Raw genomic sequence first — 72,089 nt, forward strand, 5'->3', positions numbered from 1 at the left:
GACTAATGAGTTTGCCGAACTAAAGCGGCAATTGGATGCGGCAGATGCCGACATCGAGCTTGTTAACAAGCAGCTTGACGAGGCACATGGTAAGTAATGCTTTCTGGTGAATGTCACATAGTAAGAGCAGCATGATGCCAATATCTTTAATATGTTGTGACTGCAGACGGAGCTGCCACCGTGGAGACCCTTCGGGCGGAACTTGCCCGAGCCAAAGAACAAGCAAGGAGTAGTAATGCGGTTGCTTTGAAGGCGGCCGAAGAGTTGAGGGCCGAGAAGGCCGCGCATTGCGAGAGCAAAGAGAAAATGGCCAAGATGGCTGTAAAGTTAAAAGACACTGTCAACCGTTGCCAGTTCCTTGCAGAAGAAAACCGAGTGAAGGCGACGGACCTTGAAAAGGCCACGATGACGACCAAACACACCCGCTCTACTATGAGAGCAAAGAAGGAGGAGCTGCGTGAAGCTGGGATATTGCAGCTGGGAAGCCCTTCATGCTGCGGAGGAAGTTCGGAGATCCACGGTATGCCCCTCTAGATCGGCTGTGGAGTTCGGCAGACGCATATATGGACTTGGCGGTGAGCGCTGTCGATGCGGCCAAATACTTCCAAGATCAAACAGATCGTGAAGTGGACAAGCTGTTCTGGTCGCAATTTAATGTTCCAGAGCGTCCGCTTCCATTGACTGATCAGCTAGCCGAATGGGCCAAGCTCAATAGGTTGTCCGGACTCACCATGAGGTCTGTCATGGATCAGCTGTGGTCGGAAAAGCCGAAGTCGAACAACTATTTCAGCTTAATGCAGCAGTTCCTTGTTGCGGTCCTGCACATCGATGCGATTAAGAGGTTGGCGTGCATAGAAGGCTCGCGGATGGCCCTTGCCCGTGTTAAAGCATACTGGGCGGAGATGGATGCTACCACTGTTGCGGCGCAGGGTTCGGCCATAGGCCGAGTGGCTGCCGAGCACTATTTCGAAGAGGTTCTCGAGGGTGCTCGTTTGATAGAGGCCCAGTGCTCGAGGAATATTATATTTGAGTGACATGTATTCCCATTGTATACACAATGTTTTTATGAAATTTATTAAGGCTGTATTTATACTTTTGCCTGAAAGTAATATGATGCCTCCTTTGCGGCCGTTTATGTATACATGTGTATAACTTGAAAGATTGCAGTCGTCGGCTTCAGCCCCCACGCATATAATGCAGAGGTGTTCGCAGAAGATGCGTGTTCACACTTAACCCAACGTCTTGGCCCTATTAAGGAGGTGATAGCGCAGCAAACGAGGCAACCGGACTAGAATGCTTTAACACTTTCACTTAGCCATAGGAGTTTGACGGTGGGGCTACTATATAGCCCCTCGTGGCTCCGCACTCTCTCGAATTCGGGGCGCGTACATGCCTGGCCGGGAAACGGCCCTTCTTTAAGGTGGAGGAATGCTAACATTCTGATAGGTCATCGAGTGGTTGACCAGTCTCACGCTATATCATGACAGTCAGTTTTCGGCTTTCTCTACTAAGGTGCTCGTCCGGATGACCCGAGGCACAATCGCAGTAGTTCTCCTAGTGCTACCTTAGCCGATAGAGCGGAACGTAAGGTACCAAAACATAGGAGCCGGGAAAACCCAACATTTGACCAAAGACATGATTCGGAGCTGATGCATATAAGGCCAAACTCGCGACGCCAAACACTCCCTAAGGTATTCGGTCTTTATGGTATAAATCGGGCCTAAACAGTGCCCTTTGTAAGAAGCCCCTGGTGTCCAGGTACGTGCATTATTCTGACGTGGCCACATGCCAAGGCGCCAGCATCCTTCTCAATTGTACTGAGAATCCGAGGGATGTGTATCAACAAGAGACAGTAAAAAAGGTTAACGCAGGGTCTTAATCTAAAAAGAATCCTTGGGACGGGTCCCTGCTGCACGTCTGCGCCTGTGTCTCCGTTGTGCCGTATCTTGGACGGGTGTAGCATGGTGGTCATCTATAAAAGAGAGGAACTTAGGTGAAAAGTTGTCATGCAAAAAGGTAGGTTTTAAAGAAACCATGTAAATTTCAAGATGAGTAAAAATTGCCACTTGTCTGCGTGCGTTGAGCCCCTTGTGTTTGTGATAGGGGTGTGGCCATCAAACCTGTATGAATTTCATATAGCTGCGCCGGACTCGTCTAACCGTGTCCGTGGTCTTGACGACCTATCGAATACTTTAGTTGGTGAGGCCGTTTTAGTGTGCGTCTGCCGAGGCAGCCGGACCCTCCTCGGCGCACAGGGATCACTCAATATTTCCATTTACTATAATGATGCCACGTGGACCGGGCATCTTAAGCGTGAGGGAAGCGTAATGCGGTATTGCATTAAAGCGAGCGAAAGCTTCGCGTCCAACTAGTGCTTGATAGCCACTTTGGAACGGAGCAATGTGGAAGGTTAAATTTTCGCTACGGAAGTTATCGGGGAAGCCGAATATAACTTCTAGTAGCAGGGAGCCCGTGCAATGAGCCCCTGGGCCTGCCGTTACTGCTTTAACGATAGTATTGCTGAGGCAAATTTTCGTTGGGTCTATCCCCATTTTGCGGATTGTGTCCTGATATATCAGGTTTAGACTGCTGCCACCGTCCATCAGGACTCGTGTGAAGTGGTATCCGTCAATTATTGGGTCTAATACCAAGGCAGCCCATCCTGCACGATGGATACTTGATGAGTAATCCTGATGGTCAAAAGTGATCAGTTGAGACGACCAGTGGCAGGACTCCGCGGTGATAGGCCCTTGGGCATATTTATCTAGGAGTGCCGCTTTGTTTCTCCCCTTGATCATGTGTAACACGTTTATTGTTTTGACTTCTGGTGGAAATTTCTTTTGTTCCCCAGTGTCTTGCTTGAGAGGCTCATCCTCATCTTTGCTTGGTGTATCCTCCCCCTTGTGTACGGTGTTGAGCTTGCCGGACTGCTTGAAGACCCAACATTCTCTATGGGTATGATTAGCGGGTTTACCAGGGGTGCTATGGATCTGACATATTTGGTCCAGAATTTTGTTGAGGCTGGACAGTTCATCTTTGGCGCCTTTAGAGGGCGGCTTTTGCTGACCTGGCCGAGAGCTTCTGAATCCGGCGTTTACCGCCATGCTCATCGGGCTGTCTTCTTTATTCCGGCGCTTATTATTTTTGCTGCATTGTGATTTCCTGTTTTCATCTCTAACTTCGGATGTATTTGGGTCGTTGGTGCTGCATCTGGCTAGCCAGCTGTCCTCACCCGCGCAAAAGCGGGTCATGAGGCTTGTTAATGCTGCCATTGTTCTCGGCTTTTCTTGGCTGAGGTGTCTGGCAAGCCATTCGTCGCGGACGCTATGCTTAAAAGCTGCCAAGGCCTCGGTGTCCGAACAGTCAACTATTTGGTTCTTTTTAGAAAGAAACATGTTCCAAAGCTTTCGGGCTGACTCTCCGGGCTGTTGAGTTATATGACTCAAATCGTCCGCATCCGGAGGTCGGACATAAGTCCCTTGAAAATTTGCCCGAAAAGCGTCTTCGAGCTCTCCCAGCTTCCAATGGAGTTTTCGGGGAGGATTTTAAGCCAGTGTCGAGCTGGCCCTTTGAGCTTGAGGGGTAAGTACTTGATGGCGTGGAGATCATCTCCTCGAGCCATATGGATATGGAGGATATAGTCCTCAATCCAGACCCCAGGGTCTGTTGTTCCGTCGTATGCCTCTATGTTGACGGGTTTGAATCCCTCTGGAAATTCATGGTCCAGCACCTCATCGGTGAAACATTGGGGGTGTGCGGCACCCCTGTATCTGGGTGTACCGCGTTGTTCGGATGTTTGTTGTGTTGCATCGTATGCTGGAGCGCGCTTGCGTGGTCCATAAATGGATCTGGTTGCGCCGTCCTTTTGATGCGAGCCCTCGCGTGGATTGCGTATTGGCTTATGTGTGGCGTTGTTTGCCGCTCTATGTTGGTCGTGAGGATGTCTATCCGGCCAGGTGTCCGTTTTGATTTTTGGTTGCGGGGGATCTAAGGCCTCCTCATCGAATTCAGGTAGCAACTTCCGCTTCGGGTAGCTCTTGGTGGGGCGATTACCGCCGTACTTCGCTGCTGCGTTGAGTACTTTGCTCCATCTGATTCCGAGTGTGTCTTGTGAAGCCTTGAGTCTTTGCTTCTGCTTTTTTAGACTCCTCGCGGTGGCAACAAGCCTTTGACGGGCATTCTGTTGCTCCGGGTGTCTGTCCGGTGTGAGGTCGTCCGGACTATTATCTTTGACAAAGTCAGGTTGTTCGGTTTGATTCTCCGTGTTGCCGTGGTCCAACGATGGTTCACCCTGCTCTAACGCTGGGTCTATATGATCGTTGTTTCTGTCGAGGCGGGATTTGGAGCGGCGCTTACACCGCTGCTTTGACTGCTTGTCGAGGGGACAACCCTTCGTTGCGTCCTTCCGTTCCTTGTTGTCGTTTTCTTTTGGTGTGTTCACCATGTATACATCGTGTGATGAAGTGGGCGTCCAGTGCCCTGTGGGCAGTGGTTCCTATTCGTCTCCTGCATCGTTGCCCATACCATTGATGTCTTCGGAGTCGAGGTCGAGCATGTCAGTTAAGTCCTCGATAGTGGCTACTAAGTGGGTGGTGGGTGGGTGGCGAATTTCTTCGTCATCCGCATCCCAATCGGCGCCCAATCGGATTCAATAGGATCAGGCGTAGGCGGTTCGGAGTCCATGGCCGGAGAAAGATCCGACAGTTTAACAATACGGCTCTCGTGCAAGGTAAGATCAATGTTCGGCTCGATAGCTGCTGAGGGTAAGGCCTCCGTGGCGGGGTCCATCCACCCGTCCATGGATGGCGCAACTGGCTCCGAATTGAGGTCGGAGCGGCTGTCGGTGTGATCTCCTGAACACTGTCTGATGGTAGAGCTAAATCGTACTCATCGTGACCGCGTGACGCCCAAGGCAGAGGCTCGAATCCGTCGAAGATCAAGTCTCCGCGGACATCGGCCATGTAGTTTAAGCTTCCAAACCTGACCTGGTGGCCAGGGGCGTAGCTTTCAATCTGCTCCAGATGGCCAAGCGAATTGGCCCGCCGTGCAAAGCCGCCGAACACAAAGATCTGTCTAGGGAGGAAAGTCTCACCCTGGACTGCATCGCTATTGATGATAGTAGGAGCCATCAAGCCTAATGGCGACGACATAGAGGAACTCTCAACGAAAGCACCAATGTCGGTGTCAAAACCGGTGGATCTCGGGTAGGGGGTCCCGAACTGTGCGTCTAGGCGGATGGTAACAGGAGGCGGGGGACACAAAGTTTTACCCAGGTTCGGGCCCTCTTGATGGAGGTAAAACCCTATGTCCTGCTTGATTAATATTGATGATATGGGTAGTACAAGAGTAGATCTACCACGAGATCAGAGAGGCTAAACCCTGGAAGCTAGCCTATGGTATGATTGTATGTTGTCCTACGGACTAAAACCCTCCGGTTTATATAGACACCGGAGAGGGCTAGGGTTACACAAGGTCGGTTACAGAGGAGGAGATATACATATCCGTATTGCCTAGCTTGCCTTCCACATCAACTAGAGTCCCATCCGGACACGAGACGAAGTATTCAATCTTGTATCTTCATAGTCTAACAGTTCGGCCAAAGGATATAGTCCGGATGTCCAGAGACCCCCCAATCCAGCACTCCCTCAGGTAGGATGCAAAGGATCAACATGAGGTGCACAAGGGCTAGCAATGTACTTGTTCAAATGATATTCATTGAAAATATCAAGCATTTCATTTTTCCACTCATGAAAATATAAACCATCAAGAATTGGCACTCTATGTCTAAGACTCCCCAAAGTAGACTCATCCATCTTACTCCAATGGTGTTTAAACCAAAGCAATGGAGACCAAAGCTCTGATACCAATTGAAAGGATTGAGAAGAGGTGTCTAGAGGGGGGTGATTAGACACTAAGTGCTAAAAGTTGCTGTTTTTAATTTCTTTAAGTTGAAGTGGAGTTTTGGCACAAGTTTATCAATCACAATACATATCAAGCAAGCATGCAAAGAGTATATGAGCAGCGGAAAGTAAAGCATGCAACTTGCAAGAATTTAAAAGGATGGGATTGGAGTGTGCAAACGCAATTTGGAGACACGGAGATTTTTGAGACGTCGTTCCGATAGGTGGTGCTATCGTACATCCACGTTGATGGAGACTTCAACCCACGAAGGGTAATGGCTGCGCGAGTCTATGGAGGGCTCCACCCACGAAGGGTCCACGAAGAAGCAACCTTGTCTATCCCACCATGGTCGTCGCCCACGAAGGACTTGCCTCACTAGCGGTAGATCTTCACGAAGTAGGCGATCTCCTTGCCCTTACAAACTCCTAGGTTCAACTCCACAATCTTGTCGGAGGCTCCCAAGTGACACCTAGCCAATCTACGAGACACCACTCTCCAAGAAGTAACAAATGGTGTGTTGATGATGAACTCCTTTCTCTTGTGCTTCAAATGATAGTCTCCCCAACACTCAACTCTCTCTCACATGATATGGATTTGGTGGAAACAAGATTTGAGTGGAAAGCAACTTGGGGAAGGCTAGAGATCAAGATTCATATGGTAAGAATGGAATATCTTGGCCTCAACACAAGTGTAGCTGGTTCTCTCTCAAAAAAAGTAGGTTGGAAGTGTAGGTTTGTTCTGATGGCTCTCTCCACGATTGAAGAGGAGGTGTAGGGGTATATATAGCCTCCACACAAAATCTAACCGTTACACACAACTTGCCAATCTCGGTGGAACCGAATTGATAAGCTCGGCCGGACTGATTCAGCAAAGCTAGTGATCGTTAGGAGTTTCCGGTGGGACCGAGTGAATCAACTCAGTGGGACCGATGTGCTAGGGTTAGGGTAAATCCAAAACTCGGTTTGACTGATTACTCAAACTCAGTGGGACCGATTTGGGTAACAAGCGAAACAGAGAATTGACCAAGCAAACTCGGTGGGGCCGATTGATTTCTCGGTGGGACCGAAAATATTGCAATGGGTAACAGTGAGTTTGCAAGCCCATCTTGGTGAGACCGTGATCCCATCAGTGAGATCGAACTGATTAGGGTTTCTGGCAGTGGCTATGTCAACTGAACTCGGTGGCTCCGGATAGAAAGAATCGGTGGGGCCGAGTTTGACTTTTGGTTTAGGTCATATGTGGATGTGAGAAAGTGGTTGAGGGCTTTGGAGCATATCACTAAGCATTTTGAGCAAGAGCCTCATTAAGCAACACCTCATCCCTTCTTAATAGTATTGGCTTTTCCTAGAGACTCAATGTGATCTTGGATCACTAAAATAGAAAATGTAGAGTCTTGATCTTGGAGCTTGAGCCAATCCTTTGTCCTTAGCATTTTGAAGGGGTTCCACATCCTCTAGTCCATGCCACTTCATTGTTGAACTTATCTGAAACATACTAGGTAAAAGTGTTAGTCCAACAAGAGATATGTTGACATTAATTACCAAAACCACCTAGGGAGCACTTGTGTTTTCAGTGTGTGCTCATACGTGTGCGTCGATGGCTGGCTAGCTAGCTCTCTTGCTAGCTAGCTTGCTTGTGTGTGCGTGAGTCCCTCCTCGATGGATGGATGGATGCTCATATATATATAGGCATGGCTAGCTTAGAGAGTAAGCTATGTAGGTATGGTAGCTAGCTAGCTAGTGGCATGGTGGGGTGTGACACTTGTCCCCTAGGTCACTTCATAAATAGTGCCTAGGGACAAGGGACACTGTACATGATGGCTGGGGTGATACGTGAACAGTGTCGGGTACGACCGTCGCGTCGGGGTCGCGTCAGGCTGCAGTTGACTTCGGGCAGCCGGCTGGTTGGAGCAGTCGGCAGCCAGCAACCGGCCTGGTGGAGCAGTCGGCAGCCAGTAGTAGGTAGGGGCGGCCGGGCAGTCGGCAGCCAGCAGTCGGCCTGGTGGAGCAGTCGGTAGCCAGCAGCCGGCAGGGGCGGCCGGGCAGTCGGTAGCCAGCAACCAGCCTGGTGGAGCAGTCGGCAGCCGGCAGTCGGCCGGGTAGTTGGACCGAGGGGCTTTGCTAGCCCCGATGTCTTGAAATATCGTCTCATCGTCTTCGGGGTATCTGTATCCAATTACTCCGATAGTAGCCCCCAAGCCTCCGGGCAACTTGGCAAAGTTGGGCGGAGGTTTTTTGGTGGGTGTTCGCGGAAATGATCATGCAAAAGGACAAAGTTAGTCCACGCAGACATATCAAATGTTTTCTTTTAGCATTGCAAGTTTATGCGGAGGGTGTCGACTCGGTTTCGTCCGAGCCCCCTTAATCTTTTTCGTGTGCCCTCCGCTTTTTGGCTTGTGCTCTTGCTTGCCGGACATCCGCTCTATGGTCTGTGGCTGAGAGTGGGTCGCGAAGCAGAGTGTACAGTACTCAGACTCTGGGAGTGGATTTAACCGAGTAGATACTCGTAAAGGAAACGGCCAGGTCGCCCGATCCATTTTTCTTCCCGGACATTTTTCGCGTGGGTGGCCTCTAGCGTTCACTCTTGCTAGTCAGACAACCGCTCTCAGTATGTGACTAAGAGTGGGCCTTTGGTACCGCACACGGTACTAAGCCGTCTGCGGGAACCAACGTCTCAGGCCAAGCGGCTAGCCCCTGGGCCAACTCTAGCTGGCGCCGGGCAAACAATGATGCAACTGTAATAAAATGGGGAGATAGCCCCTGAGCATCGCTCGGGGTTATCCATGCTCGCGTGGTGCAAAAAATATGCGGGCGAGGAGCTCACATTGGTTTTTGTGTTGCCGAGGCGGAGTTTGCCGAAGACAGCTGGCGCGGCTCGGCGCTCGCGGAGTGCGCCGGTGCACCCGCTGGGTGTAGCCTTCGAGCCTCCATGTGCTCGAAGGGGGGTCCCGGCCAGTCAGGCTCGACCGGTCAGCCGGCGAGGCGTCTTGCAGCGCCTTTTTTCTTCTTTTTTCTCTTCTGCTGGCTGCTGACAGCCGGACAAAACTCTTCTCTTGTTTGCAATCTTCCGTGGGGGCGTGCCAGCGCACCCACTGGGTGTAGCCCCCGAGATTCGGGTCGACTGCTGAGCAGTCGGGCCGAATCTTCCGGCAACTATCTTGTCTTCTTCTTCGCGGGCGCGCGTCAGCGCACCCGCTGGGTGTAGCCACCGAGATCTGGGCCGACTGCTGAGCATTCGGGCCGGATCTCTCGGCAACTACTTTGTCTTCTATTTCTTCGCGGGGACGCGTCAGCGGACCCGCTGGGTGTGCCGGCGGGGCAGGAGGCAGACCAGCCGGCTTGGCACTGCCGACAGCGTGGGTCACGATTGACCGTCCGAGTGGCGAAGTAGGCGGACGGATCATCCGGACGGGTGTTTTTTTCTTCTCTTTGTCCCAGCCAACTTTTTTTTCTCTCTCCCTTTTGTTCTGCCAGTCAACCGTGGGCACCCGGCATTTTCTTCGGCCGGATCTAGGGAGCCCGATGCACACACCCAATTTTTTTCCTAGCAGCCGGCCATTTACTTTTTTAGCCGGATTGGGCACTCGGCCATTTCTCTCTCTCTCTCTCTCTCTCTCTCTCTCTCTCTCTCTCTCTCTCTCTTCTTTTTCTCCAGGTGCCGGCCATAGCAGGCGGCTTGAGCGGGACCCGGCATGGGCACGCGCAGCGCAGCCGGATGCGGCGAGCCAGCGGGCGAAAGTGCAGCAGCCGACGTCGAGGGGCGGGACACCGGACGCGAGCAGTCGCGCGGAGGAGAGGCGGGCCTCCAGCCCGGGATGGAAGCGAAGGCAGGTCCCGCGCACGGGGGAGACCAGGCGGGTGTGCGGGGGCTGGCAGGCGGGCGTGCGGGGGCTGGCAGGCGGGGAGTTGACATCGGGCGACTCAGCCGCGGCGGCAGGCAGGGCCCGCATGCGAGGGCGCTGTCGGCAAGGTCATGGGGCGGCCGCGGGAGCCGGCGGCCGGGTCCTGCGGAGTAGGCGGAGAGGTCCGAAGCCGGCCGGGCATGGGTGTGTGCCGCAGCGGGAGTGGCCGGACCCGGCGAGCCGGCCACGGGGCAAGCGGGGGCCAGCAGCCGGCCAGGCCGGCCGGGTGAGGAGTCGGCCTGCGCGGGGCCAGGCAGCCACGGGCGGGGGGCCAGCAGTCAGCCAGGCTGACTTGGCGGAAGCGACACTAGGGAGCCGGACGCGCAGGAGCCGGCAAGGATGCGCGTATCAGTCGGCGAAGGGCGGCCAGTGCGTGCAGGAGATGCGGACGCGGCCGGGGGTCGCAGCGAAGCCGATGGCGGGGGAGGCCGCGGATGGTGTCGTGCGCTGGCGGCTTGGAGAGCGCGATGGGGAGAAGCACAACGTGTTGGTCGAGGACGAGCACCAGGGAGCGCCGGTCTGGGCGGTGGCGTTGGATGCCGCTTGCCCGGTTCTGCAGGAGGCAGATGCAAGCGGCTCGGCGACGCAGGCGCGGGCCGTCCAGAGCCAGCAAGCAGGAGGTGGTCCAGCCGGACCGGGTGGTGGCCGGCTGCGCGAGGCCAGAGCGGCGTGAGGCGGCGCAGCAGGAGCTCCTCAGCAGGAGGCGCTGGAGTTGCTGAGCAGCGGAGCTGCGGCGGGTGCAGAACTGCAGCCGGCACAGTGGACGCACAAGAGGCGAGTTGTGCATAGCTAGTATCCAGCTAGCGTACGGGATGTGTACAGGTAATCTGACTATTGTATGTCTCGTGTATGAGGAATATCTGACTATTATCCAAGGCATGTAACGAGGCATGCATAGTTTGCATCTGGCAAGTGTATGGGCAGTGTCTGACTAATGCATAGGTGGTATTTGGCTAATGGTTTGACCATGGTTTGACTTGTATCTAGCTAGCTTGCATAGATGGTGTGTGGAGGAGTGAACACGCGCTTCGGCCGGAGCAAGGCGCAACGCGGAGGGGAGCATACGCGAGCGGTCCATGGATGGATGCGGCCAACCGAAGCGAGGTACTGCACGCGGCGCACGCGTGGACGGGCGGCCGGCGTCGCAACGATGGTGATGACGAAGGCGGCGAGGCCGACAACGAGGACGCGCCATCCCGCGCGGTCGCTCCGGGGGTGGGTCGAAGTCGAGCCCCCGAGCGCTACCGGAGAGACGACGCGACGCCGCGGCGGTAATGGCGAAGATGGTCCCGCCCGGACTGTGAAACCAGCAGCAGCGCGGTAGCATAGTACTGCCCCATGGTGGGCGCCAGATGTCGTGGTATTCTCACGGGGGGTGCAAGACGACTGCCACAAGGTGGCTTCATGTGAGGGCAAGACTGCCGCTGATAGGTCTGGGAGTGGGTATGCGAATAGCATGCGGTAGTTTACCCAGGTTCGGGGCTCTCCGGAGAGATAATACCCCTACTCCTGCATGTCTGAGTATATCTGGTATATCTGATACAGAGTGCTCCTAGAGCTGTATCTTAGCTCAGTGCCATAGACATCTGGCTTTACATATGCGGGTGGCCGGATGAGCACAAGTGTGTGCATGGCCGAATGGGTGTGTGCTCATATGTGTGTGTGGATGGCTGGCTAGCTAGCTTGCTTGTGTGTGCGTGAGTCCCTCCCTCCTGGATGGATGGATGCCCATATATATAGGCATGGCTAGTTTAGAGAGTAAGCTATGTAGGTATGGTAGCTAGCTAGCTAGTGGCATGGTGGGGTGTCACACTTGTCCCCTGGGTCACTTCATAAATAGTGCCCAGGGACAAGGGACACTGTACATGATGGCTAGAGTGATACGTGAACAGTGTCGGGTACGGCCGTCACGCCGAGGTCGCGTCAGGCTGCAGTTGACTTCGGGCAGCCGGCTCGTTGGAGCAGTCGGCAGCCAGCAGCCGGCCTGGTGGAGCAGTCGGCAGCCAGCAGCCAGCAGCCGGCCTGGTGGAGCAGTCGGCAGCCAGCAGCCAGCAGCCGGCCGGGTAGTTGGTGAAGGAAATATGCCCTAGAGGCAATAATAAAGTTATTATTTATGTCCTTATATCATGATAAAAGTTTATTATTCATGCTAGAATTGTATTAACCGGAAACATAATACATGTGTGAATACATAGACAAACAGAGTGTCACTAGTATGCCTCTACTTGACTAGCTCGTTAATCAAAGATGGTTATGTTTCCTAACCATGGACAAAGAGTTGTTATTTGATTAACGGGGTCACATCATTAGTTGAATGATCTGATTGACATGACCCATTCCATTAGCTTAGCACCCGATCATTTAGTATGTTGCTATTGCTTTCTTCATGACTTATACATGTTCCTATGACTATGAGATTATGCAACTCCCGTTTGCCAGAGGAACACTTTGTGTGCTACAGAACGTCACAACGTAACTGGGTGATTATAAAGGAGCTCTACAGGTGTCTCCAAAGGTACATGTTGGGTTGGCGTATTTCGAGATTAGGATTTGTCACTCCGATTGTCGGAGAGGTATCTCTAGGCCCTCTCGGTAATGCACATCACTTAAGCCTTACAAGCATTGCAACTAATGAGTTAGTTGCGGGATGATGTATTACAGAACGAGTAAAGAGACTTGCCGGTAACGAGATTGAACTAGGTATAGGATACCGACGATCGAATCTCGGGCAAGTAACATACCGATGACAAAGGGAACAACGTATGTTGTTATGCGGTCTGACCGATAAAAGATCTTTGTAGAATATGTAGGAGCCAATATGAGCATCCAGGTTCCTCTATTGGTTATTGACCGGAGATGTGTCTCGGTCATGTCTACATTGTTCTCGAATCCGTAGGGCCCGCACGCTTAAGGTTACGATGACAGTTATATTATGAGTTTATGCATTTTGATGTACTGAAGGTTGTTCGGAGTCCCGGATGTGATCACGAACATGACGAGGAGTCTTGAAATGGTCGAGACATAAAGATTGATATATTGGAAGCCTATGTTTGGATATCGGAAGTGTTCCGGGTGAAATTGGGATTTTACCGGAGTACCGGGAGGTTACCGGAACCCCCCGGGAGCTATATGGGCCTTAGTGGGCCTTAGTGGAAGAAGAGGAGAGGAGGCCAGAGCTGGACCGCGCGCCCCTCCCCCCTAGTCCGAATAGGACAAGGAGAGAGGGGCCGGCGCCCCCCTCCTTCTCTCTCTCTCTCTTTTCCCCTCCTTGAATCCTATTCCAATTAGGAAAGGGGGGAGTCCTACTCCCAGAAGGAGTAGGACTCCTCTTGGCGCGCCTCTCCTTGGCCGGCCAGCCCCCCCCTCCCTTGAACCTTTATATACGGAGGCAGGGGCACCCCTAGAGACACAAGTTGATCCACGTGATCATATTCTTAGCCGTGTGCGGTGCCCCCTTCCACCATAGTCCTCGATTATATTGTAGCGGTGCTTAGGCGAAGCCCTGCGATAGTAGTACATCACGATCGTCACCACGCCATCGTGCTGACGGAACTCTTCCCCGACACTTTGCTGGATCGGAGTCCGGGGATCGTCATCGAGCTGAAAGTGTGCTAGAACTCAGAGGTGCCGTAGTTTCGGTGCTTGATCGGTCGGGCCGTGGAGACGTACGACTACATCAACCAAGTTAACGCTTCCGTTGTCGATCTACAAGGGTACGTAGATCACACTCCCCCCTTCTCGTTGCTATGCATCATCTTGATCTTGCGTGTGCGTAGGAAATTTTTTGTAATTACTACGAAATCCAACAGTGGCATCCGAGCCTAGGTTTTATATGTTGATGTTATATGCACGAGTAGAACACAAGTGAGTTGTGGGCGATATAAGTCATACTGCTTACCAGCATGTCATACTTTGGTTCGGCGGTATTGTTGGACGAAGCGGCCCGGACCGATATTACGCGTACGCTTACGCGAGACCGGTTCTCCCGACGTGCTTTGCACATAGGTGGCTTGCGGGTGACCGTTTCTCCAACTTTAGTTGAACCGAGTGTGGCTACGCCCAGTCCTTGTGAAGGTTAAAACAGCACCAACTTGACAAACTATCGTTGTGGTTTTGATGCATAGGTAAGATTGGTTCTTGCTTAAGCCCGTAGCAGCCACGTAAAACTTGCAACAACAAAGTAGAGGACGTCTAACTTGTTTTTGCAGGGCATGTTGTGATGTGATATGGTCAAGACATGATGCTAAATTTTATTGTATGAGATGATCATGTTTTGTAACCGAGTTATCGGCAACTGGCAGGAGCCATATGGTTGTCACTTTATTGTATGCAATGCAATCGCGCTGTAATGCTTTACTTTATCACTAAGCGGTAGCGATAGTCGTGGAAGCATAAGATTGGCGAGACGACAACGATGCTACGATGGAGATCAAGGTGTCGCGCCGGTGACGATGGCGATCATGACAGGTGCTTCGGAGATGGAGATCACAAGCACAAGATGATGATGGCCATAGCATATAACTTATATTGATTGCATGTGATGTTTATATTTTATGCATCTTATCTTGCTTTGATTGACGGTAGCATTATAAGATGATCTCTCACTAAATTATCAAGAAGTGTTCTCCCTGAGTATGCACCGTTGCGAAAGTTCTTCGTGCTGAGACACCACGTGATGATCGGGTGTGATAGGCTCTACGTTCAAATACAACGGGTGCAAAACAGTTGCACATGCGGAATACTCAGGTTATACTTGACGAGCCAAGCATATACAGATATGGCCTCGGAACACGGAGACCGAAAGGTCGAGCGTGAATCATATAGTAGATGTGATCAACATAGTGATGTTCACCAATGAAACTACTCCATCTCACGTGATGATCGGACATGGTTTAGTTGATTTGGATCACGTAATCACTTAGAGGATTAGAGGGATGTCTATCTAAGTGGGAGTTCTTTAAGTAATATGATTAATTGAACCTAAATTTATCATGAACTTAGTACCTGATAGTATCTTGCTTGTTTATGTATGATTGTAGATAAATGGACCGTGCTGTTGTTCCGTTGAATTTTAATGCGTTCCTTGAGAAAGCAAAGTTGAAAGATGATGGTAGCAATTACACGGACTGGGTCCATAACTTGAGGATTATCCTCATTGCTGCACAGAAGAATTACGTCCTAGAAGCACCGCTGGGTGCCAGGCCTGCTGCTGGAGCAACACCAGATGTTGTGAACGTCTGGCAGAGCAAAGATGATGACTACTCGATAGTTCAGTGTGCCATGCTTTACGGCTTAGAACCGGGACTTCAACGACATTTTGAACGTCATGGAGCATATGAGATGTTCCAGGAGTTGAAGTTAATATTTCAAGCAAATGCCCGGATTGAGAGATATGAAGTCTCCAATAAGTTCTATAGCTGCAAGATGGAGGAGAACAGTTCTGTCAGTGATCATATACTCAAAATGTCTGGGTATAATAATCACTTGATTCAGATGGGAGTTAATCTTCCAGATGATTGCGTCATTGACAGAATTCTCCAATCACTGCCACCAAGCTACAAGAGCTTCGTGATGAACTATAATATGCAAGGGATGAATAAGACTATTCCTGAGCTCTTCGCAATGCTGAAAGCTGTGGAGGTAGAAATCAAAAAGGAGCATCAAGTGTTGATGGTCAACAAGACCACTAGTTTCAAGAAAAAGGGCAAAGGGAAGAAGAAGAGGAACTTCAAGAAGAACAGCAAGCAAGTTGCTACTCAAGAGAAGAAACCCAAGTCTGGACCTAAGCCTGAAACTGAGTGCTTCTATTGCAAGCAGACTGGTCACTGGAAGCGGAACTGCCCCAAGTATTTGGCGGATAAGAAGGATGGCAAGGTGAACAAAGGTATATGTGATATACATGTTATTGATGTGTACCTTACTAATGCTCGCAGTAGCACCTGGGTATTTGATACTGGTTCTGTTGCTAATATTTGCAACTCGAAACAGGGACTACAAATTAAGCGAAGATTGGTTAAGGACGAGGTGACGATGCACGTGGGAAACGGTTCCAAAGTCGATGTGATCGCGGTCGGCACGCTACCTCTACATCTACCTTCGGGATTAATATTAGACCTAAATAATTGTTATTTGGTGCCAGCGTTAAGCATGAACATTATATCTGGATCTTTTTGATGCGAGACGGTTATTCATTTAAATCAGAGAATAATGGTTGTTCTATTTATATGAGTATATCTTTTATGGTCATGCACCCTTGAAGAGTGGTCTATTCTTATTGAATCTCGATAGTAGTAACACACATATTCATAATGTTGAAGCCAAAAGATGCAGAGTTGATAATGATAGTGCAACTTATTTGTGGCACTACCGTTTAGGTCATATCGGTGTAAAGCGCATGAAGAAACTCCATACTGATGGACTTTTGGAACCACCTTATTATGAATCACTTGGTACTTGCGAACCGTGCCTCATGGGCAAGATGACTAAAATGCCATTCTCTGGTACTATGGAGAGAGCAACAGATTTGTTGGAAATCATACATACAGATGTATGTGGTCCAATGAATATTGAGGCTCGTGGCGGATATCGTTATTTTCTCACCTTCAGTGATGACTTAAGCAGATATGGGTATATCTACTTAATGAAACATAAGTCTGAAACGTTTGAAAAGTTCAAAGAATTTCAGAGTGAAGTTAAAAATCATCGTAACAAGAAAATAAAGTTTCTACGATCTGATCGTGGAGGAGAATATTTGAGTTACGAGTTTGGTGTACATTTGAAACAATGCGGAATAGTTTCGCAACTCACGCCACCCGGAACACCACAGCGTAATGGTGTGTCCGAACGTCGTAATCGTACCTTACTAGATATGGTGCGATCTATGATGTCTCTTACTGATTTACCACTGTCGTTTTGGGGTTATGCTTTGGAGACGGCCGCATTCACGTTAAATAGGGCACCATCAAAATCCGTTGAGACGACGCCTTATGAACTATGGTTTGGCAAGAAACCAAAGTTGTCGTTTCTGAAAGTTTGGGGCTGCGATGCTTATGTGAAAAAGCTTCAACCTGATAAGCTCGAACCCAAATCAGAGAAATGTGTCTTCATAGGATATCCAAAGGAGACTATTGGATACACCTTCTATCACAGATCCGAAGGCAAGACTTTTGTTGCTAAGTTCGGAAACTTTCTAGAGAAGGAGTTTCTCTCGAAAGAAGTGAGTGGGAGGAAAGTAGAACTTGACGAGGTAACTGTACCTGCTCCCTTATTGGAAAGTAGTACATCACAGAAAACTGTTTCTGTGACACCAACACCAATTAGTGAGGAAGCCAATGATAATGATCATGAAACTTTAAAACAAGATACTACTGAACCTCGTAGATCAACCAGGGTGAGATCCGCGCCAGAGTGGTACGGTAATCCAGTTCTGGAAGTCATGCTACTAGATCATGATGAACCTACGAACTATGAAGAAGCGATGGTGAGCCCAGATTCCGCAAAATGGCTTGAAGCCATGAAATCTGAGATGGGATCCATGTATGAGAACAAAGTGTGGACTTTGGTTGACTTGCCCAATGATCGGCAAGCAATTGAGAATAAATGGATCTTCAAGAAGAAGACTGACGCCGATGGTAATATTACTGTCTACAAAGCTCGACTTGTCGCAAAAGGGTTTCGGCAAGTTCAAGGGGTTGACTACGATGAGACCTTCTAACCCGTAGCGATGCTTAAGTCTGTCCGAATCATGTTAGCAATTGCCGCATTTTATGATTATGAAATTTGGTAGATGGATGTCAAAACTGCATTCCTGAATGGATTTCTGGAAGAAGAGTTGTATATGATACAACTGGAAGGTTTTGTCGATCCAAAGGGAGCTAACAAAGTGTGCAAGCTCCAGCGATCCATTTATGGACTGGTGCAAGCCTCTCGGAGTTGGAATAAACGCTTTGATAGTGTGATCAAAGCATTTGGTTTTATACAGACTTTTGGAGAAGCCTGTATTTACAAGAAAGTGAGTGGGAGCTCTGTAGCATTTCTGATATTATATGTGGACGCCATATTACTGATCGGAAATGATATAGAATTTCTGGATAGCATAAAGGGATACTTGAATAAGAGTTTTTCAATGAAAGACCTCGGTGAAGCTGCTTACATATTAGGCATAAAGATCTATAGAGATAGATCAAGACGTTTAATTGGACTTTCACAAAGCACATACCTTGACAAGATTTTGAAGAAGTTCAAAATGGATCAAGCAAAGAAAGGGTTCTTGCTTGTGTTACAAGGTGTGAAGTTGAGTCAGACTCAATGCCCGACCACTGCAGAAGATAGAGAGAAAATGAAAGATGTTCCCTATGCTTCAGCCATAGGCTCTATCATGTATGCAATGCTGTGTACCAGACCTGATGTGTGCCTTGCTATAAGTCTAGCAGGGAGGTACCAAAGTAATCCAGGAGTGGATCACTGGACAGCGATCAAGAACATCCTGAAGTACCTGAAAAGGACTAAGGATATGTTTCTCATATATGGAGGTGACAAACAGCTCATCGTAAACGGTTACGTTGATGCAAGCTTTGTCACTGACCCGGACGATTCTAAATCGCAAACCGGATACGTGTTTACATTAAATGGTGGAGCTGTCAGTTGGTGCAGTTCTAAACAAAGCGTCGTGGCGGGATCTACGTGTGAAGCGGAATGAAAATCTTTTGTGACAATACTGGTGCAATTGCCTTGGCGAAGGAATCCAGATTTCACAAGAGAACCAAGCACATCAAGAGACGCTTCAATTCCATCTGGGATCTAGTCCAGGTGGGAGACATAGAAATTTGCAAGATACATACGGATCTGAATGTTGCAGACCCGTTGACTAAGCCTCTTCCATGAGCAAAACATGATCAGCACCAAGGCTCCATGGGTGTTAGAATCATTACTGCGTAAACTAGATTATTGACTCTAGTGCAAGTGGGAGACTGAAGGAAATATGCCCTAGAGGCAATAATAAAGTTATTATTTATTTCCTTATATCATGATAAAAGTTTATTATTCATGCTAGAATTGTATTAACCGGAAACATAATACATGCGTGAATACATAGACAAACAGAGTGTCACTAGTATGCCTCTACTTGACTAGCTCGTTAATCAAAGATGGTTATGTTTCCTAACCATGTACAAAGAGTTGTTATTTGATTAACGGGATCACATCATTAGTTGAATGATCTGATTGACATGACCCATTCCATTAGCTTAGCACCCGATCGTTTAGTATGTTGCTATTGCTTTCTTCATGACTTATACATGTTCCTATGACTATGAGATTATGCAACTCCCATTTGCCAGAGGAACACTTTGTGTGCTACCAAACATCACAACGTAACTGGGTGATTATAAAGGAGCTCTACAGGTGTCTCCAAAGGTACATGTTGGGTTGGCGTATTTCGAGATTAGGATTTGTCACTCCGATTGTCGGAGAGGTATCTCTGGGCCCTCTCGGTAATGCACATCACTTAAGCCTTGCAAGCATTGCAACTAATGAGTTAGTTGCGAGATGATGTATTACAGAACGAGTAAAGAGACTTGCCGGTAACGAGATTGAACTAAGTATAGGATACCAACGATCGAATCTCGGGCAAGTAACATACTGTTGACAAAGGGAACAACGTATGTTGTTATGACGTCTGACCGATAAAAGATCTTCGTAGAATATGTAGGAGCCAATATGAGCATCCAGGTTCCGCTATTGGTTATTGACCGGAGACGTGTCTCGGTCATGTCTACATTGTCCTCGAACCCGTAGGGTCCGCACGCTTAAGGTTACAATGACAGTTATATTATGAGTTTATGCATTTTGATGTACCGAAGGTTGTTCGGAGTCCCGGATGTGATCACGGACATGACGAGGAGTCTCGAAATGGTCGAGACATAAAGATTGATATATTGGAAGCCTATGTTTGGATAACATAAGTGTTCCGGGTGAAATCGGGATTTTACCGGAGTACGGGGAGGTTACCGGAACCCCCACGGGAGCTATATGGGCCTTAGTGGGCCTTAGTGGAAGAAGAGGAGAGGAGGCCAGAGCTGGGCCGCGCGCCCCTCCCCCCTAGTCCGAATAGGACAAGGAGAGAGGGGGCCGGCGCCCCCCCTCCTTCTCTCTCTCTCTTTCCCCCCTCCTTGAATCCTATTCTGATTAGGAAAGGGGGGGAGTCCTACTCCCAGAAGGAGTAGGACTCCTCCTGGCGCGCCTCTCCTTGGCCGGCCAGCCCCCCCCCCCCTCCCTTGAACCTTTATATACGGAGGCAGGGGCACCCCTAGAGACACAAGTTGATCCACGTGATCATATTCTTAGCCGTGTGCGGTGCCCCCTTCCACCATAGTCCTCGATAATATTGTAGCGGTGCTTAGGCGAAGCCCTGCGACAGTAGTACATCAAGATCGTCACCACGCCGTCGTGCTGACAGAACTCTTCCCCCAAAACTTTGCTGGATCGGAGTCCGGGGATCATCATCGAGCTGAACGTGTGCTAGAACTCGGAGGTGCCGTAGTTTTGGTGCTTGATCGGTCGGGCTGTGGAGACGTACGACTACATCAACCAAGTTAACACTTCCGTTGTCGATCTACAAGGGTACGTAGATCACACTCCCCCCTTCTCGTTGCTATGCATCATCATGATCTTGCGTGTGCGTAGGAAATTTTTTGAAATTACTACAAAACCCAACTATTGGACTGAGGGGCTTTGCTAGCCTCGATGTCTTGAAATGTCATCTCGTCGTCTTCGGGGTATCCGTGTCCAATTACTCCGACAGACAGAGCTTGGATTTTAGCCGGATTCGCTTCAATTCCCCTGTTGGAAACGATGAAGCCCAAGAGCTTTCCGGCGAGTATGCCAGAAACGCATTTTTTTCCGGATTGAGCTTAATGTCATATGTTCAGAGATTGTCAAACATGAGCCTCAAGTCGCTTATCAAAGATTCGATGTGTTTGGTTTTAATTACCACATCGTCTACGTATGCCTCCACTGTTTTGCCGATTCGAGCTTCCAGGCATGTCGGAATCATGCGTTGATAGGTCGCACCGGCGTTTTTGAGCCCGAAAGGCATGGTGTTGAAACAGAAGCGGTTGTATGGAGTAATGAATGCCGTTGCGGCTTGATCGGACTCCGCCATCTTGATTTGATGGTATCTGGAGTATGCGTGAAGGAAACACAATGAGTCGTGTCCCGCAGTAGCGTCGATAATTTGATCGATGCGGGGGAGGGGGAAGGGATCCTTGGGGAAAGCCTTGTTAAGGTCCTTAAAATCGACACATAGGCGCCAGGATTTGTCCTTCTTTGGTACCATCACCAGGTTTGCTAGCCAGTCTGGGTGTTTTATTTCTCTAATGAATCCGGCCTCGAGTAACTTGGCTAGTTCTTCTCCCATGGCTTGTCGCTTGGGTTCGGAGAAACGCCAAAGAGTTTGCTTGACCGGCTTGTATCCCTTTAGAATGTTTAGGCTATGCTCGGCCAGCCTGTGTGGGATGCCTGGCATATCTGAACGATGCCAGGCGAAGATGTCCCAATTCTCGTGTAAGAACTCCTGCAGTGCAGCGTCTATTGTGGGGTTCAGCTATGCATCAATGGATGCTGTTTTTGTAGGGTCCGTTGGGTGAACCTAGAATTTGACTATTTCGTTCGCTGGTTTAAAAGAGGTGGACTTGGGTCTTTTGTCGAGTATCACGTCGTCCCTATCCACTGTAGAGCGCAACGTAGTTAGTTCTTCAGCCGCGAGGGCTTCGGATAAAGCTTCGAGGGCCAGTGCAGCGGTTTTATTTTCGGCACGGAGTGCTATGTCCGGATCACTAGCTAGAGTGATGATTCCATTGGGCCCGGGCATCTTGAGCTTCATGTACCCGTAATGGGGTATAGCTTGGAAGATCGTGAATGCCTCTCGCCCTAGAAGGGTGTGGTATGTGCTACTAAACGGGGCCACTTGGAATGTGATTTCTTCGGACCTGTAATTCTCCGGCGTGCCGAATACCACATCTAGTGTGATTTTTCCCGCACATCATGCCTCCCGACTAGGGATGATTCCTCTGAAGGTCGTGCTGCTTTGCTCAATGCGGTTCTTGTCCATTTCCATTTTTCTAAGAGTCTCCTCATAGATGAGGTTTAATCCGCTGCCACCGTCCATGAGTACTTTAGTAAGCCAGAAGCCGTCCACAATTGGACTAAGGACCAAAGTGGCTGGAGCTCGGGCTGTGCGGAATTGAGGTTTTTCACTGGCATTGAAGGTTATGGTTGTGTCATTCCATGGATTTATCGTTGCAACGTGGCAGACTTCGGTGAGGCTGCGAAGTGCCCGCTTGCGCCTATTTGTTTGAGGTGAAAGTCTCGAGGACTGTTAGTACTGTATTGTTATTTTCCGCGGGAGGGTGCTCTGCGGTATTGTTGACGAGGAGATCCTTGCCGCTCCTGGCCACCTGCCGGGGTATCCAACATGCTCTAAGGTTGTCTGTTGGCATGGTATCCGATGTACTTTGAATTTTGCATGGCCCATTGAGCCGTCCCTCCAATACGGTTCCGCGCCCTGTAGTTGGTTTTGGCTTCTTTGTAATTGGATTGGGTGACTTACGAGAGTACACCCTTTTAGTTCGGACAGAGGGTTTAGTTAGAGCTGGAGATCCCAGAATCGTGTTTGGGTTTTCCAAGTGCTTTCCATCGCACAGTACTTCTGTACTATGGATGCCAAGTTAGCGAAGTGTGTTATATCACGGCGACTTATGGCGTTGAGGATTCCCTTGTCCCTGCAATTTTTGCAAAAGAATGAAATTGCGTCTTCCTCGCGATAGTCCTTCACCTTGCTTATTACAAGGAGGAATCTGGCCCAATAGTGATGTACTGTCTCTTGGGGCTCTTGTCTAATATGGGAAAGATCACTTATGTGAGGGTGGGTGGGTAGATTTAAGTCCAAACCCTGACCCGGTCTGAGGCCCAAAGGAGTTTCCGAGCTTGGTAGCTCGGGCTTTGGGACGTTGCCCAACGGTACTAGCCCGTTGTTCGATTCCAGGTTCGAAGCTTGGGCCATGTCCTCCCGTAGACGGGTATCCGGCTCGGAGAGCTCGGGAATACGAACATAGTTTGTCCTCAAAATAGAGGAAGAATTGTTGCATCGCTCCTCCACCACCGCTATCTGATGGGTGACCGATGGACAGTTAATATCCCTTTGGTCGGGTTTAAGCCCGATCTGATCATAGTCCGTAGCGACTCCCAAGGCAGCGATGCGATCCAAGAGCTCATTCAAAGAAGAGAGCTCCATTGGATCCATCTACTCGGTGAATCCCGAGCCGACGTGGAGGCTATTTTTGATGACCCGAGAAGTCATCGTCAGCGCGACGGCCGACGGGGCGGTCATGACGAAGCCGCCTAATCAGAGAGTTTGGCCTACAGCCAGGGATCCCCCAGAGGTAACGTTGTCCCTGACAACGAGACAAGCCATCAGGCCTTATCGTGACGGCACAGTGGAACTCTCAATGAAAGCACCAATGTCGGTGTCAAAACCAGCGGATCTCAGGTAGGGGGTCCCGAAGTGTGCGTCTAAGGCGGATGGTAACAGGAGGCGGGGAACACAATGTTTACCTAGGTTCGGGCCCTCTCGATGGAGGTAATACCCTACTTCCTGCTTGATTGATCTTGATGATATGAGTATTACAAGAGTTGATCTACCACGAGATCGGAAAGGCTAAACCCTAGAAGCTAGCCTATGGTATGATTGTTGTTGTTCTACGGACTAAAACCCTCTGGTTTATATAGACACCAGAGGGGCTAGGGTTACACAGAGTTGGTTACAAGGGAGGAAATCTACATATCCGAATCGCTAAGCTTGCCTTCCACGCAAAGGAGAGTCTCATCCGGACATGGGACGAAGTCTTCAATCTTGTATCTTCATAGTCCAACAGTCCAGCCAAAGTATATAGTCCGGCTGTCCGAGGACCCCCTAATCCAGGACTCTCTCAGGTATCAATAGGTTTGTTCAGATATTATCTCATCTCTAGAGCTCACAAACATCCGGGTGAAATAGATAAAAAAGTATCTTTTGCAAACAAAAGCGTTCAACTGTTCAACCTGCATCCAAAACTTGTGAAGAAATAACTCTTGTTGTGCTTTGCAGGAAATGATCTTCAAGAATTAGTTTTTGAGTATCCATTGTTATACATGTTGGCTACAGCTTACATGGCACTTTCTTATAGTCAATAGTTGGCTATACTATTTAAGTATTAACCATGCCCTTATACACCTAGACGGAGGGATTAAATCAGGATGACTTGGAAGGGGGAAGAGGATATGTAAGAAATGGTTCATCATAAGTCTTTGACCAGTACTGTAGTAAACATTCATACATGGAAGATTCTAGACTAAACCATAAATGGGTACACTTTTATTCATGCGCGATACTCCAATAGAGCAAGATCATGCATGGAAGTCTCCACATGCTTAGACAGCGGATTACATTGAGCGAAGACTAATGATCAACATTTAACTTAGTAATGCAGATGTCCAGGTGAACCTCCTTGGAGTCCCCATGCACATTGTTGGGGCTCAAATAACACCATGTGTCTTCCATGTCCACATCGGCGGGAAGGTCCCAGCTCGGCAGAGTCCAAGTCAGCTTGACGTAGCTAGTGTCGCCGCCCACGTACCTCCGAGGGGTAGTAATAGTGAGCACGCACCCATACATCAGCCTCATGTCAGTGTCAACATCAGCAGCGTCGCCCCTGACGCACACTACAGAGATGTGGCAGCGGCCTGTGCGGGCCTCACCGGTGGCCACGATAAAGAGGAAGACGCTGTCGTCCTCCTCCGAGACTAGCAGGCGGCGTTGATCCTCCAGCGACTCCGGCACGGTGAACGGGTAGCACGTCTTGTACTTGATGTTCTTTGCCATGGGCCAATAGTGATCGTTGCACGCCTGCGTCAGGTGATGCACAATGTCCGCCGGCGAGCCCCAAAATGGCACCGGGCACTCATAGCTGTAGACAAAGGGCTCCTTGGAGGCATCGACCAGGCCGTCCATGAAACAGGAGTGGTTGTAGGGGACGTTCCGCCAGTTGAATATATGAGCAAGTTACTACGAGATTTACTACAAAATAAATCATGACGGCTATAACAGAGATTAAACTAATCATGCGGACTAGCGTAGTAGATGAACATATCGAATCTAGGACACAGATTATAAACATGAATTCTACCACGATTTCGAACAGGAAGGACAGAAACACATATGGTGCAACGGGAGCAGCACCATTGGCGTTGAGGTTGTCGCCCATGTCGTTGAGGAAGAGGTTGCCGAGGTCGGGGAAGAAGTCGTCATTGGTGAAGTCGTCGCTGCTAGCAGTCGCGAGAGTGCGCTCCCCAAATTTCAACAACGCCCGCCGAATGGAGTGGAGGAGGGAGTGGCTGTAGGGGACGTTGCGGCCGCCGAATGGAGCGCAGGAGTAGCCCACGAAGAAGTAGATGGTGCTCCTCCCTAGTCTCTATTCTTATCTCTATCTCTACTACTCTTCTTTGTTTTTTATAATATACTAGTTGTAGTTGTCAAATCGAATAGTACTGCGCCGTCCACTACACGCCCGGCTGAACATGCCTCCTCGCCTCCATCTAACCCCTCCGTTAAACCCGCATGCAAACCGAGAAACCTACTCCGGCCCGCGGGAGGAAATTTGCTGGTTGCCGTTGGAGAATAATAGAGTCACGTCCAATCCATTTGAGTTAATTGCGTGTATGATTCTCCCTCTATAAAAAGTTAATTGCATCCTTAATCTTGTATTCTAAGTACTCTGTGGGTTCCACTGTCAGTACAGTGTACATGACTTGCAGGCTGGCTACAGATTCGTACAGAAAGTTAAAAAGAAACAAATCCATGACTTGCAGGATTGGAGTTAGCACCGATGGAGGTTCATAGTCGTTCCACGCTCGAGCATTGAAGTTTGTAACTATTTTAGATTAGAACATACTACTCCTCCGGTGCTAGTAGTAGAGCAGAGTCCTACTCCACTACTACTCTACTCAAGCAAGTTAGGGCATAGTAGCAGGTACTGTAGGGAGTACCATTACTGTGATCACTCAAGCAAGTTGTCTGACTTTGATATGACCCTACGTTGTAGGCCGCCTGGTGTCCCTACACTTCCTAATCCCAAAACCTTTCAAAGAAAAGTGGCATGGCAGTTGCATGTGGTTCCTGGCTCGATCAGACGACGGCGAACGATTGATGATCGTTCGCACGTACCGGACGTGTTGTTTCGTGGAATATAATCACAGTCACTGCAAGGTCTTTGAGCAGGATCCCAGCTTCTCTGGGCCTTCAGGAATTTTTGGCTGGAGGTTGGTAAGTAGCCTTGGTACACACTCTCTGTTTGTCGGACTGAATTATCCGATTAACCAGGAGATAACCGACGGCAAGGATCATGATGGCAGCGCGGTTTCGTTCATCAGGCAAAATTGTGTGTACAAAGCATGCCATGCGTCTCTGCATGCACCATACCCTGACATGTGCCGCCACATTCTGCAGCTCAAAGTAGGAGAGAGGGTCGCAAGTATCAGACTTCGACCTGTTGGCTGAAGTTTCCCCCGTCAGGCACCCATCTGGTTCAAGTCGTCAGCCAATCTCCACAGCTTAATAAATAGTAACGTCTAACTGAGCCAGTTATTTAGATGGGTACACTTGGTGTAGTAGGATCTTTATTTAGTTTGATGCATACACTTGTTCTTTTTTGGTAGCCCTTTTGTAATGATGGCTGATGTTTGGTTTGGAAGAGAGAGTTGCGTCTTCACTCTTCTGGCCTGCTTACTGCTTCTGTTGCACCCCCGACCCTGGTTGCTCCTGCTACTGTTTTCAATGTACAATCAGTAGTATACTTCGTCTGTTGGTTGAATAAATGTGTTGTTAGAACGACAAACACAATGTTTTGGAAGTCGTTGCACGGTTCGATCCTTTAGTGCCTCGTACCGTACGTAGAGCATACTATTTTTCATACTGAACACATTTTCCACTTGTTGATAACATGCAGCCCACTGATGAAGGCCCAATAGAGAAGCCCATAATTAACTGGAAGGGAGGCTCTCACATGAATCCGGCCCAGGTACATGGTCATGGTCCCCTAAACATAAATAAATAAATAAATAAAGATAAATGCTCATGCACCAGTTCTTTAAATTAACGATTTAACAGGAGGATATTATTTCCTATGATAGTGTCGTTACATTCAGTCGATATTATTCTTCGGCAAAGATAGCGACCAGTCTTCTTCCTCCCAGTATTTTCTTCCTGCGACTAGCGGACCCATGCAAATCATAGTCAACATCATAAATAGATCTGGTCCATTTTTATTTTTCAATAAGAATGTCCAACCCAGCCCAGCACATTGGCAGCAGCACTTTATCCTCCGCCTTGGTGCGCTCGCCGCGGCGCCACCGTCCGGCCCTGTCAACATAGTTTTTTTTCCGAAACGGTCCCTATCAACATAGTGAATCGGGAGATGACTGTAGTTGTGAGTATGACAGTACGGACCCACCAGGTCCACTCCCGAACACAAGCAAGCGCCGCTTTTACTACTCAGATGAATGCCTCCTTTTTTTACTCTAATCCACCCTGCTGATATCTGGGACCCACATCATTTTCAACGTATAGTCAATTAATGACAAAATTGCACAACTTTTTTAGTAGTAATTCGGAAGAGCGGGCTATAAACTGGGTTGTGCGGTCTCTGTGGCCCGTGTAACAACATGACCAGCCCAGCAGTTTTTCCTTTGGGAAAATAGGTAGCCCAGTATTTCTTTTTGAAGAATACCCAATCTAGGCCTATTTGTTTTCTCCGACTTACTGGGCTGCAAATCTTTCAAGACGAGGAGGGATGCACTCCGGTCTTGCCAAAGAGTATGGTCAGTGTCTGTTAAAAGTAATATCAAAAGGGGTTGAAAATTCCAAAAAAATTATAGCAAATGGGATATTAGTTTTTTTGTTTTTGTTCTTCACTCATATCTTATACGTATTTCATTGGATTTAACATGACATATTACTAATTTATTTTTAAATTTGTTTTAGTATGGCTACTAATTTTTGGATTAAGAATATTTTGTTCCCCAGCAAAAATTTGCGAATTTTCAAAATTTCCCACATATTTAGTTAATTTTTTTAACCCTCGTACTGACCAGAAAATGGGCATCAATTTTTAAAATGGAAAACAGGCTGCAATAAATTCCATATGAATTAGAAAATGAGTAAAAATTATAAAAATAATAGCAAATGGGTTGTACACGCCACAAATTTCAAGGCTGACTTGTTTAATCAAGGCTTTGTCAGTCAACACACGATTCTAGCAGCAGTGACTATTGGATGTCCATCCAACGGCCGACGTGCTTCTTCAATCTCGGATCTTCCTGCTCCAGCCGCCTAAACTAGCGTCGGCGGGACTGCCTGCTCCCTCCGCTTGTGGCCCGCTGTGATGTCGAGTGGGCTTCCCTGGCCCACCCTACTCCCACCGCTGGCCTGGCTGCACGCAATCAACTGCCTCCTTATCATGCGAAAAAAATGATTCCTCCCACTGACATCTGGGGCGCACCGGTTGGGAGGCTGACCTGTGGGCCTACTACGTTGACGCGTACGCAGGGCTTGTCAACTTAGTCAGCAAATGATTCTAGCAGCTGTAACCGTTGGATTTGAATTGAACAGTCATGCTGCTTCTTCAATCGCTCCTCTTCTTGCACCAGCCGCCCAAACCAGCGCCGGCGAGACCGCCTGCTCCTGCCTCCAGTGGCCGGCCGTGCTGCCGTTGAGGCCTCATCGCCCCCTACTACTCCCACCGCTAGCCAGGCCCTGCGGCGACGGCAGCCTCACACCGCAGTCGAACCAGTGAACCCTCGTACTCCTCTCCGCGTGGGCATCCACTGCCGCATCTTCCCCGGCTCCGCGTCATCCCCTTCCTAGGCCTCGTTGTCGTCCACAGCCTTGGTGCTCTCGGCACGGCGTGGTCAATGTGGTCAACGACCGACTTCCATCGGAAGAGTACTGCACATGGAGAGGCTGATAGATGGGTCCACGGCCACAACCCAATTTTTTATTATTTGCCAAGTAAGTCGCTTTGTCAGGCCTGTTGGGCTGGAAATCTTTCAAGACGAGGAGAGCTTTCATTCGGCTGGCCGAGAAAATGGCCTATCAGTAATGAGAAATGGGATGTACATTTTTAAAACACATCAAACTGGCAATTAATTTCAAATTTCTTTTTTTCATTTCGAGATTTTAAAATGCATTGATTTTTATGCGTCGACAATTTCTTGGATTTTATATTGGTGTATATTGTAAGTGCATCTAGTGCCACCCCTAGTTGGTTTTGGAGTATTGACGACAAACCTAGTTGAGGGACTAATGTGTTTGTAAGAATTGCAGGATAACACAGGTAGAAGTCCCTCATTGATTCGGTTTTACTACCAGAGATGACCCCTAAAAATGTATGAAGACATTGAAGTCAAAGGTGGTATATGAAGATATTCACATTGAAGACTATGACAAAAGAAGACACGTTGTGAAGCCTATGGAGCTTGAAGACTTAGATCTTTCGTAGTTCTTTTCCTTTGTGTTGAGTCATAGGAACCACGTACTGTTAAGTGGGGTCCAGGAGAACCAGTTAGAATGACTGAAGTGATGCCCAAACTAAAAACCTATGTCTTCGAGTGAAGACAATGAGAGCGAATCTTGTCCAGAGCCGGACAAGTCAGCTTTGCTTGTAGCCCAAGTAAAGTTGCCATGAGAGTTTAAAATCTGACCGTTGAGACACGTGTCAGTTCCTTAGTGACCCAGGGTCATTTCGGACAAATCAGGTCGGGTTGCCAAATAGCTATAAATAGCCCACCCCCTACAACCATAAACGGTTGGCTGCTCAGATTTCAGTGCACGGCTTTTGTCGTTTGAGAGCAACCCACCTCGAAGCCTTTGAGAGAAAATTCCTAGCGAGGAGAAAATCCCTAACCACCCAGTGCCAAAGAATATTGGGCATCACTTAAGTCTTCTTGTCTGTGTGATCTGAAGACTTATTACACTTGAGGACTGTGAATCCTCCAGACGGTTAGGCGTCGCGTTCAGAGCATCCAAGAGACATTGTGGATTGCCAGTGAACAAAGTCTGTGAAGGTTTGGGAGTCTACCTTGAAGACTTACCAGAGTGATTGGGCGAGGACTAAGTGACCTTAGCTCAAGGAGAATACAGTGAGGACTTGGTGTCCTGAGCTGCGTGTTCAGGACTGGGTGTCCGGGACTGTGTGTCCTAAGGTTTAAATACCTAGCCGCTCCAACCAGACGTACAGTTGTCACAGCAACTGGAACTGGTCCAACACATCATTGTCTTCAATGAATCACTGGTTTCATCTTCACTTCCTTATTCTTACTGTTACTCATTGTGAAGCCATTGCATGCTTGCTCTATCTTTTGTCTTCACAACGTGAATGTATGATCTGTTTGGCTTCATAACTTCTTCCTACCTGATCCTTATTACACTGTAGATGTTTGTCTTTGTGCTTTCACTCTACTGAATACTTGACCATGGCTTGCCTAGTGTAATCTAACTTCCGCTGCATAGTAAATAGGCAAAATCTTCGCTGTTTGTCTTCATAACTCCCATGTTTTGAAGACTTTCATAAAAATCGCCTATTCACCCCCCCTCTAGTCGATATAACGCACTTTCATATATTTATTTTTAAAATCAGTTTGAACATGACTCGAAATTTCGGGATTAAAAACAGTTCGTTCCGCACCGAAATATGCAAAATTTCGTATAATTTTTTTAACCGTGGCCACAATATGGGTTGTAATGCTAAGAAAAAGAATATGGGCTCCAAAAAAACCTTATGAATTAGCAAATGGGCTGTAAATTATTAGAAATAATGGCAGATGGGTTGTATGATGTTTTCCATAGATTTGAGGCTTTCCTAAAAAAGGTTGACGCACAAGCAGTGACTGTTGGATGTCCATCCAACGGCCGTCGTGCTTCTTCAATCTCTGCTCTTCCTGCTCCAGCCGCTCAAACAAGCGCCGATGGGACTGCCTGCTCTCTCCTCCCCGTGGCCGGCTGTGCTGCCGCGCAGGCTGCACCGCCCCACCGTACTCCCATCGCTGGCCTAGCCATCCCTCTACTCACCCACACCTGCTGTTATTCTCTGGTGACGGCAGACGAACCAGTAAACCCTCGTACAGTCGTACTCCCCTCCGCGTGGGAAACAACTACCGAGTCTTCCTTGGCTCCGTGTCATTCCCTTCCTAGGCCTCGCCGTCGTCCACCGCCCTGGTGCTCTCAGCGCAACCTGGTCAACGTGGTTAACGACCGACATGCATCTGAAGTGGACTGTACGTGGAGAGGCTGACAGCTCCTCCACCTGACATCTGGGACCCACCGAAAGGGCCTCTATATTTCGCGAGAAAAACATTACCGCCGCTGACAGCTCGGACCCACCAGCTATATCTTCGCACGCAAGGAAGTGCCTCCTTATTACGCATAAAACAATGAATACTCCCCCTGCTAGCTGGGACCCAGTATAGTGGGAGGCTGACTTGTGGGCCTACTTAGTTGACGGGGATGGAGGGCTTTGTCAACTTAGCCAATATGCACGGTTTTAGCTCCAGTGATCGTACGATGTCCATCCAACGGCCATAGTGCTTCTTCAACCTCTGGTCTTCTTGCTCCAGCCGCCCAAAGCAGCACCGGCCGTGTCGCATGCTCCTGCCTCCCGTGGCCGGCTGTGCTGCCGCGGAGCCCTCACCGCCCCCTACTATTCCCACTGCTGGCCAGGCCCTGCGGCGATGGCAGCCTCACACCGCAGCCGAATGAGTGAACCCTCGTACTCCTCTCTGCGCGGGCTTCCACTGTCGCGTCTTCCCCGGCTCCGCGTCGTCCCCTTCCTAGGCCTCGCCGTCGTCCCCTTCCTAGGACTCGTCGTCGTCCACCGCCCTGGTGCTCTCGGCGCGGCGTGGTCAACGTTGTCAAGGAACGACTTCCATCGGAAGAGTACTGTACGTGGAGAGGCTGACAGCTGGGTCCACGGCAGCCGGAAGGAAGTGCCTCCTTATTACGCGGAAAATAATTATTCCTCCACCTGACAGCAGGGACCCACCGGACGGACCATCGTATTTGGCGAAAAAACGTTTCCCCCCTGACTGCTGGGACCCACCGGATGGGCCTCCATATTTCGTGAAAAAACGTTCCCCCCGCTGTCAGCTCGGACCCACCGGAAGTGTCGCCTTATTATGCACACAAAAATGAATACTCCCCCTGCTAGTTGGGACCCACCTTGGTGAGTGGCTGACTTGTGGGCCTACTAAGTTGACGTGGAGGAGTGCTTTATCAACTTAGTCAATATGAACGATTCTAGCTCTAGTGACCGTACGATGTCCATCCAATGGCCGTTGTGCTTCTTCAATCTCTGATCTTCTTGCTCCAGCCGCCCAAAGCAGGGCCGGTCGTGCCGCATGCTCCTGCCTCCCGTGGCCGGCTGTGCTGCCGCAGAGGCCTCACCGCCCCCTACTATTCCAACCGCTAGCCAGGCCCTGTGGCGACGGCAGCCTCACACCGCAGCCGAACCAGTGAACCCTCATACTCCTCTCCGTGCGGGCTTCCACTGCCACGTCTTCCCCGGCTCCGTGTCGTCTCCTTCCTAGGCCTCGTCGTCGTCCACCGCCCTGGTGCTCTCGGCGCAGCGTGGTCAATGTGGTCAAGGAACAGCTTCCATCGGACGTGGACTGCACGTGGAGAGGCTGGCAGCTGGGTCTATGACGGCAGCAAGGAAGTGCCTCCTTATTACGCGCAAAATAATTATTCCTCCAGCTGACAACGGGGCCCCATCGGATGGGCCACCGTATTTCGCGAAAAAACGTTTCCCCCTGACTGCTGGGACCCACCAACTACATCTTCGCACACAAGGAAGTGCGTCCGGGCAAAAAAAGATTCGCCCTCGTGACTGCTGGGACCCACCAGCTACATCTTCGCACGCAAGGAAATGCCTGACAGTCGGGACCTACCTGGTCGAAGCGTATGTAGCGTTGTCATTCTAGTCGCGAACGTGTACGTACATACTGGTCGATGTACAGGCGTGCACGTGTCGTAGTAGAGGTGCGCATGTAGCATGTACACGTACGTACAGCGGCCAGTGTGCAAGAAAGAAAATACGGCCACGTACATACATACGGGCAGGGTCTCGAACGCCTACTCGCGCATACGAACGACCAGGGCTCGTGTACATGGCTGGGTCGGAATGAAGAAACAGCGTCATCGTCGTGTTCATGGGGAGCCAACCGGCTGGGTCGAAACGGAATGCGTCGTCGTGTTCATCGGGAGGGCTTGGACGGAATAACCGATGGAAACGAGGCCTGGCGTACCGCAGGACGGAGTAAACGGCCTTGTGTTCGACTGGCCATGTTCGAAACGGGATCCTGTTCATCGGGAGGGGTCTGGCGTACCGCAAAATGGAGGAAACGGACCTCCTACGGTCGAAATGGGGGTCCTGTTGATCGGGAGGGGTGTGGCATACCGCAAAACGGAGGAAACGGACTTGTGTTGCAGCGTTACGGTCGAAACGGGGGTCATGTTCATCAGGAGGGGTGTGGCGTACCACAAAACGGGACTCCACGGGATACTGTTCATCTCCACCGTCGACCCCCTCCAGCCTCCACGAGCTACTGTTCATCCACCGTTGACCTCCTCCGGCCTCCACCTGCGACTGTTCATCCATGGGCTCATGTTCATCCAGCCTCCACCGCGCGCTACTCCACTGGCTACTGTTCAACCAGCGCTCTCCACAGGCTCCTGTTCAACCACCCCTCCACGGGCTACTGTTCATCCTGCCCTCCACTGTCTACTATTCATCCTACCCTCCACGGGGTGGTCTTGTTCATCCTGCCCTCCATGGGGTCCTGTTCATCCAGCCCCAACCGGCTCGATCGATCGGGGTACTGTTCATCTAGAGGCAACACCACGGGGTCCTGTTCATCCACCCCCACCGGGAACTGTTCATCCACCCCCCCCAACACTCACTATTCATCTAGAGGCAGCATCGATCGGCTTCAGTTAGCAGCAATAGTGAAGGAATTGCTCGATCGGGTTTAGTTAACAGCCATCGATCGATCGCTCGGGTTCAGTAATGCGTAGCCTGCAGTGCAATCGCTTGGGTTCAGTTAGAGCCCAACGCCTCGCACACACATGCATACGTACGAGAGAAACGCGCATCGCTCGGCCCCCGACCACCCACCGTAACCGGGGACTCCCCGATATTTTTCGTGCCCTGGCTTCAACCATAGTTTTTTCCGTCATGGACTGCCCAAAGAATGTCATGTAGCTGCGTCTCTGGCCCGCCCAGGAGGAAAAGCCCATTTTGTGTCATGATTTTTTGTCATAAAAGTAGGACCCCACCACATCTATGATGATACCGGGTTTTGTCACAATTATCGTCATAGAAGTGTCATAGGTATGACAGAAAAAATCCGTTCGGCCCAAAATGTCACGGATGTGTCTTTTTTTGTAGTGTTAGTCATAAAGAACTCACATACTTATTGCAAAAATCTACAAGTCATCAAAACCAAGCACTACGCGCATGCTCCTAGGGGGATAGATTGTTAGGAAAATACCATCGCTTGTCCCCTACCGCCACTCATAAGGAAGACAATCAAAGAAACACATCATGCTTCAAATTTGTTACACAACGGTTACCATACGTGCATGCTACGGGACTTTAAATGGCGGTTTTCTATGTGAAGGGAAATAGGCAATCCAAACTTCAAATGATATAAGCGAAGCACATGAAGCATTCTATAAAGCCATACTCAAAAGATATAAGTGAAGTGCAAAGAGCATTCTATAAATCAACCATGGACTATCTCATACCAGCATGGTGCATCAAAGAAAAGTGAACACTAAATGCAAAATACGCTCCAAGATTTGCACATATCACATGAACAAAACGAAACTGAAAACATACCGATACTTGTTGAAGCAAGATGGGATGCCTTCCGGGGCATCCCCAAGCTTAGACGGTTGAGTATCCTTGAATATTTACTTGGGGTGCCTTGGGCATCCCCAAGCTTGAGCTCTTGCCTCTCCTCCTTCTCCTTATATTGAGACCTCCTCGATCTTTGATCACTTCATCCACACAAAACTCAACAGAAAGCTCGGTAAGATCCGTTAGTATAATAAAGCAAATCATTACTATAAGTACTATTGCAAACCAACTAATATTTTGTTTTTGAACTGTATATACTGTAATATAACTTTTACATGGCTTAATCCATTGATATAAATCAATAGTTTCATCAAAACAAGCAAACAATGCATCAAAAACAGAATCTATCTTAAACAGGACAGTCTGTAGTAATTTGAACATTCACCATACTTCTGTTACTCCAAAAATTCTGAAAAATTTAGAAACAATTAACAATTTGTATATAAAGACAGTGCAAAAAAGTTTCAGAACCGTTTGACGTTCCAGTAAAAAATGTAAAATCGCGCACTACAGCCAAAGTTTCTGTTTTGCACCGCACAAACCAACAAGCAATGTAACTAAAGGCAAATATTGGCACATTAATTTTATAATACAATGGAATTGTACAAGGGGATAATTATTTTTGTTGAAAAGTTTCTGTAATCAAGGGTCACAAAGTTTCCATGGGCATGAACAAAGTTCAAGGCTAGCTCCCACTTTAACAATGCTCGTCTTTCTTACTTTCGCTTTTCTTTTTGAAAAAGTTTTAGGTTCCCCTCTTTTTTGTTTTTAAACTTTATAAAAGCACACAATAGAAATAAACGACTCTCTAAAACTTCTGGGTTGTCTCCCTGGCAACGCTTTCTTTAAATCCATTAAGCTAGGCATATAGTGCTCAAGTAATGGATCCACCCTGAACCCAAGGAATATCAAAACAAATTTTAATTAACTATGATTTGTGATTTAGTAGTGAGCACAAAGTAACATATATCATGCAACAACGAAGTCTAACTCTCTTCCTATGCATCAGCATGTCATAGAAGAACAATTCATGCACACATAGTAAAGGCCAATGCATAGTATAAAAAGTTTCTTGCAATTTTATCATATTGGAAACATGGAGAGGCGGAGATGTAGTTCCTATCTCATAATAATTGCAAGTAGGAGCAGCAAGCACATGCATATTATATCTATCAAAATCATCATGTGTAGTAGTGAAACGCAACCCATTGATATAATCCTTAATAAGGGCAAACTTCTCCGATATAGTGTAGTCGGGAGAATTCAAAAAGATAATAGGACTATCATGCGTGGGTGCAATAGCAACAATTTCATGTTTAACATAAGGAACTATAGCAAGTTCATCTCCATAAGCATAATTCATATTGGCATCTTGGCCACAATCATAGCAAGCACCATCAAAAAGGGTTCAAAAGAATCAACGGGATCATAACGATCATCATAGCATTCGTCCTTCGGTAAATTCGAAGGGAAATTAAACAATGTATGGGATAAAGAGTTACTCTAATTTGATGGTGGGAACGGGTGATCAATCCGCTCTTCCTCCTTTTGTTCTTCGCTCTCCTCCTCATCTTTTTCATCCAATGAGCTCACAATGTCATTAATTTCTTCTTCCATAGAATCCTGCAAAATTTTAGCCTCTTCTTGGACAGCGGAGGATTCCTCAGTATATGGTTTAATATAAGGATTAGAAGCATAATTATCATAGCAATATTTAAGTATGGCCAAATTTTCAGATTTGTAGAGAGTAGTATCACACTCTTCAATAAAAGAAGCAATTTCGCAAGTACCCCTAAAAGCAACAAATTCTTCAATTTTTTGAACATCATAGTAATTATAAACACCCTTAGTATACGAAGATATGATTCCATTATCACTAAACTCACATTGGTAAGGAAGGTGTTTCTTAGGGTCTTCAGAACAACAAGTACAATCATATATTTCACATAAATTACAAGCATAGCATTGCAAACGATGAATTTGATCCAGTAAAAGTTTCCCATTTTCAGATATGCGGTGTCGCACATAACAAGCATGCTCATCTAAATATTTGCCCTCAACTAAGCTTTGGGGTTTCAGCCCAAGCACATAGGGATCGAAGATGATCCAAGTAAAAAGCTTCAGTAGTGTGATAGATTTTGAGTGGTTCTTCAACCATTGGTTTAGTAGGTACCACTATTTTTTGGTATTTTGTGTTTCCTACCCATAACTAAACATAGAAAATAAGAGCACGAAATAAAAACTACTTAGTGATAAAACAAACAAGCACACACGAGAATATTCACCCCACGCTATAACTCCCCGGCAACAGCGCCAGGAAAAGGTCTTGATAACCCACAAGTATAGGGGATCAATTGTAGCCTCTTTCGATAAGTAAGAGTGTCGAACCCAACGAGGAGCTAAAGGTAGAACAAATATTCCCTCAAGTTTTATCGACCACCAATACAACTCTACGCATGCTTGACGTTCGCTTTACCTAGAACAAGTATAAAACTAGAAGTACTTTGTAGGTGTAACGGGATAGGTTTGCAAGAATATAAAGAGCATGTAAATAAAAACTAGTGGCTGTTTTAGGTAAAGAAGTAATAAAGTTAGTATAGATTCTGTGGAAAAGTGGTGGTAGGAGTTGCGAAATTGTCCCTAAGCAATTGACTACTTTACTAGACCGATAGCAAGTTTTTGTTGGGGAACATAGTAATTTCAAAAAAATTCCTACGCACACACAGGATCATGGTGATGCATAGAAATGAGAGGGGAGAGTGTGTCCACGTACCCTCCTAGACCGAATTCAAAAGCATTAGCACAACACGGTTGATGTAGTCGTACGTCTTCATGATCCAACCGATCCAAGTACCGAACGCACGGCACCTCCGAGTTCTGCACACGTTCAACTCGATGACGTCCCGCGAGCTCCGATCTAGCAAAGCTTCACAGGAGAGTTTCGTCAGCACGACAGCGTGATGACGGTGAGTATGTTGCTAGCGACGCAGGGCTTCGCCTAGGCACCGCTACGATATAACCAAGGTGGAATATGGTGGAGGGGGCACCGCACACGGCTGGAATAGATCAACTGGTCAACTTGTGTGTCTAGAGGTGTCCCCCTGCCCCCGTATATAAAGGAGCAAGGAGGAGGTCGGCCGGCCCTCTATGGCGCGCCAGGAGGAGGAGTCCTCCTCCTAGTAGGAGTAGGACTCCCCTCATTCCTACTCGTACTAGGAGGGGAAAGGAAGGGGGAGAGGGAGAAGGAAAGTCCCCCTCTCTCCTAGTCCAATTTGGACCAGAGGGGGAGGGGTGCGTGGCCTGCCCTAGGCCAGCCCTCTCTCTCTCTCTCCACTAAGGCCCATAAGTCCCATTATTTCTCCCTGGGGGGTTCCTTGCTATTAGTTTTGCAGGGAGGTACCAAAGTAATCCAAGAGTAGACCACTGGGCAGCGGTCAAGAACATCCTGAAGTACCTGAAAAGGACTAAGGATATGTTTCTCGTTTATGGAGGTGACAAAGAGCTCATCATAAATGGTTACGTTGATGCAAGCTTTGACACTGATTCAGACGATTCTAAATCGCAAACCGGATACGTGTTTATATTAAATGGTGGAGTTGTCAGTTGGAGCAGTTCTAAACAGAGCGTCGTGGCGGGATCTACATGTGAAGCGGAGTACATTGCTACTTCGGAAGCAGCAAATGAAGGAGTCTGGATGAAGGAGTTCATATCCGATCTAGGTGTCATACCTAGTGCATCGGTTCCAATGAAAATCTTTTGTAACAATACTGGTGCAATTGCCTTGGCAAAAGAATCCAGATTTCACAAGAGAACCAAGCACATCAAGAGACGCTTCAACTCCATCCGGGATCAAGTCTGGGTGGGAGACATAGAGATTTGCAAGATACATATGGATCTGAATGTTGCAGACCCATTGACTTAGCCTCTTCCACGAGCAAAACATGATCAGCACCAAGGCTCCATGGGTGTTAGAATCATTACTGTGTAATCCAGATTATTGACTCTAGTGCAAGTGGGAGACTGAAAGAAATATGCCCTAGAGGCAATAATAAAGTTATTATTTATTTCCTTATATCATGATAAATGTTTATTATTCATGCTAGAATTGTATTAACCGGAAACATAATACATGTGTGAATACATAGACAAACAGAGTGTCACTAGTATGCCTCTAATTGACTAGCTCGTTAATCAAAGATGGTTATGTTTCCTAGCCATAGACATGAGTTGTCATTTGATTAACGGGATCACATCATTAGGAGAATGATGTGATTGACTTGACCCATTCCGTTAGCTTAGCACTTGATCGTTTAGTACGTTGCTATTGCTTTCTTCATGCCTTATACATGTTCCTATGACTATGAGATTATGCAACTCCCGTTTACCGGAGGAACACTTTTTGTGCTACCAAACGTCACAACGTAACTGGGTGATTATAAAGGTGCTCTACAGGTGTCTCTGAAGGTACTTGTTGAGTTGGCGTATTTCATGATTAGGATTTGTCACTCCGATTGTCGGAGAGGTATCTCTGGGCCCTCTCGGTAATGCACATCACTATAAGTCTTGTAGGCATTGTAACTAATGAGTTAGTTGTGGGATGATGCATTACAGAACGAGTAAAGAGATTTACCGGTAAGGAGATTGAACTAGGTATTGAGATACCGACGATCGAATCTTGGGCAAGTAACATACCGATGACAAAGGGAACAATGTATGCTGTTATGCGGGTTGACCGATAAAGATCTTCGTAGAATATGTGGGAGCCAATATGAAAATCCAGGTTCCGCTATTGGTTATTGACCGGAGATGTGTCTCGGTCATGTCTACATAGTTCTCAAACCCGTAGGGTCCACACGCTTAAAGTTCGGTGACGATCGGTATTATGAGTTTTTGTGTTTTGATGTACCGAAGGTAGTTCGGAGTGCCAGATATGATCACGGACATGATGGGGAGTCTCGAAATGGTCGAGACGTTGTGTTTTGATGTACCGAAGGTAGTTCGGAGTGCCTGATATGATCACGGACATGACGAGGAGTCTCGAAATGGTCGAGACATAAAGAACCGTGGTTCCCGACCGTGCGTCATCAGGGGAACATTGTTATGCAAAACATTGTTACCGACCTTGCATTTCGGATATCAGACATTGTTACCGACCTAACATTGTTACGGAAACATTGTTATGGACCCAGCATATTTACATAAGCCTGATCGTAAAACAATGTAACGCACCAGAGGCAGAACCGGGACAAGCATCAACACGGGAACATTTGAATTACGTACTATTTGTCAGTTACGTTCTCAAATCATATAGTTTTGTCTTATAAGCTCTTCTATTAAGGAAGATACACTCGCCAGGAACAATGTTATGGGTTTCGGATGTATTCAAGAGTAGGCTGTGAAGGCAGAACTGGACCTTCTAAACAAAGTTATGATTCCCGAATTGGAGTTTGCCGCGTCCACCGTCAGCTACCCGAAAGACATTGTTAGGGATCCTGTTGTCACCATCCATGGCCCGGCTAAAGGAACAGCGTGGTTCCCAACCATGCGCCATCCGGGGAACATTGTTATGCAAAACATTGTTACCGACCTTGCATTGCGGATATCAAACATTGTTACTGCCCTAACATTGTTACAGAAACATTGTTATGGACCCAGCATATTTACATAAGCCTGGTCGTAAAACAAGGGAACATTTGGATTACGTTCTATTTGTGAGTTACGTTTTCTAACCATATAGTTTTGTTTATATAAGTCTTATAAGCTCTTTTATTAAGGAAGATACACTCGCCAGGAACAATGTTACGGGTTTGGGATGTATTTAAGCGTAGGCTGTGAAGGCAGAACCGGACCTTCTAAACAAAGTTATGATTCCCGAATTGGAGTTTGCTGCGTCCACCGTCGGCTACCCGAAAGACATTGTTAGGGATCCTGTTGTCACCATCCATGGCCCAGCTAAAGGAACAGCATGGTTCCCGACCGCGAGGGAACAAAGAAGGCCCCGCCGCTGCTAAGGCATCTGCCAAGTTAGGGTGTGGAAGATCTGAACGGACGAACTTCCAATCTACAACTCCCAGTTCGTCGTGATCTTTAGAAAACATCCACAAAAGATTTTGTATAGAATGCTGGCCAGGAGCAGCTCGGCAGCATGAGCTGGTGTTTGGCCAAGGACATGAAAGACAAGATCGTCAACCAAGTCCTCCCGCACGGCTACATCTCGCCGGACCTTTCAAAGGGCAACGAGGTGTTCTCTGTCCCCATTTTCAATGACGTGGATGAAGACAGGTCTCTCCTTGACTTCGACTACATTGCCCACCCAAAATTTCCATTGTCCCTCGTGCCTCCACCGGTAAAGCTGTATCAGGGCTGCCGTTGTGTGGTGTGTGGGTCGGACTACAGCTGCTTGAGGAAGAATGGTGGAGGTGCGGTGTACAATGAGGATGGCACCCTCATCAGGGGAAGACCAGTAGTGTATGAGTGTGGTGCTCTTTGTGGTTGCACCACGAGGAGCTGCTTCAACAGGTCGACCCAAGTTGGGATGGAGCACCGGCTGGAGGTGTTCAGGTCCATGCAGACGGATTGGGGTGTCAGGACACTGGACTTGATACAGCCAGGCGCTTTTGTATGCGAGTACAGCGGAGACGTGGTCACTGGCGATGTCACCATGGATGAGGGCTGCGTCATTGATCCAAAGAGGTTTCCCAAGAAGTGGAGAGAGTGGGGATATGCCTCTGATGCACTTCTAGAAGACAAGGAGTACGTCCACATCGAAGTTCCCCAAGCTGTGCTTCCCGATACTGTGTGTGAATCAGTTCTTCTGCCTCAGTTCCCCCATTTCCAAGAGCCAGGCTATATACTCGATGTGTCTCGCCGGAGGAATTTTGCCAGCTACATTAGCCACAGTTGCATCCCCAATGCCTTTGTCCAGTTTGTTATCCGTGCAGGGGAAAATCAGTCATGCACTCACCTGATGGTGTTTGCCATGGATGTCATCCCACCTATGCGGGAGCTGAGCATCGATTATGGCATAGATCAGCAAATTTGTTCATGACAGGGTTCATTGAGATGTCCGACTGGCTGGCTCATCGGTTGCAGTGGAGGATCTTACTGTTAGCACCATTTCTACGTGAGGTGTATTCTCAAAGCTACAAGTCCTGCTACCTACTATGGGATGAACAATTCTTGGTTCATTTTGCTGTCTCGTTTACAATGGCCCGTTGGTTGCAGCGGAGGAATCCAATATCGAAGGGAAAATTTTCATTCACCCCACTACTTCCTTTTGCTGTGGAGAAAAGGGATGTCTTGCTAATAGAGTGCCTGAGTATATGCTCTCCAATTCATCATCATGAATTAGAGAGCATATACTCCCTACGTTCCATGATACTTGTAGTGGTTTTAGTTTTGAGCGACAAATACTCACATATATTATTAGATATTTCTGAATTAAGGGTTTCCCCAAATTCATTTCCGAAAAGGATAAACAGCCACCAGGCAGGATATACTCCCTGGTTCCCAAATACAAGTCTTTTTAGAGATTCCAACAAGGGACTACATACGGAGCAAAATGAGTGGATCTACACTCTAAAATATGTCTATATACATCCATATGGTGTAGTCCATTTGAAATATCTACAAAGACTTATTATGACTGAACTAAGGAATTGCTCCCCCGTATCGGCATACTCCCCCGATGTTTATTGGGTTTAGCTCGGAATTGGTATCAATGAACAAGTATCCATTGAATACTTATCAAGGCCTTATTCATTAAAAACTTCTTTACTGGGAGCTCGTTCTGCATGACATCATGAAACAATAATATATTCATAAACTTAAATAATTTCTTATGAAAGGCTTTAAATCCGCTGAAGAGTTTACCATTTGTGAGTTGCGTCTACAAGGGAAACATTGTTATGAACCCATCTGGCCTAGTAGAAGGAAACCATAATTACCGACCATGCCCTGCGAACGGAAAACATTGTTATGACCCAGCTTATTTACGTAGTCCTGGTCGTAAAACAATGTTACGGACCAGAGCCAGAACCGGGACCAGCGTCAACAAGGGAACATTTGGATTAGGTACCATTTGTGAGTTACGTTGCAAATCATATACTTTTGTTTATAAATCTTATAAGCTCTTTTAAGGAAGATCCACAGGCCAGGAACAATGTTACTGATGATCGGTGCTTTATTTCGCTACTCATAATGTTACTACCTCCATAGTGGATAGTGTCATGATCTTGTTACAATGGAAAGTATCATATACTCCCTCCATTCCAAATTACTCGTCATGGTTTTAGTTCAAATTTCTCTACTCTTATAAAAAACCGAGTTGGTGATGATGGTGTGACTGCCATCTTCCAATATAAACCGTGATGTTCCCTTGTTGACGGATGTTGATGACAGAAAAGCTTCTATACAAAATATTGTGTGGATGTTTTCTGAAGCACCCATCGTGGTCTGATCACACGACATCACGTGCATGGCAAGATCGATGGATCATCACAATACGGGGGAGTGGCAACAATGTTTTGGTCATCAGCGTTGCCTTCATCCAAGTGACACAGCGCAAAGAAGCTGTGTTTGCTGTCATTTATAACATTGTTACGGGCGGGAACAGCATCGTTACTGACTGTGCACCCTTTGCACGCCCACAAACTGAAAACATTTCCACCGACCCTCCATAACAATGTTTCTGTTGTTGCGCTGGAACCGTAACAATGTTCCTTTGTTCGTGCAGGACCAGCAACAATGTTTTCCGTGCGTCGTGGGCCATCGTTGCTAACATTGTTACGGACGCAGTGCAAAAAGCATTGTTAGCGAGCCTACCCTCGCACCACGGGAAACATTGTTCCACAACAAAGGGAAAACATTGTTACGCAGGGTTGGTAGAATGTGGTTTCATGAAAGTGGTACATTGTTACGGACCCAGCAAGAAGCAGCGTGTGTTGTCACTCGAAACATTGTTGGTACCCAGTGCTACCAACGGTCAAGGAAGATCTACTGCTGGCCAGGAACAATGTTATATATATATATATATATATATATATATATATATATATATGGCGCGTACCTTGGTCTTACGAAAAAAAATAAGGAGTCGGCATCCCATTTTTTTGACTATGTACTGCAAGGCAACAGCCTCACAGTGTTTTATTAGATAAAAAAAGTTCTACATAATTACAGAGAAACTAGAAGCAAAGAAAGTAATACTTACAAGAGATCTATGAGAGAGAGGCTATCCAGGAAACTAGACTATCCCTATATTTACATTTGATTCTATGAGCTAATAAGGAAATATCATGTATGAAGTTCCTCCTCCAAGAAATGAAGGTAGGTCTCTCATTTCTAAAGATTTTCCCATTCCTTTGAATCCAGATGTTCCAAGTAGCAGTAAAAACCACCTCAGTGAAGAAAGGATAACCAAAGTCCCTCCTAGCACCAAGAGCCATTTCATATGTATTCTGGTTGCGTTGAGCATTCCAAGAAATCCCAAGGTAATTCCAAACCCTCTGGATGAAGTTGCAGGCAAAGAAAAGGTGTGCACGATCCTCATGTGTAGCAGAGAGGCAAAGAACATACGTATCATCCTGGATGATCCAGTTCCTGCGTTGCATCATATCGCTAGTGTTTAAACGGTCCATTAAAAGAAGCCATCCAAACACTTTAAACTTTAGCGTGCAGGCACACTTCCAAATCCATTTGAAGATGGGATCGACCACCAAATGTGAGAAGCAAGACTCATAATATATCTTTGATTTGAACTCCCGAGATTTGGAAGGCCACTTCCATATGTCCTTACCCTCCTCATTCAAGTTGACTCAAGTGAGCAAGTCTTGGAGTTGAGTTAGTTCAGTATATGCCTCTTGCGATAGAGGCAGATGAAAGTGCTCCGAGATCTCTGGAAGCTCCAAAAACTCTCTGACAGTGATTGTGTCATTAATGACAAAAGAATGGAGCCTAGGGAATTTCTCGCACAAAAGGACCGCATTATTTCCCAGCTGCCATCGATCAAGCCAGAATACCACCGTGTTGCCAGCATGCACTTGTGGGACGGCTAACTTGCGGAAGTTGGTGTACAATCTCATGACATCCCTCCACCAAAAAGAGCCACAACTCTGTGTAACCTGTGGCGGCGAAGCAGCATAATAAGTATCCCAAATTAATGTGACCCAAGGCACGTCCATTCTGTTAAAAAACTTGAAAAGATGCTTGAGTAACAAGGCTTCGTTTTGGAGACCCAAATTTAGCACACCCAAACCACCACACTTCTTAGGTCTACAGACCCGATCCCAAGCAGCTAAGGATTGTTGAGGATTATCTGTGTTGCATCTCCACAGACATTGACGCATGATTCTCTCAATCTGTTGCAAGATGCCCTTAGGGAGAGATAATGTGCACAAGAAGTAGATTGGCATTGAACAAAGTACTAACTGTAGCAGTTGCAGCCGACTGCCTTGATTTAGCAAACACGAGGAAGCAGACAGCCTTCGCTCAATACGATCCACAAGTGTCAGCAAATCATAGATCGTGGGTCTAGAAGTGCCCATAGGTAGCCCTTGGTATGTGAAAAGCATAGATCCTACATCACAGCCTAGTAGGTTGGCGACCCGAGCGCCCTCTACATCAGTCATATTGATTGGAATAAGAGATGACTTACTGAAGTTGATGTGTAAACCAGTTGATGTTGCAAAGGTAGTGAGCATCTCCTTAAAAGCGATCAGCTGGTCATCAATCGCAGGCAAAACAATAAGTGTGTCACCGGCATATTGTACGATCGGGTAGTCATTGGAGTTTGTTGGGATTGGTAAAGTGAGAATGCCTCTTGAGCACATCTCATTGACTACAGACTGAAGCAAATCCACCGCAATGACAAATAATAGCGGACATAGCGGGTCTCCTTGGCGTACACCCGATCTGCAAACAAAATGATTACCCGGCACACCATTTAAGAGGACAGAAGAAGAACCTGTGGACAAAATGCTATTAATCCAGCCATTCCAACGAGCATCAAAACCCTTGCATTGTAGGATTCGGAGGATGGCCTCATGCTCAAGTGTATCAAAGGCCTTAGTGAAATCAAGCTTGAGGAGGAGGATGGGTCGTTTAGATGCTTTGCATTGATGAATATATTCGAAACACCAGGCTAGACAGTCTTGTATAGATCGGCAACGAAGAAAACCGTATTGGTTGCGGTGTATGCATCTCAGAATCACTTTTTGTAGGCGATTGGCTAGCAGCTTAGTCAGGAACTTTAAACACGTGTTTGTCAAGGAGATCGGCCTGAAATCACCAACCACTTCTGGACTTAGCTTCTTGGGGACCAAGGTGATTAAGGAATTGTTGAGACATTCCAAATTACACCTCCCCTCATAAAATTCATTGACAAGTTGCATAAAATCCTCCTTGAGAATAGACCAGCACCTCTTTAAGAACAGACCAGTAAAGCCATCCGGGCCCGGAGCACGGTCGCATGGCATGTTCTTAATTACAGCATCAACCTCAGAATCCGTGAACGACAAAGACAGATCTTACAGACCGTCAACTCTCTGAATTAAATTGGGCAGATCAAAACCCATTTGTATTCCTTTTGCATGGCCCATGCGTTGATTGAAATCAGACCAAAACATGCCCGCCAACATTTGGTGATCAGAGACCACCTCACCCGCCGAATTCTTGATTGAAGAAATCGTATTCCTTCGATATCTTTCGGTGGCCATAGCGTGGAAAAATTTAGAATTTTCTTCCCCAACCTTAATGTTTCGGATCGTGCGGCGTTGTTTCTAATAAACATATTGCCAGTGTAAAATATCTTGCAGATGCAACTTAACTATTCGTCTAAAATTGAATTCAGGCCAACTTAATGGCTGGATCTCCTCCAGCTCATCAAAGTACAAAATAACTTTATTACAATCAGAGATTAGCGCCTTAACTGTGGAGAGCTTTAAATGCCATTGTTTTAATGCATGTCTGAGCGCTTGGAACTTAGCAGATATCGCTACAGCAGTTGTAGGTTTACGCGCCGTGCTGTCCCAAACCTGTGCAACACACTCATGAAAGCCAGGTAAGTCAACCCAGTAATTTTCAAAGCGAAAAACTCTAGCCTTGGGGATGGCCGTGGCAATTTTGACAACACAAGGGACATGATATGATGTCGATCACGCAAGAGGCAAAATCAAAGTGTTTGGATGATCGGAGGTCCAAGCAACCGAGGTGAAGAACCAGTCAATTTGTTCAAGAAGGGGCTCAGACTGCATATTAGACCAAGTGAATTGCCTTCCCTTAATTGGCAGCTCAATAAGACCCAAGTGACCTATGATTTCATTGAACAAAAAAATGTCACTGACATTACCACCAGGCAAGTTACGGTTTTCAAGTGACCTCATAAAGTTAAAATCTCCCAAAAGAAGCCATTTGTCATCACAATTAATGTCCAGATTATATAACCACTGCACAAACTCATCACGTGCAGGACTCTGACAAGGGACATAAACGGTCACTAGTTTCCAAACTTCAGATGTATGTTTGGAACCCTGTTCAAGAATTCGTCTGATTAACCAGTTAACTTGTCGATTAATCCCTACTCATAGCGTCACCGAGTAGCCGATAAACCGATAAATCATCCGATTAATTGATTAAATGGCCGATTAGCTTATTAATCCCCTACTCGCCAGACAACCGAGCAGCTACCAGTTAACGATTTCCTCAACAATGGTTTGGAAAGAAACTCCACAATAATGCCAAAATGTTTGGCCTCAATTAATTTGCCCTCAAAAAAGAAGAATTCCAAATAACAACCATACCAGCTGATGCATCGACCGAAGGCACATATGCAAAATTGTCAAAGTGTCGAGGACAGAACTTTCTAATGAACCTATGATCAATATGCATGCACTTAGTTTCTTGTAGACAAACCACTGAACAACCACTTTCATCAATTTTCTATTTGACAGCAAGCTGCCGTGCTTCAGAAATAAGATCATGCACATTCCAACATAGTACCTTCCATTCATTAAGCCCAGTCTGATTCATTACAAACCAAAAGACGATGCAGCAAAAGTAGACCACACAATGATCCACATAGTCTGGCTAAGCAAAGCAAAATGACAGAGTTCGAAACACAAAGACATAAATAAAGATAGATGATGTTTAAAGTGGCACGCCATGGACCAGAAAGCAGACATATGCACTCAATCATCAGAACTGTTGCTGCTGGTAGATTGAGCCGGATTAGCGACAACCTTATCCGCAGTGATCTTCTCTGGAGCAATGCGCAGGCAAGCCCCAATGCGTTGAAGGTCAACAATGGCAGTTGGTGGAGGCACATAAGCATCCTCATCAGCCCTAGCTGACTTGGTCTTGCGTTTCTTCAGGGTGTGCGGAGACCTGTTCAAACCAGTAGATTTACTGCCACTGCTTGGCAAACAGTATCCATCCCGTAAGGCACTGAGACGTGCACTGCGACGGACCTCAGTCTCAACCAAAGCTGCATATTTCTTCTTGCGTTCACGTTTCAGAGTGACCCTTGGTGCAGCAATGAACTCAAAAGACTCAGTTACAGGTTCAAAAATATCATCAAAACAAAGGGCCCGAGCAATGGGCCTTTTTGCTGGAGAAAGCAGGCGAGTACTGAAACTTGAAGAGGCAGGCATAGGTGGCCGAACAAAGCTTAGATCATATCCATTAAAGGAAACATCCCAAGACTTGCTAGAGAGCAGAAGAGACCCAAATCCAGACATGAACATGAGCTTTGGGATTTCAGAAAAGCAGAGCGAGGGCATCATCTTCTGAAACGAGTGCTGCCACAACATGTCCAGAGGCAAGACAGGCCCAAAGACTGTGAGCACCTGTCCAATATGCACTACTAGAAATCCCCATATTTCCGACGGTGAAATATAATAGCCGATGGGCCGTCGGTTATTAGAGTAATAGCCGACGGTAGTTCCAATGGCCGACCGTTATTGCCAACTCACAAGTATTACTACCAATAGCCGACGGTATACTAGATTGCCTGACGGTAAAAATCCAACTCTCGGATATCCAATTAAATGCCCGGCGGTTCATTATAATGTCCAACGGTTTTTGCTACACCCTCGGGGATTACATGTAATGCCGGACGGTGAAATTTAATAGCCGAAGGTGAAAAATAAAACTCTCACCTATTAGTGCAAATGGCCGATGGTACATATGTGACTCTCGGTTATTTGGAAAATACCCAACGGGAGATAGCAATAACAGACGGTTAACTTTCACTCTCGGTGATATGCTTCAATGGATGACGTTAATAAACATGTGGAATGACCAATAGTAATTATATTCCAGATAATTCAAGATGATACATTTCTTTGTAAGTATTAAGCAATAGCTAGTATTCTAGAGTGTCTACTCACAGGCTATGTATCCGCGCATAAGCTGATTTTATATACAGAAGTATGTATAAATTTCACACTTTTAATTGTTGACTTGCAAGTTCCATTGAGGAGTTTTATCTCTATATCGGTAATTTATTACTCCGGTTGTAGATTCTGCAGGTCGAAGGGGCGTTGGGTGCAGGCTCTATGTCGGGGGAAACCCTTGACCAATGAGGCCGGCCACGATGTTGGTGACGCCCATGGCGCTGTTTTCCTTCTTGTGGGCAACATCGAGACCTACACCCGACCCTCCGCCTCTTGGCCGCAGGCAAAAGCCCAAAATCTCCGGATTGGGCTACGGCGGCACATCGGCGTTGCTTTCTTCTTGAAGGTGCCAGCTTGGAAGCTCTTCGTGGTCAGCGCTCAGTGCGGTGGTGGTCTGCTGGTCTTCAATAGTGTCCATGCTCGACAGCTGCGGTGGGTGTTTGGGTCTTGGCCGGAGACGGTGGAGATGTATGAGTTTCCTTTAGGGGTGAGCTCGCCACGACTGTTGTCCTATCCTCGGCAACTGGTTGCCCTGTCCATTCATGCTCGGGGGTGAGTTGCTCTGCCTGCCGACAGGACGGCGTCCTTCGATCCAGGACGAGAGGGCAGGGGTGCCCTCTTCGGAGGCAGCGACGGGACAACAAGTTTGACCTTGGGAGGGAGAGTGTGGCTTTCGTCCGGCGGTGAATAGCTCCCTTGTCGGAGTCGTTGATGACATGATCTGAGGTCGTCGTTGTTCCGTGGAGTTGTGTATCTCGTTGATTCATTTTTCGTTTCTTGTTGTATGGCCGGTTGTAATTTATAGTTTTCTTTATATATAAAGCGAGGAGAAAATCTTTCTCGGTATAGCACACACATTCAACTATAACTTTATATATGCATACCAATATACTCCCTCCGTCCCAAAATAAGTGTCTTAAAATTAGCATAAAGTTGAGACACTTATTTTGAGACAGAGGGAGTATTATTAAATAGAGCTGCTATAACATATAAAGTAGTGATCTAAATGCTTTTATATTTCTTTACAGAAGCAATAAGATCTAGGTACAACGATTCATGTCAAATATAGATTGATTCCCTGATTTGGGTCATTTTTTTCGAGCTGATTTGGGTCCAACACATGTGACCATAGCATCAGCCAATCTTACAAAGACCGTCTGATATTTCCCGCTTGATAACAAATTTTATGTACGTGGCCATGTCCTCCCATGTCTCACCCCCTTTTCCCTCTGATGAAACCTCCCACGCCGCTCCTTCTCTTTCCCCCATCCCCGCCAGTCCGCCACCACGCGCAAATCCCGCTGTCGCCCGTCGATCCGGCGCGCAGTTCCACCCTCGTCTCTCTTCCTGGTCCAGCAACGTCACCCAGCCCCTTAGCTTTTCCTCCCGACGCGAAAATGTCCTTTTGACTCCCGTCTCCGTCTTGTTGGCCCGCAGATCTGGCAGCCCTCGGCCACGACACTGCGAGCTCTGGCCGGCTTGACCTCGTCGGCTCGTCGCCCCCATTCAATAGTGCTGGACGCCGCTCCTCGGGACCGCGGCGGTCTTCTTCATGGGCTCTCTCTCCCTTCACCTCCTACGCCATGTATCGGCCCCTTCCTGAAGCTCCTCCTCATCCGTGTGCCCCCCTGATGTCGCCGAGTGGACCACGCCCACACCCGCCTCCGCCCGCCTGTACCAGGTCCGGTCGCCTCTTCCTTTGGGCTTTGCGCAATTCGTCGAGCAGGTCATATATGTGGCGTGTGTACGTGTGCTTTTGTAATGGATGGTGGGATTGTGTTCTGGTGGTTGGGGTGCAGGATTTGCTCCTGTTGTTCAAGTTGAATAGCGGGGAGATGGAGGAGATGGTGGCATGAAGGGCTAGTGTGGTGGTGAGGTTCAAGTTCTATAACGAGGCCATGGTTGTTTGCATGTCTGTTTAGGTTTTTTTTCTTTTTTATGGTTGTATGGTTGTTGAAAAACAAAGCCGAGCCTATTAGTTTGGAAAATAAAGTCAAGCCTATGTGTTGAAAAATAGTTTGATTAACTAGCAAGTGGCCATTTGCGCCGGTGAGTTGAGCTGGCTAGCTTGTGTTGATGCATGCATGTTTGGTCAAGGCTAGCTAGTTGCAGCAATTGGGAATAGTACATAAGAGAAGAGACCCTATATCAGTGTGTGTAATCAGGACTGGCATGTATACTTGATACTAGTGTATAGCTTAACTAGCAGTCCCTGTAAGCAAACCAACTAACATTGAAGAGGTCCTCCATTCATGTCATAGTACGTACATTCCTAGTTCTTTTTCCTTCAGTTTTGGTTCGTAGATGTAATTGTAAGTTTTGTAATCTCGCTTTTGCTTTTCTTATCAGTATTTTGTAGTTCTGTAACATTTAACTTGTATGCCTAAGGCTGAAGCAGTCACTGACATGTTAACATCATGTCATGTGTGTTCTTTCTCAAAGATGTAGAGCAGGGGTTCTTACAGTTTGATAAATACAGGCCACATCAGATTCTGAAGGCGGCTCTGAAAGGGGGTGAGATGATGCTCGTCAAGACTAACCGAAAAGGTTAGTCCATCATGTCTTACCCATTTAGTTATGCGCCAATTTAGTTCTGGACAACATGAGCATGCTGCGGATAACTTGCTTTGAGACATGCTCTTTTTATTTGAGCCTGATTTCTTAGCTTACCTCATTGCCTACGTGGTACTGTTGTACTATATATGATGTATGCACCTGCTTATGCCCTATTTTCCCAGATGTGGCTCATAACTGAGATATCTATCTATTAAATCCATCTTAATTAAGGTGTGATGGCACAATTTGGTTGAACTCATATAGGAAAAGATGTTGCTATAATCAATTACAGAAAAATCATTTGCACAGAGAAAAATATTTCAACATTAGACAATATGATCTGGCATGTTTGACCCTCATCAGGCGTCCTCCTTTCTAGCTTTTGTTTTCCCCTGTACTAGCTTTGCCTCTTTTGGTCCTCAGCTTTCTAGACCTTGATGCTTTTGAGAATGTCCAGCAAACTTGGTTTCATTTTAGTAATGGAACTAGGGGGCCGCCTCTCTCTTTATCTGAAAAAGTGGTCAATATTGATTTTTTTTTGGAAGTGCATACAGAAATAATGGTAGCTTAACATGAAGAATGATTGTGACCTGTCATACGAAACATAAGAAGTTGCTTAATTTGCTATGCGCAATATAACCGAAACTATAGTTGGTGGAGATTAGTGTGCTACTGCTATTTAATTTGTTTGAATGAAAAATTATATTTATATCTTTCTTTACATGACATTCTTAATCTGTTTTTTGTATTTATTGTATGCCCAAACTAGCCAATAGTGTTATGCTAGTCTACTGCTTCTGTTGTGTCATCAGACTGCAAAATATAAGCGCTAGTATATATACTTCAGTGGGGTTGCAGATGTCTGTTGTACATTTTTACTTGGTTATCATTTTACAACTTCAACAAGCCAATGAATCGATTATCGACACGACATATGTGTCTTTCAGATAAGGTTTTTTTTTTGACCTGTATCACATGGCCATCTTGGTGTAACCATAGTACATGCGGGTTCTGGACATAGGATTGTTACAGTTAAAAATGTGTGCTTCAAATTATATTAATGTTACAAGTAATTTGGAAAGCATGATGTGTTCTGAACCGTTGCAAACTTATAATGAAATTGACATTAGTGCAGTTTATTGGTATATTCCTTTTGTACACATAGCAACGTGTAGTACTCAGTCTATTATTTGGAGTTGCGTTCCTGCTGATTCATGTAACCCTGAAAATTGCATGTGAAGGACCAAAAGGTGAGTACGTAGTCATACTGTTAGATATCTAACCAGTCAATTAGAACATCTAAGTTCCTTTTTTGTATCATCAATTAAATTTCAACTACAGTATGTCGTTTTCATCTCCCTTACATCTAGTCTAATCATTTCTTAGGAATGGGAGACAGTACTGAAGAATCGTGATCTATGGCAAGGGTGATGATGTATATGGCGATGATTGTTATGATCTATTTGGCGACGAGCATTATGATCCATATGGTGATGAAGGGTGACGAGTCTAGTGATCTTTCTTCAAGACGTTCAACAAAGTGAAATCATGGGGTTTTGGTCAATCTAGCTTATGCATAATGCTTGGACCATTATATCTAAGTTTTTTTTTTGCATTTTAAACTTTCTAGATTGTTCATCATGATCAATGTAATTCTGATGCAACTCTTCTGATATTTTGAAAGTTGTGCTATATACAATATATGTTACTTGGTGATGTGTGGGCTGTGCAATTCTGTGATATATTTGAAATGAAAAACAATCCTCTAAGGGTGACTATATATATAGGGTGTTCGTCGGCCTCTCAACTATAGGAATAAATGAAGGGGTGTATGCACAATCAGCGATTATACTAGCTGACAGTTTGGTTCTCCTCTTAGTTATAATGAACCCCGAGGGGCCAAATATGCCGTCACCTATTGCAAAAGCCGAGGGGAATTGATAACTGTCAGGAAATAAATTCCCGACGGGAAACCGTCAGATATGAGCATCGTCGAGTTTTGGGGAGCTGGCTCGCGACCAAAATATGATCGGCGGCTCACCGTCAGCCAAATACCATGGAAAAATGTATTACCCTACGGTACCGTCGGCTATTATTGTAATGGCCGACCAAGCATAGCCGACGGGAGATTGCCGATGGTGTACCGTCGGTTATAAAGAAAGATGACGGTGAAGGAAAATATCCGACGGTAATTTGACCCTCGGTTATAATGGGAAATCTAGTAGTGATGCAGAGGAGGCTGCAAGGGAGCCCCGGGTTGCTGAACAATGACAAAATCATCCACTGGCATGTTATTGACTGAATCATTTGAAACTTGCAGGACCATGGATTCCTGCGACTGCTCCACAACAACTTGATTTTCATCCACCATCTCCTGCTGAACGTTGTGTGGCTCATCATGTGGGGCATCCTGGTGATGCGGCTCATGGTCATGCTCTGGCGGAGGTAGCTCATCCCAGCCAATTTCAGGAAACTCAGGCATAACCCAGTTATGGTTATGAAACTGAAGGTGTCCAGGGAGAGGATGCGGGTTGCCATCAAAGGGCATAGGGTCCTCATCCGGTGGCAGAATATCAGCAATGTCTGCAGAGAAGATGTATATCGGAGCAAACCAAGAAATGCGGGATCCACCAAAGTCAGCAAACTCCCGATACACAACATCCCGAGGCACTAATGTGGTTGCAGGAAAAGATACATATGCCAGAGTACGAACAAGCAGGGGATCATCCTGGTGCCAGTGATGGAAACGACCAAAAGTACTGATAGCATCTGAAATAAACTGCGTGCGCCTATAATCCAGAGGAATTCCAACAATCATGACCCAGCCCCTTCTAAAACCTTGGATAGCTCTGTAGTTTATACCCTCATCAGGCGGCACAAATAGAACAAATCTATCGTTGCCAAGATCAAATGGAGGATGATCTACAAGAGCTTGCCTAGCAAATGGACTATTGAAACGAAAGAGCCCTACTCCTTGAATCCACGGCTGGGCATCAAGAACAGCACGCCCAAGATTATGAACAACAAAATTACTGACCATGTTTCTGAAGATGAGGGTTTCCTCAGGCAGAGGGGCTGGCTCCACAATGGCAATGGCGTAGTATTCATGTTGTTGATTAGGAGCCACAGCCGGAGAGTAGAAAGTGCGCGGGAGTCGCCGCGGGCCTCCGTCGATGATCTCAAAACCATGCGGGACGAACGGCATGGGGTCGAGCGCAAAGGTGGCCATTGTTGAATCCTGGGCAAGCTCTGGTGTCATGGAGAGAGTCTTAGAGGATGGTGGCAATCTGGGCGGCGACGACGGTGGGGCTGGCAGTGTGGTGGGCAGCGGCGTAGAGGTAGGTGGCGGAGGCGTGGTGGGCGGTGGCTCTGCAGGCAATGGTGGGAGCGTTGGGGTGGCAGGCGAGATAGGACTGGGCACAGACCTCAGGGTGGAAACCGAGGCGGCGGGCGAGTATATCTCCGCTAACCGTTCCGGAGAAACCGAATTGGTTCGTGGGACCCACCTGTAAGTTGGGGAAGGTGCAGAGCCGGAGCATCCCTTGGCTCTGTGGCCTGATCGAAAGCATTGACGGCATCTGACCTGGTTGGTGCACGAATTGGTGTGGTGCAACATGGATAAACAGTTCTGGCACTTCCAAACGTTGAACACAATATCATCGATAAGATTATTAACCCTAGCGGAATCCCCAGCAGAGTCCATAATCAGTTGAGAATAATTTCCAGGCGAAGAATTCACCTTATCCAAAAGCGGCTCTGATGGTTGGGCCGCAACTTGGGCCATGGGAGGCGGATCACCATGTTGGGCCGGAGATCCATGATGGGCCTGAGGTTTCGGTGCAACGCAAACAGATGACACAACATCCTGCATGCAAGGTGCTTGTACATTTTGCGTGTCATGCAACAGATTGCCGAAGCCAGATGTTCCGGAAATGACGGCAGTATTCTTGGCAGGGGCGTTGATCGTTCCGAAAGAGATGGGTGGCGTCGCCACCGTCCATTGAAAATTGCTCGCCGGCGGTGATGGCAAGATCACCTTCTCGGAAGGGTTGACTTCATAGCTAGCCTCAGCAATTGCGTCAACAAGGAACTGATCAGCTGTGTATCTATAGCCCTTACAAGCAGGGTACTGTTGAAACGTGGCAAAGGAAAGTTTCTTCCTTGCCGAAGAACCCGATCTAAAAGAAGACTTTGATGGGGGTTTATGCATAGCAATCAAACCCAAAGTTGCACGCTTTTTAGATGGACTAACCAGAATCCACTCAGCGTCGCATTCCTTTCTCCAGATGACTAACTCACGTCTCCAATTTGGACCACCATTTCCCCAAAGGTGAAAATAACATTTGAAATGCGGGCATGTATACGATCTCAACTTGAGAATACAAAGGTCAACTTGCTTGCAGGAGACAATAAATGAAAATACCTTGCCCTTGATGAGTTGGACCGACAAATCAATGGCCGATCCACCAATTGATGATTCTAATGCAGCCGCCATAGAATCCTCATTAAGACGAAAAACATGTCGGCTAAAGGACACAACCATAATGAAATGGCTCGTGTCATCCGAAGGATGGACAGATCTCCCACAAGAAATGAAAACCTTGTTCGCAAAGGTGGAGCCCGGCGAGAAATCCAAACCCAAGGTTGATCCACTAGAGGAACCCATAGGAGATGGGTATAGCCGTCTAGATCGAAGCCCGCCGGAGAAGATGAGCGGAGAGGATCCACAATTCACAGGCTAGAATTGTAGATCGCCGGAAAACCTAGGCCGTGGGTGGAGAGGGTGGGTGGGAGCGCCATCCCGAGTGGGTTTCTTCCGGTTATCCGACCGAGTCGGCATCCCATTGCAGATGGCTGGACCAGGCTAACTCGGTTTTTAGGCTCTGAGCCAGGCTAATGACACCAGATCTTCCTTAGCCGTTGGTAGCGCTGGGCATTAACAATGTTATGGGTGACACCACACATGCCTCCTCACTCCTCAGCACCGGGTCACTTCCATGAAGGCAACGCATCCGACGGCAGGCTGGGTAACAATGTTTTTGTGCTGCGTCTGTAATAATGTTCCCTTTGTGGTCGGTAACAATGTATTTGTATTTCGTGCTCCGAGGACAACGCCCGCAACGATGTTGATTTGGTCATGGGCACATTGTTATGGACCCGGCTTATTTACCTAGGCCTAGACGGAAAACATTGTTACCGACCATGTTGTTGTGTAGTGATGTTGCTCCTTATCTATTCTTTTGATCATGATATTCTCTCTCTTCATGTGTAGTGATGTTGCTCCTTATCTATTCTTTTGATCATGATATTCTCTCTCTTCACATCCTCTAAATTTACTTTCTATCAAAATTGTCTCCTTGTATGTTTTGGCTGCTAAATTTAGGCGGCAACGAACCCTTATTTGCTTTTGTTTTTGGTACATGGTTATTGGATGGTGGGCAGTTTATTGTCAGGTCATCTTGGTGATGTGGTTGACTATATAGTGGCGTCGTTGTCTTTCTTTAACTCTTATCTCTATTGGATGCATGTTGGTGGTTGGCGCAGACACTAACTGCAGACTGAAAGTAAAGCAAACTATTTGAAGGATTTTCTCTCCTAGATTTATCTGGTGGCACCATATTAAAACAGATTCGTCGGAGACACCTCTACACTCCCTCCGACGATGCTCTTTAGTGTAATTGATCTCTGTACTTATCTATTCAAGAGAAATCTTGCGACAAACTTCTCCGCTGAATTAATTCCATAGCCTCCGCCGCTGCCTCCTGCTCTAACCCGCTGTAAGAGTCCCGTACTCATTGGTCCAGTTAAAAAATTTTATAGAGAACATGTTGTGACAAGTCAAAAGATCCTTATTTTCTCACCCACTAGGGCAGCCCGAATGTACGGGCCAAGGTGGTAAGGTTGCTTTGGTGGTCTAGCAACTACACGGGCACTTCTGACTTTGGACTAAGAAACTCAGCTCTACAAACTAGAAAACCCAATCAGGCGCAGTGGACTCCTAAACATGTACCAGCTAATCTTGTTTTTCTTCTAGAATGATCAGCTGATTGATTCATAAAAATTGGTCGTGAGGCTTGTAGGCGAGGAAGCGCAAGCTCAGACTGGTATGTAAGTATAATTATCTCATCATTTAGTGTGATGTGCTTGACGCAGTGTAGAATGAATTTATTGTTCCTGCTCTCCTCTTTGGATGGGTGATAGCATGTCATTACCTATGAGCAATGCAGTGCTTGACTTCCTATCTACACGCGAGTAGAACATCTGCACTGAATTGCTTTAATTTAAGGTCATGATCTTCGATCGTGTATAATTAGCTTTAGTCCAATAGTGACAACTTGCTTTGTGACTGGGACTGGGAGCTAATTCTGATCTAATTTTCGCCCTCTTTGAGTGAACCAATGTTAGTAAAAATATCTGGAGGTTTTCTCATTATCGCCAGGTGTAAGGTTCGACTCCATATTGAGAAGATTCGGCCCATCACGGAACAAGAGATGCTAAAAGCACATTCTCACTTAACTTGTTTTTCTTGCTCAATATTCAGCTGATTGATCCACAATAAATTATGATAACACTGGTAAAAAATAATAATTGGTTTAGAGAAAAGTATACTTTTCGTCCCTCAACTCTTCGCAAAGTTTAGTTTTCGTCCCTCAACTCTAAAACCGGATAAAGTGCACCCCGAACTCTCAAAACCGGTCACTTTTCGTCCTTGCTGCTGAGTCAACCCAGTTTTGACCGCGCGTAAACAGTACACCCGATGAACAGTAAATTCGAAAAAAATAGCAAAAAAGTTCAAAAAAATCTGAAATTTTATGGCATCGAAAATACTTAGGTGCGCCACGTGCGTGCAAATTTTCATCATGTTTGGAAGTTCGAGAAGCACGCAGCAAAAAAACAAAAGTAAATGTACACTAAAGTGAACAGTAAAATAAAAAAAATAGCAAAAAAATTCAAAAAATTCTGAATTTTTTTGGCATCGAGGACGCTCAGGTGGGCAAGGTGCATGCAAAATTTTGTGGTAAAATGACATCCGAGAAGGTCGTGCAAAAAAAACAAAATAGCGTACGTGTGCGTGCCGCTTTGGGTGGTTTCCAAACCCTCGGATCTTATTTTACCACAAAATTTTGCACGCACCTTGCCCACCTGAGCATCCTCGATGCCAAAAAATTTCAGAAATTTTTTTATTTTTTTGCTATTTTTTTATTTTACTGTTCACTTCAGTGTACATTTACTTTTGTTTTTTTTTTGCTGCGTGCTCCTCGTTCTTCCAAACATGATAAAAATTTGCACGCATGTGGCGCACCTAAGTATCTTCGATGCCATAAAATCTCAGATTTTTTTGAATTTTGTTGCTATTTTTTTCAAATTTACTGTTCATCTGGTGCACTGTTCACGTGTGGTCAAAACCGGGTTGACTCAGCAGCAGGGACGAAAAGTGACCGGTTTCGAGAGTTCGGGATGCACTCTGTCCGGTTTTAGAGTTGAGGGACGAAAACTAAACTTTGCGAAGAGTTGAGGGACGAAAAGTATACTTTTCTCATTGGTTTATGCTTCTCAATTCTGCCCGGGGCGCACCCAATTATCTACGAAGCAATACGCTTCCCCGACAACCATCGTCACACTTATGTATGAGATGTTAGATCAGATTCGGAGCCTTGCTATCTGAGACAATTCAATCCCGGTGCACAATCGGATCTGGAAAAAAAAATCTCAGAGACGCTTTTGAACTTTGGAAATTCTTGATACTTGTGCTTTATTAAGTAAATATACCCATATCCCCTCGATTTACATCAGTGCTTAGGCTAACTATGCCAATAGACCACCTTGAGCTCGTGCTTCCTCCCCTAGAGGCCTCGTGACCAATTTATCTCGATCAATCAACTGATCAGCCAGCAAGAAAAACAAGATTAGCAGGATCATGTTTAAGGGACACTGCTACACCACACCTTCACAAGAGGATACGATGTTAGTGTTCTTCTTGGTGGACGTTGGCGGGCACCAGCTCCACCGTCCCGCTGCTAGACCACCAAAGCAACCTTCATCGAAACAACTCAACCTACACCGACTTTATAAACGTTGGCATGAATACTTCATAAATTAGAGATACATTGGAAACGTATCAACACCGGAATTAGTTCGCTGCCTCAATCATAAAGCAAGTTGTGCAATTAGGCAGAACATAATAATATGGAGAAGAATGTGACTAGTTCATACGGCAAGAAAGTAACATTACCTTTATTACCAAGGCAAATATTTATTCCCGTGTTATTCTTTTAACTCCAGGAGATCCTTATTGTCTCCTTTACGTCTCGACCATTTCGAGACTCCTCGTCACGTCCGTGATCATATCTGGCACTCCGAACTACCTTCGGTACATCAAAACACAAAAACTCATAATACCGATCGTCACCGAACTTTAAGCATGCGGACCCTATGGATTCGAGAACTATGTAAACATGACCGAGACACGTCTCCAGTCAATAACCAATAGCGGAACCTGGATTTTTATATTGGCCCCCACATATTCTACGAAGATCTTTATCAGTCAAACCGCATAACAGCATACGTTGTTCCCTTTGTCATCGGTATATTACTTGCCCGAGATTCGATCGTCGGTATCTCAATACCTAGTTCAATATCGTTACTGGCAAATCTCTTTACTCGTTCTGTAATGCATCATCCCGGAACTAACTCATTAGTTACAATGCCTGCAAGGCTTATAGTGATGTGCATTACCGAGAGGGCCCAGAGATACCTTTCCGACAATCGGAGTGACAAATCCTAATCACGAAATACGCCAACTCAACAAGTACCTTCGGAGACACCTGTAGAGCACATTTATAATCATCCAGTTACGTTGTGACGTTTGGTAGCACAAAAAGTGTTCCTGCGGTAAACGGGAGTTGCATAATCTCATAGTCATAGGAGCATGTATAAGTCATGAAGAAAGCAATAACAACATACTAAACGATCAAGTGCTAAGCTAACGGAATGGGTCAAGTCAATCACATCATTCTCCTAATGATGTGATCCCGTTAATCACATGACAACTCATGTCTATGGCTAGGAAACATAACCATCTTTGATTAACGAGCTAGTCAATTAGAGGCATACTAGTGACACTCTGTTTGTCTATGTATTCACACATGTATTATGTTTCCGGTTAATACAATTCTAGCATGAATAATAAACATTTATCATGATATAAGGAAATAAATAATAACTTTATTGCCTCTAGGGCATATTTCTTTCAGTCTCCCACTTGCACTGGAGTCAATAATCTAGATTACACAGTAATGATTCTAACACCCATGGAGCCTTGGTGTTGATCATGTTTTGCTCGTGGAAGAGGCTAAGTCAATGGGTCTGCAACATTCAGATCCATATGTATCTTGCAAATCTCTATGTCTCCCACCCGGACTTGAGCCCGGATGGAGTTGAAGCGTCTCTTGATGTGCTTGGTTCTCTTGTGAAATCTGGATTCCTTTGCCAAGGCAATTGCACCAGTATTGTCACAAAAGATTTTCATTGGAACCGATGCACTAGGTATGAGACCTAGATCGGATATGAACTCCTTCATCCAGACTCCTTCATTTGCTGCTTCCGAAGTAGCAATGTACTCCGCTTCACATGTAGATCCTGCCATGACGCTCTGTTTAGAACTGCTCCAACTGATAGCTCCACCGTTTAATATAAACACGTATCTGGTTTGTGATTTAGAATCGTCCGGATCAGAGTCAAAGCTTGCATCAATGTAACCATTTACGATGAGCTCTTTGTCACATCCATAAACGAGAAACATGTCCTTAGTACTTTTCAGGAACTTCAGGATGTTCTTGACCGCTGTCCAGTGGTCCATTCTTGGATTACTTTGGTACCTCCCTGCAAAACTAATAGCAAGGAACCCCCCAAGGAGAAATAATGGGCCTTATGGGCCTTAGTGGAGAGAGAGAGGGCTGGCCTAGGGCAGGCCGTGCGCCCCTCCCCCTCTGGTCCTAATTGGACTAGGAGAGGGGGGGCCTTTCCTTCTCCCTCTCCCCCTTCCTTTCCCCCTCCTAGTACGAGTAGGAATGAGGGGAGTCCTACTCCTACTAGGAGGAGGACTCCTCCTCCTGGCGCGCCATAGAGGGCCGGCCGGCCTCCTCCTTGCTCCTTTATATACGGGGGCAGGGGGACACCTCTAGACACACAAGTTGACCAGTTGATCTATTCCAGCCGTGTGCGGTGCCCCCTCCACCATATTCCACCTTGGTTATATCGTAGCGGTGCCTGGGCGAAGCCCTGCGTCGCTAGCAACATCATCACTGTCATCACGCCGTCGTGCTGACGAAACTCTCCTGTGAAGCTTTGCAAGATCGGAGCTTGCGGGACGTCATCGAGCTGAACGTGTGCAGAACTCGGAGGTGCCATGCGTTCGGTACTTGGATCGGTCGGATCGTGAAGACGTACGACTACATCAACCGTGTTGTGCTAACGCTTCTGCATTCGGTCTACGAGGGTACGTGGACACACTCTCCCCTCTCGTTTCTATGGATCACCATGATCCTGTGTGTGCGTAGGAATTTTTTTGAAATTACTACGTTCCCCAACAAAAACTTGCTATCGGTCTAGTAAAGTAGTCAATTGCTTAGGGACAATTTCGCAACTCCTACCACCACTTTTCCACATAATCTATACTAACTTTATTACTTCTTTACCTAAAACAGCCACTAGTTTTTATTTACATGCTCTTTATATTCTTGCATACCTATCTCGTTACACCTACAAAGTACTTCTAGTTTTATACTTGTTCTAGGTAAAGCGAACGTCAAGCGTGCGTAGAGTTGTATTGGTGGTCGATAGAACTTGAGGGAATATTTGTTCTACCTTTAGCTCCTCGTTGGGTTCGACACTATTACTTATCGAAAGAGGCTACAATTGATCCCCTATACTTGTGGGTTATCAAGACCTTTTCCTGGCGCCGTTGCCGGGGAGTTATAGCGTGGGGTGAATATTCTCGTGTGTGCTTGTTTGTTTTATCACTAAGTAGTTTTTATAGCATGTGAATATTCTCGTCCGGATCAGTGTCAAAGCTTGCATCAACGTAACCATTTACAATGAGCTCTTTGTCACCTCCATAAACGAGAAACATATCCTTAGTCCTTTTCAGGTACTTCAGGATGTTCTTGACCGTTGTCCAGTGATCCACTCTTGGATTACTTTGGTACCTCCCTGCTAAACTAATAGCAAGGCACACATCAGGTCTGGTACACAGCATTGCATACATGATAGAGCCTATGGCTGAAGCATAGGGAACATCTTTTGTTTTCTCTCTATCTTCTAAAGTGGCTGGCCATTGAGTCTTACTCAACTTCACACCTTGTAATACTTCTTCAAAACTTTGTCAAGGTATGTGCTTTGTGAAAGTCCAATTAAGTGTCTTGATCTATCTCTATAGATCTTGATGCCCAATATGTAAGCAGCTTCACCGAGGTCCTTCATTGAAAAACTCTTATTCGAGTATCCTTTTATGCTATCCAGAAATTCTATATCATTTCCAATCAACAATATGTCATCCACATATAATATTAGAAATGCTACAGCGCTCCCACTCATTTTCTTGTAAATACAGACTTCTCCAAAAGTTTGTATAAAACCATATGCTTTGATCAGACTATCAAAACATTTATTCCAACTCCGAGAAGCTTGCACCAGTCCATAAATGGATCGCTGGAGCTTGCATACTTTGTTAGTACCATTTGGATCGATAAAACCTTCAGGTTGCATCATATATAACTCTTCTTTCAGAAATCCATTCAGGAATGCATCCTTTACATCCTTTTGCCAAATTTCATAATCATAAAATGCGGCAATAGCTAACATGATTCGGACGGACTTAAGCATCGCTATGGGTGAGAAGGTTTCATCGTAGTAAACTCCTTGAACTTGTCGAAAACCTTTCGCAACAAGTCAAGCTTTGTAGACAGGAACATTACCATCAGTGTTTGTCTTCTTCTTGAAGATCCATTTATTCTCGATGGCTTGCCGATCATCGGGCAAGTCAATCAAAGTCCATACTTTGTTCTCATACATGGATCCCATCTCTGATTTCATGGCCTCAAGCCATTTTGCGGAATCTGGGCTCATCATCGCTTCCTCATAGTTCATAGGTTCGTCATGGTCTAGCAACATGACTTCCAAAATAGGATTACCGTACCACTCTGGTGCGGATCTTACTCTGGTTAACCTACGAGGTTCCATAGTAACTTGAACTGAAGTTTCATGATCATTATCATTAGCTTCCTCACTAATTGGTGTAGGTGTCACAGGAACAGGTTTCCATGACGAACTACTTTCCAATAAGGGAGCAGGTACAGTTACCTTATCAAGTTCTACTTTCCTCCCACTCACTTCTTTTGAGAGAAACTCCTCCTCTAGAAAGGACCCACTCTTAGCAACATATGTCTTGCCTTCAGATCTGTGATAGAAGGTGTACCCAACAGTTTCCTTTGGGTATCCTATGAAGACACATTTCTCCGATTTGGGTCCGAGCTTATCAGGTTGAAGCTTTTTCACATAAGCATCGCAGCCCCAAACTTTAAGAAACGACAACTTTGGTTTCTTGCCAAACCATAGTTCATAAGGCGTCGTCTCAACGGATTTTGATGGTGCCCTACTTAACGTGAATGCAACCGTCTCTAAAGCATAACCCCAAAACGATAGCGGTAAATCAGTAAGAGACATCATATATCGCACCATATCTAGTAAAGTACGATTACGATGTTCGGACACACCATTACGTTGTGGTGTTCCAGGTGGCATGAGTTGCGAAACTATTCCGCATTGTTTCAAATGTAGACCAAACTCATAACTCAAATATTCTCCTCCATGACCAGATCGTAGAAACTTTATTTTCTTGTTACAATGATTTTCCACTTCACTCTAAAATTCCTTGAACTTTTCAAATGTTTCAGACTTATTTTTCATTAAGTAGATATACCCATATCTTCTCAAGTCATCTGTGAAGGTGAGAAAATAACGATACCCTCCGCGAGCCTCAATATTCATCGGACCACATACATCAGTATGTATGATTTCTAACAAATCTGTTGCTCGCTCCATAGTTCCGGAGAACGGCGTCTTGGTCATCTTACCCATAAGGCATGGTTCGCAAGTAGCAAGTGATTCATAATCAAGTGATTCCAAAAGTCCATCAGTATGGAGTTTCTTCATGCGCTTTACACCAATATGACCCAAACGGCAGTGCCACAAATAAGTTGCACTATCATTATCAACTCTGCATCTTTTGGCTTCAACATTATGAATATGTGTATCACTACTATCGAGATTCAACAAAAATAGACCACTCTTCAAGGGTGCATGACCATAAAAGATATTACTCATATAAATAGAGCAACCATTATTCTCAGATTTAAATGAATAACCGTCTCGCATCAAACAAGATCCAGAGATAATGTTCATGCTTAACGCTGGCACCAAATAACAATTATTTAGGTCTAAAACTAATCCCGAAGGTAGATGTAGAGGTAGCGTGCCGATGGCGATCACATCGACTTTGGAACCATTTCCCACGCGCATCGTCACCTCATCCTTAGCCAGTCTTCGCTTAATCCATAGTCCCTGTTTCGAGTTGCAAATATTAGCCACAGAACCAGTATCAAATACCCAGGTGCTACTACGATCTTTGGTAAGGTACACATCAATAACATGTATATCACATATACCTTTGTTCACCTTGCCATCCTTCTTATCCGCCAAATACTTGGGGCAGTTCTGCTTCCAGTGACCAGTCTGTTTGCAGTAAAGGCACTCAGTCTCAGGCTTAGGTCCAGACTTGGGTTTCTTCTCCTGAGCAGCAACTTGTTTGTAGTTCTTCTTGAATTTCCCCTTCTTCTTCCCTTTACCCTTTTTCTTGAAACTGGTGGTCTTGTTGACCATCAACACTTGATGCTCCTTCTTGATTTCTACCTCTGCTGCCTTTAGCATTGCGAAGAGCTCGGGAATTGTCTTATTCATCCCTTCCATATCATCATGAAGCTCTTGTAGCTTGGTGGCAGTGATTGAAGAACTCTATCAATGACAGTATCAACAGGAAGATTAACTCCCAGTTCAGTCAAGTGATTATGATACCCAGACATTTTGAGTATATGTTCACTGACAGAACTATTCTCCTCCATCTTGCAGCTATAGAACTTATTGGAGACTTCATATCTCTCAATCCAGGCATTTGCTTGAAATATTAACTTCAACTCCTGGAACATCTCATATGCTCCATGACGTTCAAAACATCGTTGAAGTTCCGGTTCTAAGCCGTAAAGCATGGCACACTGAATTATCGAGTAGTCATCAGCTTTACTCTGCCAGACATTCTTAATGTCATCAGCAGCATCTGCAGCACGCCTGGCACCCAGCGGTGCTTCCAGGACGTAATTCTTCTGTGCAGCAATGAGGATAATCCTCAAGTTACGGACCCAGTCCGTGTAATTGCTACCACCATCTTTCAACTTTGCTTTCTCAAGGAACGCATTAAAATTCAACGGAACAACAGCACGTGCCGTCTATCTACAATCAACATAGACAAGCAAAATACTATCAGGTACTAAGTTCATGATAAATTTAAGTTCAATTAATCATAGTACTTAAGAACTCCCACTTATATATACATCCCTCTAATCATCTAAGTGATCACGTGATCCAAATCAACTAAACCATGTCCGATCATCACATGAGATGGAGTAGTTTTCAATGGTGAACATCACTATGTTGATCATATCTACTATATGATTCACGCTCGACCTTTCGGTCTTAGTGTTCTGAGGCCATATCTGCATATGCTAGGCTCGTCAAGTTTAACCTGAGTATTCTGCGTGTGCAAAACTGTCTTGCACCCGTTGTAGATGAACGTAGAGCTTATCACACCCGGTCATCACGTGGTGTCTCGGCACGACAAACTTTGGCAATGGTGCATACTTAGGGAGAACACTTTTATCTTGAAATTTAGTGAGAGATCATCTTGTAATGCTACCGTCAATCAAAGCAAAATAAGATGCATAAAAGATAAACATCACATGCAATCAATATAAGAGATATGATATGGCCATCATCATCTTGTGCTTGTGATCTCCATCTCGGAAGCACCGTCATGATCACCATCGTCACCGGTGCGAAACCTTGATCTCCATCGTAGCATCGTTGTCGTCTCGCCAATTATTGCTTCTACGACTATTGCTACTGCTTAGTGATAAAGTAAAGCAATTACAGGGCAATCGCATTGCATACAATAAAGCGACAACCATATGGCTCCTGCCATTTGCCGATAACTCCATTACAAAACATGATCATCTCATACAATAAATATAGCATCATGTCTTTACCATATCACATCACAACATGCCATGCAAAAAAACGTTAGACGTCCTCTACTTTGTTGTTGAAGTTTTACGTGGCTGCTACGGGCTGAGCAAGAACCGTTCTTACCTACGCATCAAAACCACAACGATAGTTTGTCAAGTTAGTGATGTTTTAACCTTCTCAAGGACCGGGCATAGCCACACTCCGTTCAACTAAAGTTGGAGAAACTGACACCCGCCAGCCACCTGTGTGCAAAGCACGTCGGTAGAAAAGTATCGCATAAGCGTACGCGTAATGTCGGTCCGGGCCGCTTCATCCAACAATACCACCGAACTAAAGTATGACATGCTGGTAAGCAGTATGACTTGTATCGCCCACAACTCACTTATGTTCTACTCGTGCATATAACATCTACGCATAAAACCAGGCCCGGATGCCACTATTGGGGAACGTAGTAATTTCAAAAAAAATCCTACGCACACACAGGATCATGGTGATGCATAGCAACGAGAGGGGAGAGTGTGCCCACGTAGCCTCGTAGACCGAATGCGGAAGCATTAGCACAACGCAGTTGATGTAGTCGTACGTCTTCACGATCCGACCGATCCAAGTACCGAACGCACGGCACCTTCGAGTTCTGCACAGGTTCAACTCGATGACGTCCCGTGAGCTCCGATCCAGCAAAGCTTCACAAGAGAGTTTCGTCAGCACGACAGCGTGATGACGGTGATGATGTTGCTACCAACGTAGGGCTTCGCCTAAGCATCGCTACGATATAACCGAGGTGGAATATGGTGGAGGGGGGCACCGCACACGGCTGGAATAGATCAACTGATCAACTTGTGTGTCTAGAGGTGCCCCCCTGCCCCCGTATATAAAGGAGCAAGGGGGAGGCCGACCGGCCCTCTATGGCGCGCCAGAATGAGGAGTCCTCCTCCTAGTAGGAGTAGGACTCCCCTCTTTCCTACTCCTACTAGGAGGGGGAAAGGACGGGGGAGAGGGAGAAGGAAAGGGGGGCGCCTCCCCCCTCTCCTAGTCCAATTAGGACTAGAGGGGGAGGGGCGCGCGGTCTGCCCTAGCCCAACCCTATCTCTATTTACTAAGGCCCATTAGGCCCATTATTTCTCCCGGGGGGGTTCCGGTAACCCTCCGGCACTCTGGTTTTTTCCGAAATCACCCAGAACACTTCCGGTGTCCGGATATAGTCGTCCAATATATCGATCTTTATGTCTCAACCATTTCGAGAGTCCTCGTCATGTCCTTGATCATATCTGCGACTCCGAACTACCTTCGGTACATCAAAACACAAAAACTCATAATACCGATCATCACCGAACATTAAGCGTGCGGACCCTACGAGTTTGAGAACTATGTAGACATGACTGATAACTCACAAGTATAGGGGATCGCAACAGTTTTTGAGGGTAGAGTATTCAACCCAAATTTATTGATTCGACACAAGGGGGGCCAAAGAATAATATCAATTATTAGCAGCTGAGTTGTCAATTCAACCACACCTGGAAATGTAATATCTGCAGCAAAGTATTTAGTAGCAAAGTAATATGATAGCAGTGGTAACGGTAGCAAAAGGTAACGATAGCAAAAGTAATATTTTTGGTGTTTTTTAGTGATGATAACAATAGCAACGGAAAAGTAATTAAGCGAAGAACATTATATGGAAAGATCGTAGGCAATGGATCGGTGATACAGAATTATGCCGGATGCGATCGATCATGTAACAGTCATAACCTAGGGTGACACAGAACTAGCTCCAATTCATCAATGTAATGTAGGCATGTATTCCGAATATAGGCATGCGTGCTTTGGGATAAGAACTTGCATGACATCTTTTGTTCTACCCTCCCGTGGCAGCGGGGTCCTAGCAGAAACTAAGGGATATTAAGGCCTCCTTTTAATAGAGTACCGGACCAAAGCTTTAACACATGGTGAATACATGAACTCCTCAAACTATGGTCATCACCGGGAGAGGTCCCGATTAATTTCACTTCGGGGTTGCCGGATCATAACACATAGTAGGTGACTATAGACTTGCAAGATAGGATCAATAACTCACATATATTCATGAAAACATAATAGGTTCAGATCTGAAATCATGGCACTCGGGCCCTAGTGACAAGCATTAAGCATAGCAAAGTCATAGCAACATCAATCTCAGAACAAAGTGGATACTAGGGATCAAACCCTAACAAAACTAACTCGATTACATGATAAATCTCATCGAACCCATCACCGTCCAGCAAGCCTACGATGGAATTACTCACGCACGGCGGTGAGCATCATGAAATTGGTGATGGAGGAAGGTTGATGATGATGATGGCGACGGATTCCCCTCTCCGGAGCCCCGAACGGACTCTAGATCAGCCCTCCGGAGAGAGTTTTGGGCTTGGCGGCGGCTCCGTATCGTAAAACGCGATGAATCCTTCTCCTTTATTTTTTTCTCCCCGAACACGAATATATGAAGTCAAGGTTGAGGTCGGTGGAGCTCCAGGGGGCCCATGAGGCAGGGGGCGCGCCCAAGGGGCAGGTGCGCCCCCACCCTCATGGCTAGGGTGTGGGCCTGTGGCCTTGATTCTTTGCTAGTATTTTTTATTATTTCCAAAAATAATCTCCGTGGAGTTTCAGGTCATTCCGACAACTTTTGTTTCTGCACATAAATAACACCATGGCAATTCTGCTGAAAACAACGTCAGTCTGGGTTAGTTCCATTCAAATCATGCAAGTTAGAGGACAAAACAAGGGCAAAAGTGTTTGGAAAAGTAGATACGACGGAGACGTATCAACTCCCCCAAGCTTAAACCTTTGCTTGTCCTCAAGCAATTCAGTTGACAAACTGAAAGTGATAAAGAAAAACTTTTACAAACTCTGTTTCCTCTTGTTGTTGTAAATATGTAAGGCAGCATTCAAGTTTTCAGCAAAGATTATGAACTAACCATATTCACAATAACTCTTAGGTCTCATGTTTACTCATATCTATAGCATAATCAACTAGCGAGCAATAATAATAAATCTCGGATGACAACACTTTCTCAAAACAATCATAATATGATATAACAAGATGGTATCTCGCTAGCCCTTTCTGAGACCGCAAAACATAAATGCAGAGCACCTTTAAAGATCAAGGACTGACTAGACATTGTAATTCATGGTAAAAGAGATCCAGTCAAGTCATACTCAATGTAAACTAACAGTAATGAATGCAAATGACAGCGGTGCTCTCCAACTAGTGCTTTTTAATAAGAGGATGATGACTCAACATAAAAGTAAATAGATAGGCCCTTCACAGAGGGGAGCAGGGATTTGCAGAGGTGCCAGAGCTCGATTTTGAAATAGAGATGAATAATATTTTGAGCGGTATACTTTCATCGTCAACATAACAACCAAGAGATGGCGATATCTTCCATGCTACACACATTATAGGCAGTTCCCAAACAGAATGGTAAAGTTTATACTCCCCCTCCACCAACAAGCATCAATCCATGGCTTGCTCGAAACAACGAGTGCCTCCAACTAACAATAGTCCCAGGGGGAGTTTTGTTTGCAATTATTTTGATTTGATTTGCATAAAGCATGGGACTGGGCATCCCAGTGACCAGCCATTTTCTCGTGAGTGAGGAGCGGAGTCCACTCCTCTTGAGAATAACCCGCCTAACATGGAAGATACAGACAACCCTAGTTGATACATGAGCTATTCGAGCATACAAAACAGAATGTTTATTTGAAGGTTTAGACTTTGACACATACAAATTTACTTGGAACGGAAGGTAGATACCGTATATAGGAAGGTATGGTGGACTCATATGGAATAACTTTGGGGTTTATAGGATTGGATGCACAAGCAGTATTCCCGCTTAGTACAGGCGAAGGCTAGAGAAAGACTGGGAAGCGACTAGCTAGAGAGCGACAATAGTCATGAACATGCATTAAAATTAATCAACACCGAATGCAAGCATGAGTAGGATATAATGCACCATGAACATAAATATCGTAGAGGCTATGTTGATTTTGTTTCAACTACATGCGTGAACATGTGCCAAGTCAAGCCACTCGAATCGTCCAAAAGAGGATACCACCCTATCATACCACATCACAACCATTTTAATAGCATGTTGGCACGCAAGGTAAACCATTATAAGCTCCTAGCTAATTAAGCATGGCATAAGCAACTATAATCTCTAATTGTCATTGCAAACATGTTTATTCATAATAGGCCGAATCAAGAACGATGAACTAATCATATTTACAAAAACAAGAGAGGTCGAGTTCATACCAGCTTCTCCCATCTCAATCAGTCCATCATATATCGTCATAATTGCCTTTCACTTGCACGACTGAATGATGTGAATAGTAATAACAGTGCACGTGCATTGGACTAAGCTGGAATCTGCAAGCATTCAATAAACAGGAGAAGAGAAGGCAATATGGACTCTTGGTTAAATCAACAATAATGCATAAAGGAGTCACTTCAACAATTTAATTATGGTCTCCTCCTATCGACCCCCAAAGAAAAGAAAAGAAATAAAACTATTTACACGGGAAAGCTCCCAACAAGCAAAAGAAGAACATGAAATCTTTTTGGGTTTTCTTTTTAATTACTACTACAAGCGTAGAAAATAAAGCTAGCTAAAAGCTACAACTAATTTTTTTTTGTTTTTCTTAAGGTTTATCGAACACACAAGAAGAAAGCATAAAAAGAAATAAAGTAGTATGGATGATATAAGGAAAAAGTATGAGCACCGACAACTAGCAATGAGTGTGTGAACATGAATGTAATGTCGGTGGGAAATACGGACTCCCCCAAGCTTAGGCTTTTGGCCTAAGTTGGTCTAATGCCACGGATGGCTTGATAGATATCCAAAGTTGTAACTGGGGTCGTACTGAGATGCAGGAGTCATTTCATTGTGGGCTGCAGTTTGGAGGCGAGCTATCTCAGCCCTCCTCTTATACTCTTCCGCGTCCTCTCTGGTT

General features: G+C 46.2%; 2 protein-coding genes across 3 annotated transcripts; both read left to right on the forward strand.

Annotated features, from left to right (window-relative positions):
* Nucleotides 1–10,882: 10,882 nt before the first annotated feature.
* On the forward strand, nt 10,883–41,854 carry LOC123191496 (histone-lysine N-methyltransferase family member SUVH9-like). The gene is made up of 2 exons (XM_044604209.1): nt 10,883–11,017; nt 40,925–41,854. The coding sequence occupies exons 1-2, from the start codon at nt 10,883–10,885 to the stop codon at nt 41,852–41,854; spliced, it is 1,065 nt and encodes a 354-aa protein (XP_044460144.1).
* An 8,544-nt stretch (nt 41,855–50,398) lies between these two features.
* Nucleotides 50,399–53,468, forward strand: LOC123187449 (myb-related transcription factor, partner of profilin). 2 transcript variants are annotated; one of them, XR_006494009.1, is made up of 4 exons: nt 50,399–50,877; nt 50,996–51,067; nt 51,676–51,743; nt 53,139–53,468. XR_006494009.1 is itself a non-coding variant. In XM_044599319.1 (4 exons), the coding sequence occupies exons 1-4, from the start codon at nt 50,405–50,407 to the stop codon at nt 53,165–53,167; spliced, it is 483 nt and encodes a 160-aa protein (XP_044455254.1). In that variant the 5' UTR covers nt 50,399–50,404; the 3' UTR covers nt 53,168–53,468. The 2 variants fall into 2 exon arrangements, 1 of the variants encoding a protein (XP_044455254.1); XM_044599319.1 differs by lacking the exon at nt 50,996–51,067 and having other exon boundaries at nt 50,399–50,546; nt 50,634–50,877.
* Nucleotides 53,469–72,089: the final 18,621 nt, after the last annotated feature.

The sequence above is a fragment of the Triticum aestivum genome, chromosome 2A, assembly GCF_018294505.1.
Source record: "Triticum aestivum cultivar Chinese Spring chromosome 2A, IWGSC CS RefSeq v2.1, whole genome shotgun sequence".
Taxonomy (NCBI): domain Eukaryota; kingdom Viridiplantae; phylum Streptophyta; class Magnoliopsida; order Poales; family Poaceae; genus Triticum; species Triticum aestivum.

Coding starts and splice junctions, on each gene's coding strand:
- LOC123187449 (XM_044599319.1), top strand. CDS start 50,405: ATGTCTCACCCCCTTTTCCCTCTGATGAAACCTCCCACGCCGCTCCTT. Junction 50,547..50,633: donor CACCCTCGTCTCTCTTCCTG/GTCCAGCAACGT, acceptor GTTGGCCCGCAG/ATCTGGCAGCCCTCGGCCAC. Junction 50,878..51,675: donor CCTCCGCCCGCCTGTACCAG/GTCCGGTCGCCT, acceptor TGATAAATACAG/GCCACATCAGATTCTGAAGG.
- LOC123191496 (XM_044604209.1), top strand. CDS start 10,883: ATGGATGCGGCCAACCGAAGCGAGGTACTGCACGCGGCGCACGCGTGG. Junction 11,018..40,924: donor CCCGCGCGGTCGCTCCGGGG/GTGGGTCGAAGT, acceptor GATTTTGTATAG/AATGCTGGCCAGGAGCAGCT.